We start from the raw sequence: 72,089 nt of genomic DNA on the forward strand, positions 1-72,089 counted from the left end.
ATTATGTTGAAATTAAACTTCGAGAAGACAAAAATTATAAAACATGTACCTTCTAACACGAGTATCCTAGTGTAACAGCCTGTTTTTGTAAAAATCCAAACGAACGAATTCGAGTGACTTACGACCAAACTCCTTAGTTTTGAAAAATATGTCATTTATTTTTGTTTTGAATCAGATAACCTTTATAAACATAAATAAAGGTTTGGTCGTAAGTCACTCGAATTCGTTCGTTTGGAATTTTACAAAAACAGGATGTAAGTCAATTGTGGAAGAACTTCCGCAAGTTTTTGTTGAAGTGTTTTCACTTCACGATTCAAAATCTTCTAGGAAAAATCAAATTACTAACTAGGGATACTCAGGTTGGGCTACTAAAATCCTCAAAAACTGAATATTCGGTCTTCCGGTATATGGTGCCTGTACGAAAAGTTAGATCAATATTGAAAATTTTGTAGGAGGATTTGCCACTTCATACAGCGAAAATATTAAGAAATATACGATATGCACATTAGATTAGACATTCCATTCGTTTTATTTCGTATTTACAAATTTTTAAACGATGGTACCAGAAGGAGTACTCCCTACTTTGGAGTTGATATAGGTTGGATAAAAAAATATTACGGTGTGCACAGTTCGGATCAAATCAGACAATCCATTCAATCGGTACATAATCAAACAACTTCGAAATCATAGGTACAAGAAGCTGTGGATCATTGGCTTCCATATTCGCATATTCCAGTCATTTGATCAAAGAATTTTCCAAATGTTTATCCTTTGTGGGGGACATACCAAAAGAAGTGGGCCGGTAGGGTCCATCTTGCAACATTATACGGGCTAATATAACGTATTAAGTTTCGCAAAGTCCGTACGCATTATAAAATAAATTTTCAGCAAAAATTTTACCATATTGTTGGGGAGGTACCAAATCGATGTGCCGATATTTCCCATTTTCAAACTCGATTCAAGTTTGAATGAAATCGGTTACTCCCTAGGAGAGTCATCATGCGCACAATCCAGACAGACTGGCAGACGGACAGACATTTGTAAATCGCCTCCAAATTGTCTGAAACGGATATAGTCCAAAGAATCATGGGTCTTGAAACCACATGAGTTATAAGGCTGAGGACATAAAAGAGGAACAAACAATACAGGGTGAGATGAAAAAACTGCAACCAACTTCAGACTGCTGCCATTTCTAAGCCACTCGTCCGACAGCTGTCAAAATTATTCCAGTGACAGATCATTATATTGTTTACAAACATACAAAAGTATTGCGGTGAGAATTTTCCAAAAAAAAAATTATTCGTGATGGAATTCAAGCGATTTCCTTATATTTGGCTGAAAACCACAAGTGGCTATCGTAAGAGCACTCTAGCATTAAATGTGAATACATATTTTGTGTCTCTGTGTCTTTTGGGGGTTTTTGTCGTATTTTTCACCGAATTAGCTGTAACCTCCTTTTTATACCCATAGTATGGAGGGTATATTAATTTTGTTTTTCCGTCTCATCGAAATAATCATATTCGACCCTATAAAGTATATATATTCTTGATCAGCGTAAAATTCTATGACGATATAGCCATGTCCGTCTGTCTGTTGTAATCACTCTAGCGTCTCAACAAATCGAGATAGATCACCAAAATCACTCTAGCGTCTAAACAAATCGAGATAGATCGCCAAAATTTAACATAGAGTCTTTTGTCTGCAGGCAGGTCAAGTTCGAAGATGGGCCACGTTTAGGTATAGCTCCCATATAAGGGTAACCCCCAACATTCGGTACTTTGGGGTTCTTGATCGGGTTTTTTAACCGAATTCGTTGAAATTTCCTACATTGGGTTCTTATTGGGTACTAAATGTCTCCACAAAAAATTTTACATATATGGCCATTTTTTCTGGTAGCCCCCATATAACGGTACCTCCTAATTTTCAGTAGTTTTCATCACTCGTTACCCTGATACTGGTAGCATAGCCTGATGTCAAGGAAATCGGCGGAAGAAAACATCAACATCAGCAGAAATGGTTTGGAAAGTAAAGAAGCGACTTGATCGAAACCCGCGTCGCAGTGGCCGAAAAATGGCTGAACATATCGCAAGATTCCTTTCGGCAAATATTGAAAAATTAGCTCGGGGTAAAGTCATTTAAATTCCAAAAAGTGCATGAACTTACACCGCAACAGAAAGAAAATAGACTCAAAAGAGCTAAAGAGTTGCTTCGCTTGGCCGAAAGTAGTGAATTGGCGAATTTGGTTTTCTCCGATGAAAAAACATTCGTTATCCAGCAGTTTGTAAACAAACAAAATGATCGTGTTTACTTGCCAAAGATGTCAGCTGAAAATGTGCAACTTCGATTGACCACCAGAACTCAAGCGCCGGCCATGGTAATGGTGTGGGCCGCCATAACAGCCGATGGCCGGTCTGCGCTCTTATTAATCAACCGTGTCATCAACATAAATTCCGAACATTATCGCGAAAATATTCTGGAGGGTGTATTAAAGCCTTCGGCCCGCAAACATTTAGGCCGCGGACTATTACAACAGGACTCAGCACGCGCCACCCAAAATGAGGTTCCTCGCTTCATTTCCAGCACACAGTGGCCACCAAAATCTCCGGATACCAATCCGTTGGACTATTGTGTCTAGAGTATTTTGGAAAGCAAGGTTGACACTAAAAAAATATCAAAGTGTCGATCACCTCAAGCAAGCGCTTCGCCGGGAAAGGGCCAAAACAGAGCAACATTCGGGCAGGTTGTGATGGTTTTATTGGCCGTTTGAAGGACACAATTCGTGCCGAAGGTGACCAATTCGAACAAATCTAAACTTATTCTAAAATTTAAATTTTTTTTCTTTCATTCAATAAAATTAAAAATGTAAAAATTATGGCGTTTGACTTCGTTGCAGTTTTTTATCTCACCCTGTACGACTTCGGAAGGCTTTAATGAAGAATTCAATCAATTTTTTCCGGATTGGAGGAAATATCGGTTTATATTGACATCTATAATATCAAATGTATTGTTTGAGAAGTACACAAATTTGTATTAATGAAAATATAACAGTCACGACAAATTGGGAATGGAGGGAGATGGGTATTTTGACTAATATAGCCTTAGAACACACATCAAGGATTTTGATGCTCATCTCAAGATCAAGACTGTCCTCCAGGATAAAAAAGGTTAAATTATATTCAGAAAACATTATTTTGGAAAAATATTGTAATTTCCTATATTTTTAGTGTCCTGAATTGGACAGTATCATGGCTTAGAATGTTAGCTTCGTGCTTTAAGCTTTTAGTGGTCGACATACCCATCCCTCCATGTTCATCCGATTGTAACGGATATGTTTTCTGTGATGAAAAAAACTATTTTTTAACTTGATATTATTGATGTCATTATATCGCCATTATGTTATAGTCATTTTGCCTCACATAAGATATACATTTAACGGATTTCATCAATAAAGCCCTTCGATGTCGAATCGTTCCGTTAGGCCAATTTCCTACTTTCAACTTCCTATGTCAAACAGTTCTTTATTATATTATTATTTTTTTTTTATAGTTATTGATTATACCCTACACAACTATGTTGTCAGGGTATTATAGCTTTGTGCAGCCCCAAGAGTTTGTAACGCCGCGAAATATTGGTCCTAGACCCATCTTTAACCCATCTTTAACGCTTATATTTAATATACTGCTAGTAGATATATATTCTTTGGATTTCATATACCTGATTATGGACGACACATATCACAAGCTGAGTCGAGATAGACATGTGTGTCCGTCGGTCCGTCTGTCCATTATAATTTGTAAACACGATACAGGCCACAGTTATGGACCAATCTTCGCGAAATTTTGAATGCAGGATGGGTTCTAAGGGAATGAAATGGAACAAAAATCCTAACGCTGATCGCTTTCAAATTGTTCATGAGGATGATGAGGATGGTGATGATCAGATAATAATATTGGGATGAAGTGGACCGAAAACATATTTTTTTTTGTATTTTTTTTTTCGAGTCGATGTATTGGCCAGAATTGAAAGGCGATCATCACAACACAACCCAAGGTGAAGGGATTCTGGACAAGTAATTAGAAGGGGTGCACTGAATATTAGTAATAATTGTTGACCTCTAGTCGGTCAAGAGAGTTCAAATACCGCGAAATATTTTCCATGCTCAGAATGTCGAACCACAGAAAGTTAGATTTTCATGGAAGTTGTGTAGGGTATCATATGGTCGGCCCCGTCCGACTATACTTCTCCGCTCACTGGTTTCTAGTAGCTATTGAAATGTCGGGTTCATTTGGACCTTGATTTTAAATCGTTATTGGAGACCCAAGTCAAAAACATGTTTTTTTTTTTTTTAAATGAGGAAAAGCATATCCTTAAATAGTGTACCATAAACAGTTTTGTCAATTTATCACTTTCAGTACTTCATTTAGCAACCCAGGGTACCCTACACAACTACCACTGGACTTCAATGCGAAACTAATTTCCGGGTCGGTGAAAACCCCTGTGAACAATTTAATATAACACCCATGTCCGAATATATAAGTCAATTTATATAACGTTAAAGGTCAGCTACCCCTCGTGTCTATACTATACTCGTTCGACATTGCAATGGAATGATTTCCCAATAAAATTTTTTTCACAAAAGTCTTGGTCCATTTGACCCACTTAATATTGACCAATCATTTTAAAACCAGCCATGATGTTTCCCGTATAAAATGTATAGGTGTTCAGGTTAAAAATTGACAAGAACAAAATGTCAATATATGACATTTTGTATATGAGTATACCAAAGGTTGGGTCTAGGATCAATATTTCGCTGACAATAGGAATTGTTTATAAATACAGCTGAAGGATTCCTAAAAATAACAAACATGTGTTCTACACGAACAAATAAAATTAAAAAACTATATTTTATATAGAGAGATTGGATATCCACGCTGATAGTATCAACGCGCAAGACGTCCAGTAGACTCGGGCAAACTGTGGAACTTGAAAACTACAGCTTCGAGGTAGTTAAAGATTTTATATACCTTGGTACCACCATAAACAAAACTAATGACATCAGTTTTGAAATTCGGAGAAGGATAGTATTGACCAGCAGATGCTACTATGGCAGAGGTAAGCAGTTTAGAAACAATGCCACCTCCCGCCAGACCAAACTTACACTTTACAAGACGCTGATACTACCCGTGCTGTGAGGATGAGATGAGTCAGCTCTTCAGGTGTTTGAGAGAAAAATTCTCCGAAAGATCTACGGGCCGATCTGCGTCGACGGTGAATATCGCGTCGAATGAACCACAAGCTTTACAATCTATACGCGGACATTGACATAGTCAATCGTATTGTGCTGCAGCGACTACGGTGGCTAGGCCATGTTGAGCGAATAAATGAGATTGCCCCAGCTCAAGAGGCATATAAAAGCGAGCCTTCTGATGGCTCACGCAGAAGGGGAAGGCCACGAATTAGATGGAAAGACCAAGTAGAATCAAATTGGAGAAGATGCGCCCAAGACCGACGCGCTTGGAAATCTTTTTTTTTAAGTTCGGTTTATTGAACAACCGTTCTCTAAAAAGCCAGCTAAGTAAGTAAGTAAGATTGGGTACCCAACGTGAATGAAAAAAACCAGTAAGGAAATTAGTAAAGTCGGGCTGGGCCGACTATATGATACCCTTCACCACTTTGGGTATATTCTACATAGTATCCCACAGACGACGCGATTTTGTTATATATCTATATCTGAACCGATTTCAGGGAAAATTGCCAGAGACTAATTTATATTACTTCAGTACGTTGTGTCATTCGGCCTTGCTATGGATCTTTTCACGCAGCTTAGCAACATCATTTTAGACTTAATTCAGTACTTCAGTAGTGTTGGCGGTTTATTTGGGATACCATTTGAATTTTGTTTTTATAAAGAAAAACAACTATCTATTAGTGGGGAATGTATGGCATTGATTGCCGAGGGGTAAGGCAGGGAAGACTATAGTTTCGGATCACGCCACTGATCCTCATAAGGTCCCTTAGTTTTTTGTTGGGATATTCTCCCCAGAAGCTATTGCTTCTATACAAAAAACCTTTCAAACCCAAATCCCAAATCGAAAGATATATAGGGACTTTGGTGCACCAATTACATAAAATCGGCCGAAAATATATATGGGAGCTATATCTAAATCTGAACCGATTTTCACGAAACTTTGCCACATCATTCTAGACTTAATTCAGTACGCTATGCCAAAATTCGTGCAAATGAAAAGATTTCCAGGGATTTTGGTGCACCAATTACCTACAATCGGGCAAAAATATATATGGGAGCTATATCTAAATCTGAACCGATTTTCATGAAACTTAGCACAAATTATTATAGACCCAAATGCCAGTACGCTATGCCCAATTTCGTGCAAATCGAAAGATATATAGGGTCTTTGGTACACCAATTACCTTAAATCGGATGAAAATATATATGGGAGCTATATCTAAATCTGAACCGATTGTCACGAAACTTTGCACACATCATTCTAGACTTAATTCAGTACGCTATACCAAGAGATTTCCAGGGACTTTAGTGGACTATTTACCTCAAATCGGGCGAAGCTATATATAGGAGCTATGTATATATATATATATATATATGTGAGCTATATCTAAATCTGAACCGATTTTCACGAAACTTGGCATACATCATTCTAGACCTTATTCATTACGCTGTGCCAAATTTCGTGCAAATCGAAAGATATATAGGGACTTTGATACACAATTTACCTTAAATCGGACGAAGATATATATGGGAGCTATATCTAAATCTGAACCGATTTTCACGAAACTTTGCACACATCATTCTAGACCTTATTCATTACGCTGTGCCAAATTTCGTGCAAATCGAAAGATATATAGGGGCTTTGGTACACAATTTAAATCGGACGAAGATATATATGGGAGCTATATCTAAATCTGAACCGATTTTTATGAAATTTTACACACATCATTCTAGACCTAATTCATTACGCTGTGCCAATTTTCGTGCAAATCGGAAGATATATAGGAACCGTTTACATTAACATATGCACAAAGAATATATAGTGTGGTGAAGGGTATAAAAATCACAGACAAATCCGTTGAGAAACTTGCCGAAACTCACCATACTATTGTAAAGGGACAACCCGAAGAAGTGGACCAACACTGAAGGTTTATGGCGGAGAGAACACAAAATGGTGCATTTCAGCTGACTGACGTGAAAAAAGCGTAAAAAATACTGAAAATGGGTGGGCACCATTATAAGGCTAAATGGAGACCGATGAATCCCATTGTAAATACCTAACTTTCTAGGAGTAGTATCAGTATGCGAAATTTGTCGTAATTTCTATATAAAGAGTTATTGGAGATGTAGCATAGCTAAAATAAGCTCAATCCCTTTGCTTTGTTTCATCATGATTTTTTTTCCTCAATGAGATCGTAATGTCCTAATGATTAAAACACCACTGAATAAGAATTTAATTACCTAGAATTGAAAATTCTGTATTTTAAATAATATTCTCCTATTCATTTTGTTAAATTTAGTTTCTAAATATTTTTCTCGTTAAAAAAAAAAAGTTTGTCAGTATGTGACAACGATATTGAATCGATTATATAAATGTCAATGTTGTATCCTTTCGTTGAATTTCAACGAAACTGCGTACACCACTGAGCTGAACATTGTTTGTCTGTCTTCACGTCATAAATGTCGTCCGGATATAGTATACCCCATGCAATTGCAGTAGAAATTCCATTACTAAACTTTAGACCGCAAGCCACATAGATACATCGATTGAAGTTTGTTGCTGCAACGATAGATAGTCGCCGTTGATGCATTTATTCATTGATGGAATGTGGGATGGACCACTATGGAATATTTTGTTTTTTGTTTCTCTCCAGTGTGTCCTTTTTGTTCTGTGGTATTGTCATCATTATGTGAACTGACGGCATTCTCATTACAAACCACACCGCACAAACGCACTCACACACACTTCCCTATTCACCTCTTGTTACAAGGCTATCTGGCTGCCATCATCATCATTGTCAGTAACAGTACCCAGCATCCAACAGCAGCAACAGCAACATTGTCATTGCCGTCCAACAAAACTCGTGCTCAATTGAAAGAGGTTTTTCGAAAACCAAAGGCACGTGACAATTCCACGTCATTAATAATGCAGTCTGTGGTGAAAGTGTAGCATTAATGTGGTGGTTGGATGCTCTTGTTGTTGTGGGGTGTGTGTGTGTGGGAGGACCATTGCCATGAATGGCCAGGCATTTCTATTGCACAATAAAACTGATAAAATAAAAGGAGAAGTTACAAAAACAACACAACAACGTTGAGTGGGAGTATCATCATAAAAAAGGAAAATCCTGACACGAAAAAAATGAAAGGAAGGAAAAACTGAGGGAGATTTTTCCCTTAGATCCATAGAAATAATTAAAAGTATAATGAATTGTGTATATATAGCAAGTCAAGTTTCAATGTGAGTGAGTGTTCTATGTTCCTGCTTCCTTTTTTATACACTACACCTAAAGGTGAAATGAATATTACATTTGTCATTCCGTTTGCAACACGTCGAAATATTCACCGGAGAACTCATGAAGTATATATATTCAGGATCAGAGTACATAATAATTAAGAGAGAGTTTTGGCACGATGCTTGGTATTGCAAATCGCATATATCGGTCATTGTTTGGGTACATCTCCCATATAATGGTACTGGTTCACATTCGTTACATTTGTAGGTTTTATTTACATTTTCCCACTGAAGTGGCTGGAATTTGGCATTCCCCGTTGTTGTAGGTTAAAATAGTCAATACACATCCATGTGCCCCATTTTCTATGTGTGTGTACTTTGGAGGCTACATATATCTGTACCGACAATTGTCAATGTAGATGATTGTTTTGACATCCTCCCCCATATAAAGGTCTTGACCTCCTTGTTTGGTATTTAAGAGATTTTATCGGCAGTTACCCTCCGATGTGGCTGTAATTTGGCATTCCAGGTTTTTTAATTATGAAAAACAATTTCGCAGAGTATTTTCGATATAGGTCTATATATGGATGTAACTCCTATATAAATATTTTGAACGTTTTAGCTGAATTTTCTTACTGAATTGGCTCTACTTTATCATTATCTGCATACGCCTCAGTTGTGACATATGAGGGTCTCACTAATGTCACTTTAATTTGACGTTCCGTTGTTAATATAAAAGTATTTTCATACATTTTCATTTTTTAATATATATAAAGATCCCGCGCAGTGTTCGGTAAGTTCTGGGATCTATGAATGTGTGATCTAGGAATGTGGAAAACATTTTTGCAGAGTTATTTCGGTATATGTCCACTTTTTGACATAGACTTCATTTAATGACGGTCCCTCACCATTTTCAATATGTCAAAGGTTTTAACTGCAGTTTCCCACTTTAATAGAAATGTAAGACCCAAGGGCGATAGAACTTACTCTTGCACTCAACAGGCTAGTATAGGATCACAAAAGAAAAACGTAGTTAGATCACCGGAAGAAATGCAACATAGTGACAGGAAAAAGTAAATTGTGGACAACGGTGAAGGTACTTTCGTACCCCGGAAGGATGTCAGGATGGCTGTCACATTTAACGTCGAGAACGTGACAGATCCGAAGTGGTGCGTGTGTTATTTTAATCGACAGTTTATAGATTGACAGGGCGGATTGGAGTATGCTACGTCGAATAAGAGCCATCTCAGCCGAGGAGGTACCACAAAGAACGTCGTTCAAGGCGTTAGGCCGGGACAGAATGTCCATGGTAATGTATTAGCAACTAGATTAACTTGGATTTAAATACTTGACATCAGCCCTCAATTAGAGGACTGAACCAGAACAAATCTTTCGACCGAATAGCAATGGCGGCCATTCACATATCGAAGGCTTTTGATCAATGGTAGCCATTGATGATAGGCTTTTGATACCGTCAATCATGCCAAGATGTTCGAGGACATAGAGTAGACCAACCTCTGGACGTGTTTGATACGATAGATAATATTACTGTATATGCGATCGACAGTAATATGTGGAATTCAGTATCAACAAATCGAAGACCCGTAGAGTTAAACAGGGAGTTCTCCTAGCTGGGATGATTTCTTCGTACTGGAGGACAAAGAGATCGTAATATGCATACATGCTAATTGTATGATCGTGGCATCGGGTTCTGTAGTATTGAGCTATGTGAAAAAATCGGGCATCAGGAATATATAAAAAAAATCCTCCATCTATTCCACAGTCACACTCTCCACCACTTGGACGTCTGAAGTGAAGCTCCCGCTGAGCACAATGGTCGATGGAGATAAGATGCCTTTTAACATCTACCCTGATATATTGGGTGTAATGTTCGACAGTCTTTGGTTTTTAGCCGGCAGCATTAAGCAATAGGACAGTGGTTAGTTATGCAGCGTCAGTATGGGTTGCGAATGTCCGTTATACACAGTGGAAGAATATTCTGATCTGCAGAATCCCTTCCTTGAGAACTGCTCAAGGGTGTTTCCTCGTGAGAGCAGTGGACTATACTGATGAGTTGTCATATTGTTGTCGATCGGGTATCTGCTTGGATGTTACCATCAGGAACACAGTTGGGATGGTCTTATGGACAGGTTCCCCCCGCACAGGCGCGCCAGGATAGGTCTTCTTTTTCTACAGCGAAAAGTCTAAAGCTACAAGTGTAACTTCAAGATAAACAGGCCTGTCTAGGCAGTCGTAATAGATCTTAGATCGGGGTGGTAAAACCTTCTCAATTTTACTGGACACGAAATTGAAAGTACGATACTTAACACATGTCCAAAATGTGGATAGGACGACTCCATATACTCCACTTATTCAACTAGCCAGCAAAGCTTACTCACCTGTATCCGAATTATCTAAACGGACACCTCATAATAAAATTCCTTTTTTCTATTTCAGTTGCTACAACAAGAACCAAAGTAGCTTTAAGTTTGCATTCTAGTTTCTTTGTGAATAAAAATTTATTTCCAGAAAATTTGAATATGGACATTTTTTAATAGCTGGTTTTAGTAGCTCCCACCAAGTATAGTTTTCCGACCTATGTGTCTCTAATAAAGCAAATTATTACACGACAATTTACAACGACATAGCCTCCACATAAAGTTTCCGACCAATTTAAGGGATTTAGAAGTCACTACTCATGGTGGTGGGTTTAAAAAGTTCGGCAAGTCGTACTTGGCATTCCTTTTAGTAGACTTCTTGATGTGCGGGAATAAAAATTAGTAAGACAAAAGCAGGTATGCAGGGTGGATGACTCGTCAATTCCAAGATTGGGCCCGCCGACAATGCTTTGCAATGGTTCATCTTCATTTCATCGTTTTTCGTATTTCTCCACCAAATTCAGGCTAACAAAAGATAACCCTACGTTTCTCAAGTGATTTGAAATCACTGTACACACACACACACACAAAATGGGCGTAAACATACTATAATGTGTTGTTTACTGTCAAAAATGGCAATGACAGAAATATATACCAAATTTACTTGAACATTTTATTTAACCAAAATCCAAATCCTACAACATTTGCAGGATTCTGATTTTCATGGATTTTCCTTCAAAACAATGCACCAAGTTAAAGGTCAGGTGTTGTAGTGTATCACAGGGTCGACTCGACCAATAATGTTGCTCTGCTTAACTTTGATTTTATCTTTTGTTGTTCCTTTGCTTCCTTATATTGTTCGGCCAGAGCAAAGGAATTTGCAACAATTACTCTGTGTTAAGATTTATTATGTCTACCATGTTTTGGGATTTAAGCTTCTTTTGATGACGGACGTTTTTGTTTAGCTTCTTTCTGTGTTGTTTGTTCTTTTCTAAGCAGACTATGCAAAGGGAGAAAATTCTACCTTGTAACTTAATTGAGTATTTTTTTTAAATACACTTCTTACATACTGCTGCTGGTATTATCTTACTTTATATGTTTAGTTGGTATTAATAAATATGTCGGTTTGATGGTCGGTCCTTCAAAGCTTTTTAAAATATAAATTGTACATACACACTCAATTTTATAATATTTTACAGCATTTCATTGTTATTAAAAAAGGAGCAAAAGGAATTTCCAAGGGAATAAACACAATTTTAATATCATGAGGTTACATTGAGTGTAAATCTTCCAATTATCATTCGATCTTTAGTTTATCGTTCGAATGGACTGTAATTTGGCATTCCGAGACCTTATTGGGTAAAACAACATATTCACAGAACATTTTCAACATATGTCCTTGTTTCTAAATAGCCTCCATATAAACATGACGCTTTCGTTACAATCAAGGCCTTAGTCTAATTTCCTGTAATTATTCCTTCATCCTTATGGCTAATGAGGGTATATACATTTTGATACGTTGAAAATGTGCCTCATCGAAATATTGGTTTCATACCCCATGTTTCTTCAGACAAATTCCACTTGGAGTCGATTTACAAATGTCCGTCTGTCTGGCCGGCTGGTGAGCACGATAACTCTCAAAGGGAGCAATCGAAGATTGGGAATATCGGTCCACTCATTCTGGTACGTCCTCCACAAAGGGTCGCATTTTCAACATTTATACGCCCAATATCAGGCGAATAGAATGTCCGTTTTGAACCAAACCTTGCACAACGTTTTATCACTACCAACCCCAGATCAAGTAGGAATGTGCAGATGCATTGGTCCACTTCTTTTGGTGCCTCCCCCATAAAGGGGGGAGGCAAACTTTGTACAACCTATTATCATTACAAAGCCTACATCATGTAGGAAAATGGTATGCATTGGTCCACTCCTTCTGGTACCTCCCCCACAAAGGGTCAACTTTTTCAATATTTATAAATCCAATTTCGGGTGAACGGAATGTGCGATTTGAACCAAACTGCAAATTTATAATCTTTACCAATTATAGATCAAGTTCCAAGATCGTACCCATTGCTGCACTTCTTCTGGTACCTTCCCCACAAATGGTCAAAATTGCGCAAAAAGTTAATTATACCCTTCACCACACGGTGGTACAGGGTATTATGTCTTTGTGCATATGTTTGTAACAGGCAAAAATAATCGACATAGACCCATGGTGCCTTTTGAGAATATACATAGAATCACTTTCTAAGTCGATTTATGCATGTCCGTCCGTTCGTCTGTATGTCCATGTTAAATTGTAAACAAAGTACAGGTCGCATTTATGATCCGAATTGGATGAAATTTGGCATAGGTCACTTATTCGGCCCAAGGACGAACCCTATTGAAATTGGGAAAAATCGGTTCAGATTTAGATATAGCTCCCATATATATATTTAACCGATTTAATGTAAACGATCCCTATATATCTGTCGATTTGCATGAAATTTGGTACATCCTAATCATTTAGGTCTAGAATGATGTCTGCCAAGTTTCGTAAAAATCGGCCCAGATTTAGATATAGCTCTCATATATAGTTTCGTCCGATATCATGTAAATGGTGCCCCAAAGTCCCTATATACATTACGATTTGCACGAAATTTGGCATAACGTACTGAATTGAGCCTAGAACGATGTCTGCCAATTTTCGAGAAAATCGGTCCAGATTGAGATATAGCTCCCACATATAGTTTCGTCCGATTTCATGTAAATGGTGCCCCAAAGTCCCTATATATCTTTCGATTTGCATGAAATTTGGTACAGCCTAATCACTTAGGTCTAGAATGATGTCTGTCAAGTTTCGAGAAAATCGGTCCAGATTTATATATAGCTCCCATATATAGTTTCGTCCGATTTCATGTAAATGGTGCCCCAAAGTCCCTATATATCCTTCGATTTGCACGAAATTAGGCATAACGTACTTAATTGAGCCTAGAATGATGTCTGAAAAGTTTCATGAAAATCGGTCGTGATTTAGATATATCTCCCATATATAGTTTCGTCCGATTTCATGTAAATGGTACCCCAAAGTCCCTATATATCTTTCGATTTGCACGAAATTTGGTACAGCCTAATCACTTAGGTCTAGAATGATGTCTGTCAAGTTTCATGAAAATCGGTCCTGATTTAGATATAGCTCCCATATATAGCTTCGTCCGATTTCATGTAAATGGTACCCCAAAGTCCCTATATATTCTTCGATTTGCACGAAGTTAGGCATAGCGTACTTAATTGAGCCTAGAATGATGTCTGAAAAGTTTCATGAAAATCGGTCCTGATTTAGATATATCTCCCATATATAGTTTCGTCCGATTTCATGTAAATGGTGCCCCAAAGTCCCTATATATCTTTCGATTTGCACGAAATTTGGTACAGCCTAATCATTTAGGTCTAGAATGTTGTCTGCCAAGTTTCGTGAAAATCGTTCCAGATTTAGATAGATATAGCCCTTTTTTATTATAGATTGATTTTAAGTAATTGACGCACCATATATATTTTCGCCCGATTTCAAGTAAATTGGGCATCAAACTCCTCATGTTAGTCAGATTGACATCAAAGTTTGCACATCGTACAAAATTGAGCATAAAATTCTATAGTTGCGTTTTCTAGAAGTACAGACATAGCCCAACGGATGACCTATTTATATTTGTTTGAAGTCGATTTACATACTATATGGATAGATCTAGGTAGATTCACATTTAAATAAATATCACATATTTTATTTCGTCCAATTTCATGCTAATAGTCCTGTTTAATATATCCATAGTGGTGAAGGGTATCATATAGTCGGCCCCGTCCGACTTTACTACTTTCCTTACTGGTTTTATAATATCATGCGGACTATCTGATTTGAACTAAACTTTGTGCAACGTACTACCTTTACCAAGCTTAGACGAAGTTCGAAGATCAGACCCATTAGTCAAATCCTTCTGGGACCTGCCCCACAGAGGGTCAAAATATCAGGCGAATGAAATATTAGATTTGAAGCAAATCTTGAACAACCTATTATATATCAAGCGAAAGAAATGTTAGATTTGAACCAAATCTCGAACAACCTATTATATTTACCAAACCTAGACCAAGTTCGAAGATGGGTACCTTCTCCACACATGATCAAAATTTTCAATATTTATAAATCCAACATTGAGCGATTCTATTATCTTTACAAAGACTAGATCAAATATGCACCGTTTTGTGTTATGATGATAATGCCTCTCTCATAGAAGTCCTGCTCTCTATTTGCAATAAACTCTTGTAGTCGATTTTACAATCCTCCCTAGATACTAATTTTTTATCATTAAAGTAATTTTGCAATGCAAGAAAACGATGATAATCGCTTGGTGCCAAGTCCGGACAGTATGGCGGATACATTAAAACTCCCGAAGCTCCCGAAGTTTCTGGCGAGACACTGTAGATGTTTGGCCTAGCGTTGTCCTGGTGGAATACGACACCTCTCCTATTGGTCAATTCTGGCCGTTTCTGGTCATTTGTTAATGGTTTAATGGTTTATTGTAGATTTTTAGTCCTGGGCGATGTTAAGACTGCTAACATGTCGGTCAACTTCGACCATTTCTTCGATTTTATCGACATTTTCGAAGACCGGCCTACCTATGCGAGGTGCATCTTTAACATCAACAACTCCTGGAATTCCCGGAATCTACGAAACCAAAATTTCACATAAGTGTCTGTTACACTATCGGAACCATAAACACCATTCACAGTTTTAGCCGCTTGGATTGCATTTTCGCCTTTGTCAAAGAAAAACTGTAAAATGTACGGAATTTTCTCTTTGTTCACTTCCATTTGTAACACCCTGTAACTCACAACTAAACCGAGGGGCTTAAACGGAAATCCGGACAAAACGGAAATATGTAACTTCATAGGTTAGTATGAAGAGCCCATTTTCCAAAACAAAACGATAGCCATATCAAACAAAGTTAAGTATCTGGGAGTAATTCTAGACAAGAAACTTAAATGGAAAGACCACATATAGCAAAGGGCTGACAGGGCCCATAGATGCTGGTCTTTATGTAGAAGAACCATAGGCTCTAAAGGGGGTTTTCAATCCTAAGATGATACAGAAAGTTCAGAGAACGTGTTGCCTAAGTATATGTGGGCAAGGCGTACAAAAACAACTAGGGCCTTGGAGACAATATTATATATGCATCCAATACACATCCAAATAAAGTATGAAGGGGAGGTTTCAACTTTAGGACTCAAAACAACGGACGAGTGGATAGAAACCGGACACGACATACCGCACAAAACATATTACAGTTGCCTGAGTCAACAATCAATACGTTTGATTCGGACCGCATACCTGAAACGAGAGTAGTAACATGGTGCGAAACTATATTACCAGATAGAGAACAATGGAATAGTGGAACACTAGTTCAGATGCCGGCTGGTAACATGCTACACAGATGCCTCTCGACTAGGAGGAAAAACTAGACTGGAACTTTTTATCGAAAAACTGGGTACCAAAATTTTACTTCGCCTTACAGATCACAGCACAGGTTCAAGTTATAACAGAGTGACTGGTTAAGTTCAAATTAAGGAAAAAATACAATAAATATTATTACGGATAGCAAACAAGCTATAAAGTCAATATCTTCCAAAACAGTTAAATCCTGTAATGGAATATATAAATACCATTAATGATTTCACACAAACTAGGACCTGTACGAATTATATGGGTACCGAGTCACAAAGGAATCATAGGCAACGATATAGCAAATCAACTAGCTAGGAGTGCAAGTGCACCACAATAGATGTGAATACCGGCAAACCCTTTAGCGAAACAGGTTAAGAAATGAGGAAATGTGCGAATGAGACCCACAAAACCCTTTGGGAAAATGAGGGGAAAGGAAAAATCACAAAAATCTTATGGGGTGACCTAAATGAAGACAAAACTAAGCAAATAAGCCGACTGACGGGTATTCTGACGGGACACCTCAGCCTGAAGGCACATCTACTCAAGATTGTATGCGAAGGTAGCAGTACGTGCAGTGCGTGTGAGGAAGACAGTGAAACACTGGAAAATTTTCTGTGCCATCGGAGACAATTCTTGGAAAATGGCACTTTTCACGGACTAACCGATCTGAAGGGTTAATTGAGAATACTGAAAGAGTTCGCAAAAAACATGGAATTCCTAGATTCATAGGGGGATTGAACACAAAATGTTTTAATCTAAAACTTTCATTAATTGTAACTATCTCCGCATTTCTAGAGCGCACAACAGGGCTCAATTGGCTTATGTGTATGTCCTTCCCCTGTTGGACATGTGGTGGTATTCTCCACCCCTCTTTTTAACCTAACATAATCTAACTCACAACTGAATGCACCAAACCAGAGTCAGCAAAATATTTTTTTTAACAAGAAAATTCCAGCCTTCCAACGAGCTCAAAACTTAAATTTGATCGATATTTTACAAGAAATCTATCTGTACAGTCATCTGTCGGAAAATAATGGATTTATATTTCCCCAATTTAATATACAAATTTATTGTTTAGGATTTTTATGAGTTTTTGTAATCTTTAACACTACAAAGACTGGAATTTTTTATATATCTATATTGCCTAAAATCGGTCAAAATGACCTCATTCTGGAATATTTTTTATTGTGTAAAGACAATTTTTTAAACTTATTTTTTAATATTTTTTACACTGTTTACAATCATACAAAACGTTGTTATTATTTGTTTTCGGTGGGAGGGCACTCAAGTTTCCCTTTTTTGAAAAATAAGAGCGCGGACCAAATGTTCCAGAAAGAGTAAGTGTTTACTCTAAGTGTGAAATCGACTGGAAATATAAACTTTATTTTTCCCGATTTTTGTGTTCGTTTTGTGTATCTAGAGTAGCAAACGGGTTTCGATGTTGTTGTACTGATCTATCCATATAAGAAATGTACTTTATACAATAATAAAAATAGTTTGATTATTTAATATTTCACAAGAGGTCAAAATTACCGATTTAGGCAATATAGGTATAGCACATGTGAATACGGGGAATGGAGGAGGGGGAAGCAGCTACTATGATTAATAAAAGTACTTCTATGTGGTACAAAAAGTCACCAAATTTTCAAAAGCTGTGTCATAATATACACAATTATGTTTGTACTTGAAAATGAAAAAAACGGTCAAAATGGCCGCCTATGGCAATCTAGTGTTAAACATTCAGTTCCCTTGGATCGAAACTTAATTGATCGATCGACGGATAGCTACGTCGTTCATAACGATTACAAATAGTTTTTATTCACACATGACTGTACCAAATGACAGTCATGACAGATTTGAAATGTTAAAATATGTTAGTTTTACATTCCGCTGTACATTTTCATATTTTGCGATATCTAAATGCAGGCATTTATACGTTCATAACTCAAAACAAGGCAATTGTCAGAATGTTGAAAAAAATGAAAACAAAATAACTATCATGGGCTTTTATGAATATGTGTATTCTAACACAAAGAGGGCAATGATGAAAGAGACACTGTAAATGTAGAAGGGCCTTCAAATTCAAATAACACAAACAAATGTTAATTAAGTATTATTTTCGATTCATATGTGAAAATATCACCATCTAAAATATTCAACTATATATTTACAAATATATGTCCTCATTTTTTGTTTATAAATAATTTTGATACAATTCCCACCTTTATATACGTAAGCCTTATAAAGGTGTTAAGGAAAACATTGTAATCGATTCGTATATTGTAATATTCTCACCCATAGAGAAATATATACGAATCGCTTTCAACAATTTCCTTTTTACTTTTATTTGCTTTAAAATTTTAAAAAAACAGTGAGCGGAGCAGTATAGTCGGACGGGGCCGACCATACGATACCCCACTTAACTATCACAGAACTTTAACTTTCTGCTGATGTTTATTCCGAGCCTGGGCAATATTTCTGATATTTGGTCAACAGGTCAGCAGCACCTCTTCCTTACACTGACAAATTTTCCGAATATTGCTAATATTCAGTACAGCTCTTCTAATTAATTGTCCAGATTCCCTTAACCGCGGAACATTTCAAAGAGATTAGCGGTATATTTCCGCCTCTAGTATGGCAATGGGTTACTAAATAATATACGAATACGTAAGCACCTGTAAATATTTAATTGTAACTCCCACATCTGATATAATTGATATAATTTTAAAGGTTAACCACTCCTCTTGGATATTCTATAAACTTCTCGAGTCTATGTCCTTCAGGGGTAAATCTATGCGCTCTAGAATACACATTTTTTATTTTTCACACAAAAGTAAGGGTCCATTTGACCCGCTAAATATTGACCGATATTTATCAAAACTGGCATGCTTATTCTTTGGCCCAATCCTCTTCTCCATGTTTGGGTCATAATTGCGGTCTCTGGAGCGACCAGAAAATCAGACAAAGACCAGTAAGGAAAGTGGTAAAGTCGGACGGGGCCGACTATATGATACCCTTCACCACTTTGGGTAAATTCAAAAGATGAATCTTAACAGACGTCGCATTTTTGATTTTCACGAAACTTAACACACATCATTCTAGACTTTATGCAGTACGTTTTACCAAGTTTCGTGGAAATCGAAAGGTATACAGAGACTTTGGTACACCAGTTTCCTTAAATCGGACGAAAATATATATGGGAGTTATATCTAAATCTGAACCGATTTTCACGAAACTTAGCACACATCATTCTAGTCTTAATTCAGTACGCTGTGCCAAATTTCGTGCAAATCGAAAGATATTTAGGGACAATAGTGCACCATTTACCTTAAATCGGACGAAAATTTATATGGGAGCTATATATAAATCTGAACCGATTTTTATGAAACTTAACACACACCATTCTAGGCTTAATTAAGTACGCTGTGCCAAATTTCGTGCAAATCGAAAGATATATAGGGACTTTGGTGCACCATTTACCTTAAATCGGACGAAAATATATATGGGAGCTATATATAAATCTGAACCGATTTTTATGAAACATAGCACACATCATTCTAGGCTTAATTAAGTACGCTGTGCTAAATTTCGTGCAAATCAAAAGATATATAGGGACTTTGGTGCACCATTTACCTTAAATTAGACGAAAATATATATATGGGAGGTATATCTAAATCTGAATCGATTTTTCCCAATTTCAATAGGGTTCGTCCTTGGGTCAAATAAGTGACGTATGCCAAATTTCATCCAATTCGGATAATAAATGCGACCTGTACTTTGTTTACAATTTAACATGGACAGACAGACGGACGGACGGACATGCATAAATCGACTTAAAAAGTGATTATATGCATATTCTCAAAAGGAACCATGGGTCTATCTTGATTCCTTTTGCCTGTTACAAACATATGCACAAAGACATAATACCCTGTACCACAGTGTGGTGAAGGGTATAAAAAACCAAATTACAAAGAATTTGGTTGAAAAACGCGCTCAAGAACCTAAAAATACCGAAAATTGGGGGGTACCCTTATATGGAGGTTACCCGAATAAATTGACCTATATTTATAATTTATAGTGGAGAGATTTGCTACCTAATAAGAACTCGACGTACTAAACTACAGTCAATTCGGTCGAAAAATACGATCAGAACCCCCCAAAATACCAAAAATTTTGGGGTACCGTTATATTAGGACTACCAGAAAAACTGGACTTATATTTATAATTTTTAGTGGAGTAATTTGGTACCCTATAAGAACCCAATGTACAAAATTTCAGAGAATTCAGTTATAAAACGAGCTCAAGAACACCAAAATACCGAAAATTGGGGTACCCTTATATGGGGACTATCCGAAAAAATGGACCTATATTTATAATTTTTAGTAGGGAGATTTGCTACCCAATAAGAACTCAAAGTACCAAATTTCAGCGAATTTTGTCCAAAAATGCTATCAAAACCCCCAAAATACCGAAAATTGGGGTACCCTTATATGGGGACTATCCGAAAAAATGGACCTATATTTATAATTTTTAGTAGGAAGATTTGATACCCAATACGAACTCAAAGTACCAAATTTCAGCGAATTCATTTAAAAAACGTGCTAAATAACCACAAAATACCGAAAATTGGGGGGTACCCTTATATGGGAGCTATGCCTAAACGTGGACCGATTTTCTCCAATTTCGCCTGTTACAAACCGATTTTCTTTTGCCTGTTACAAACATATGCACAAAGACATAATACCCTGTAGCACAGTGTGGTGAAGGGTATAATAAAGTTTTTGGTCCATTTCATCTCCTAAATATTAACCGATCTTTACCAAAAACATTGGCCAGAATCCATCCTACATGCAAAATTTCGTGAAGATTGGTCCATAACTGTGGCCTGTATCGTGTTTACAAAGTATAATGGACAGACGGACACACATGTCTAGATGGACTCAGCTAGTCGAGATATGACGATCGGTATACTTTGGGTCTAAGGACAATATTTCGCGGCGTTACAAACTCTTGGGGCTGCACAAAGCTATAATACCCTGACAACATAGTTGTGTAGGATATAAATATCCGACTTTCAACATTTTGCAAATAATTCTCTATTTATTAAAGTGTGTATATCGGGGCGTATGATAATTATTATCACGATTGCTTATACGCCAGGTTTTAATAAAATTTGGGAAGCAACGTGTAAATAATTCATCTGAACGTTCACAGCATTCTCACTTAAAGGCCCCACCTCTTTGGCCCTTGTTTTAGTTACTACCATGTAATTCATCCATCCGAATAGACTAGCTAGCTATTCAGACAATTTTTAATAGAAATATGAACACTGAGCGAGCAAACGAACGAATGAATGAAATGCTGATGAACAAATGTCACCATTAACGGATGTAAAGCCCCGACAATCGTAACACAAACACGGAAAACAGTGACGTTAACTCTGACAGCTAAACTATCAACATTCTGTATAGTGTGTGCGTGTGTTTGTTTTTTATTTTCGTTTCGGAGGAAATGTGATGATGTTGGCACAAGTTCAGACTTTGATGGATGCATTTTGGAAAAATGACAAAATGATTTTCTATTGCACAGGGAAAATTGCGCAGCACATTACGGGCGTAAAAATCACTATATGGTATTTTTATACTCTACAACGAAGTGTGGGACGGGCTACGTTTTCATTGGACATACTTATTATAGATGTAAAGTATAAATATTTAAATTAACTCGAAAACATTTGTAACGATCATCAATGGGCCTGTCAAATTGGTCGCTATAATTGATAGTCGTTGCGATTTAAAATGTAGCGCCCCATATCCAACATGTCACTAAAATTGGTGTTGTTTTATACGATTTCGACTGTATGTGGAGTAACTCAGAATCGGCTCAGATTTAAATATAACTCCAATATAAATAACGCACCAAAGAACTCCGACTCTCTTTCCCATGGACAAACGAAAGGTCATACTTCAAAAGATGATCAGAAAGCAGTATTCAGATTAAAATATGGGTTTCTAACAACAAAAGTTACAGGTCCTATTTTTATATATCAGAGGTTTCGCTTAATACATTTTTTTTCTTCAAAACGAAGTCCAAAAATATGTATTGTTTTTGTACAGGACGACGTTCCTACAGACAACACTTTTTTGCAAAAAGTGTTGGAAAACCTTCTTCCGTATACTAAAAGCAGGATCTTCATTCTCACTTAGAAGGTCAGAGGCTCGTCTTCATCATTTATAGAAGGCTAGAGGCTACATTTAATAGAAAACTGCTTATAGACGATCAAGATATTCATAAATATCACAAGAGTATTCATCATTCTTTATTAAAGTTTAGATATCTACTTCTAATATAAAACCTCTCATAGGGTACCCAAGATCTTCATTAAGTGTATAGAAAACCAGCTATTCTTGTCATGGACAAACGAAAGGTCTTACTTAGATAGAAACAAAAACTGTATTCAGATTTAAGGTCAGAATCACCTAAACACAATAATAACAACACATTTTATTTTCAGATAATATCGTAGGCATTTTATTTTCAGATAAAACAAGATCCCTTTTTTAAGAGCCCATAATTAATATTAGCTTGGGGAAAAAGAAATCCATTATTTTTTCAGCAGATGACAGTACTGATAAATTTTTCAGTAAAAACTATTTTTTCCAAAATTTATTTACTCTAAAATGTATATCCATATAGTTTGAGGAAATCATCAAATACTTCATGGAAAGTCGTGTTCTACTTATGGAAGACTAGAAGAACCTCTTCCCATAGAAAGTGTGACCAAAGAAGACACTTATTGTGTTTGCCAAAATATTTAGCTGTTGAAATTAAGCGCCAAAAAATAAACATATCAGCGGGTCAAATGCATCAAGACTTTTTTGTGCAGAATCACAAAATATGTGATTTTTTGCATGTAATAATGACCTCTGAAGCGACGTGAAAAACTGACAAAAATTATGTTTTCGGTTCATTAAACCCCTAAATATCATCTCAACATCACCGAAAATTATAGGCGTCGTCCTTGACCATAACCGGAAAATAATGTAAAATTTCAAACCGATCATGTAGGCACTTCCGCCCTCTAGTGGGTAATATTAATACTAAAAAATATCATAACACATAAACACCTTTAAATATTTACGTATAACTCCCACATCCGAGTACATCCACCCATATACCACTGGTATCAATTCAAAGGTCAACCACTCCTCTTCTCGGGTGTTTATCCTTCATAATAAAAATTTTGTCATTTTTCACACAAATGTCTGCAGAATCACAAAATTGGCATTCTATGCCAATTTATTCCAGTAGTACAGAGACCGGATGTAGACCTACGTATTCTGATATGGTTTAGTATTAACATTTCCACACTAGAAGACGAAAATGTCGCGCTGATATCTCCTGTAAAATCCGACATCTGTATCTTTTGGTGTGATGATCGGATAATATGTATGAGATGAAATGTACTTGTGAACTTGTTTTTGTCGCTCTAGAGGCCACATTTATAACCAATAAATACGTGGAAGGGAATCTAGTAGGCTATTTTGTGGGAAAAAATTGAAACAAAATATATTTTTTAAAGCGGGAAGATGTGTTTATTATAACCAAGTTGTTGGCCCTTAGATTTACAAATTTTATTGACTTATATACTCGCTTCACACTAAAATGTTCGTAGGGGTTTTATGATGATAGATTAACATAATGTATTTTTTTCTTTATTAATAAAATGTGATCATCCAACAGGCAAGTATGGAAATTTTTTTCTCATAAGAATTTATAAATTTATTACACTTGCGGAACCTCCATTGAGAACATTTCTTCCCTTGGTGAATATTTACGCTATAAAATAAAAAATAGGTTTTGGTTTATTTGACCCTCGGAATATTGACGATCATCATCTAAACAGCCGTTCTAAGTATTTGGTCAGATACCTTTCACAGTGTAAAATATGTGATGTTCCGCATATCATAAGGGCCTCTATTTTCGGTTCATTGCACCCCCAAAATATCATCCCAACATCACCGCCCATAACCAGAAAATCATGTAAAATTTCAAAGTGATCAGGGCTACACTTCCGCCCTCTAGTCAGGTAATAGTAATACTAAAAATATATCACATAACACATAGACACTTTTAAATATTTATGTATAACTCCTACATCTTAGTTCATACTTGGTACATATATACTTGGTATCAATTTAAAGGTCAACCACTCCTCTTCTCAGGTCTATATCTTACAGGGGTTCATAATCCATTTTTTTCACACAAAGTCTGAGACATTAGATAAACAATCATCCTTATTCTTTGGCTGGATTCTCTTCGTGGTATTGGGGTTATAATTGTGGCCTCTAGAGCGACCAGATAAACAGGCAAAATTAAATTTGTTGGCCAATTTTATCCTCTTATTATAAAAAATCAATAGGATTCTTTTTTTACCAAACCCAACATATATGCAAAATTTCTTGACGATGGGTTCATAACTGTGGCCTGTATCTTGTTTAGAAATTGAAATGGACAGACGGACGGACACACATGTCTAGATCGACTTAGCTAGCCGATTTATGACGATCAGTATACTTAAAGGTGGGTCTAAAACCAATATTTCGCGGCGATGCAAACTCTTGGGACCAAACAAAGCTATAATATCCTGTAATTAAGTATCAGTAAAATTTTGAAAATTTTTTGGGACGGTACCACAAGGATTGGACTGATATGCTCCTTCTTAGAATAAGTTTGAAATAAGTATTATGAGGTGCAAAGTATGGACAAAATCAGTTACTCCCTTCGAAAGATATCATTCACAGCAGCCATACAGACAGACGGCCATTTATAAATTGACTCCAAATTGTATGAAAATTATTTGGTACAAAGAAATATGGGGTCTGGTACCAATATTTCGAGATAATGCGAAAATAAACATACCTACGACACGAAATTTATACAGTAGCTCTTGTAGGTTCAATCTCTTCTGTATCCCACGATCTTAGGTTAGGTTATCTTACCCTTATATGTTTCGTGAATGCTATTTCCTTTTTAATTTTTACAATATACACTTCATTAATTAAATGTCATTCCAGTTAAAATTACTCATATCGTATTTTTATGGCCACATTTGAGTCAACCAACACCAATACCTTGTCGTCTCTATTTATGTTTTATGGTTGCAAAGAATATTTTTTTTTTATTTGAATAGTCATGAAAGCAAACGTGCAGAGCACATAATGCAACAGTCGACGAATGCATATAAATCCGATGAATGCACACATGTGCTTTAACACTCACACGCACACACACACATAGACCCATGCACAAATACACATTTATGCCAGCAGCCATGCTTAAACATTCAAGTCAGTATGTTAAATAAACAAACATTAGGTGGAAATTCAAGTTAAATTAACGTCAAGCAAAGGGATGGCGGCGACGGCAATGACGACGACGCTGATGATGATGCTGATGACGACAACGTTGCTCAACGATGTATGCCTCTGACTGAGTGACTGACTGTGATGTGTTAATGTCGGCATATACTATTAATATATGTATATAGATGTGTGTGTGTGTGATAAAATGCCAGTGTATGTATTAGTAGTGTGCAACAATGCCTTTGTATTATTGTGCAATGTGCATTCATAGCCATATATACATACATATATACAGACGATACGTTTCATGTGGTTGCCAAAGACATAAATGTGCATTGTAAATGTTCATGATTATGCTGGTGATGACGATGACGACAACTACGGCTATGACTGCGATGATGATTATCATAATAATCAAACCAATGACGATTATAATACTATATGGCTTGTGTACTTATCTGTGTGTGTGATTGCGGGTGTTTGCCTTTGTGCAATGTAAAACCCTGCTGCCTGCCTGGCTTTTGTCATTATTATTGCCATGTTTGCTGTTACCGTTACTAATGTGGTAGTGTAACGTTTGTGCAGGCACTACAGATGAATATAACCACAACGCCCTCCGGCTATAATGACGGAAATGGAAATGCAAATGTTAATGTTGCAACAAATGTTACCACATATGGTTGTTTGTTGGTTCGTACGTTCGTTCGTTTGCACGACAGGACACAAAAGGACTGAACAAAAACAACGTAACGTAACGCAACATAACAAAAAATAAATGTTAACTTTAAATTCAAGGCCAGTTATTCATAGAAAAAGTTCATGTGCTTAGGCTTTTGGCGTTTTTTAGTGTGTGGGGGGGTATGGTGTGTTTTTACAAGGTTTTAATTATACTTTGACATTGCTCGTGAAACTTTTGTAAAGATAAACATGTAGAAAGTTTTGAATAATATTATTTGTATTTTACGTATTTTATAGTTGATGTTTAAAATTTTCTTTTGATTAGAGAAGTAATATTTTTGTTTTGAAAAAAAAAAAATAAATAAATAAATAAAATCTGAGTAAATTCAAATAAACTTACCAATTGGTGGTCTGGAGCGGATACGTGTTGTTGATAATAATATCAAGACTCATACGCCACAGAGGTTAACATTTGGTATGATAAGGTACTATGGTCACACATTGAGTACCTTTTTATACCCTTCACCACACTGTGGTACAGGGTACTATGCCTTTGTGCATATGTTTGTAACAGGCAAAAAGAATCGATATAGACACAGGGTTCGTTTTGAGAATATGCATAGAATCACTTTCTAAGTCGATTTATGCATGTCCGTCCGTCTGTTGCTATTAAATTGTAAACAAAGTACCGGCCGCATTTATAATTGGCCCAAGGACGAATCCTATTGAAATTGGGAAAAAATTGGCTCAGATTTATATATAGCTTCCATATATAGCTTCCATATATATTTTCGATTTGCACGAAATTTGGCATAGGTAAAAAGTTGTGTGGATTTATATATAACTCCCATATATATTTTCGTCCGATTTAAGGTAAATGGTGCACCGAAGTACCTATATATCTTTAGATTTGCACGAAATTTGGCACGGCGTACGGAAACAAGTCTAGAGCGATGTGTGCTAAGTTTCGTGAAAATCGGTTCAGATTTAGATATAGCTCCCATATAGTTTCGTCCGATTTTATGTAAATGGTACAACAAAGTCCCCATATATATTTCGATTTGCACGAAATTTTGCATAGCGTACTAAATTGCGCCAGGAGTGATGTGTCCCAAGTTTCGTGAAAATTGGTTCAGATTTAGATATAGCTGCTTTATATAGTTTCGTCCGATTTTATGTAGATGGTGCATTAATCTTCCAATATTTTTCCGATTGAGACAAAATTTTGCATAGGGTACTGAATTATGTCCTGAAGTTTTGTTGAAATCGGTTCAGATTTAGATACATCTCCCATCTCCCAACAATTAGTCTCTATTAAAGTCTATCGCCACTATACTGACAAATTCGTCTATATTCACTATAAGACCAATCGTTCTTTATAAAGTCCTTTGGTTTCTATACAGACCTGTGGTCTCTCTGCAGACATGTGTCCACTTACGTCGGCTTCTATACTGATCAATTGGTATTTGTAATATCTTAACGATTTGTATTTGTAAATCAAAATGGAATTGAAGTATATGGGCTATAATTAAAAGGCATATAAGGAAACGCAATTTTGGAGGGGGTTTCAAATCAAATGTTAATATATTAACATGTGGTACGGACCTCTATTGGTTAAGGTAGTACACTATTGCCAAATTGTGCCTCATCGATATATTGGGTATAACCCCCATGTTTCATTGGGCCAAATCCGTATTAGAGAATTTTGAGTCGACTAACAAATGTCTGGTTGGCGAGCACTATAACTCTCGAAGGGAGTAACTGTTTTCATCCAATTTTTGCACATCTTAATATTTCTTTCAGACTTAGTTAAAGTTCGAAGATGGGGAATATAGGTCCACTTCTTCTGGTACCTTCCCCACAAAATGTTCAACATTGTGCCAAAGAATAATCTTATAATATCATGCAAACGGACTATCCGATTTGAACCACGTTTTGTACAACCTATTAAGTTTACCAAGCCTAGATCAAGTCCGAAATTGGAACCCATTGGTTCACTCCTTTTGGTACCACCCCCACAAAGGGTCAAAATGTTCAATATTTAAAAATCCAATATCAGGTGAATGGAATGTCCGCTTTGAACCAAACTTTACACGGCCTATTACCTTTATCAAGCCTAGATTATGTCCGAAAATGGGACTTATTGGTCACCACACAAAGGGTCTAAATTTTAAATAATTATATCCCTTATCCCTCCACTAAAGCTACGTTGGAGTATCTACCACATTTAGCATCGTGACTCAACTGTGTTTTGAAAGCACATAGGTAATATTATTCTATAGATTACTAGAAGTCCTTTAAAGAAATTCGTTTAGAATTAGTGGATGTTCTTCAAAAAATATCCTTAAAAAAACATTTACTAATTGACAGGTATATATTAGGATTTTTATACCCTACACAACTATGTTGTCAGGGTATCATAGCTTTGTGCAGCCCCAAGAGTTAGTAACGCCGCGTAATATTGGTCCTAAACCCACCTGTAAGTATACCGATCGTCATATCTCGACTAGCTGAGTCGATCTAGACATGTGTGTCCGTCTGTCTGTCCATTATAATTTTAAACAAGATACAAGCAACAATTGTGGACCAATCTTAACGAAATTTTGCATGTAGGATGTGTTTTGGCCAATGAAGGCCATATTGTTTTTGGTAAAGATCAGTTAATATTTAGGGAATGAAATGGACTAAAAACTTTATTCTTGTATGATTTTCTGGTCGCTCCAGAGGCTGCAATTTTGGCCCAAACATTGCGAATTTTTACATAGAGAAGGGGATCGGGCCAAAGTATAAGTATGCCTGTTTTGATAAAGATCGGACAATATTTAGCGGGTCAAAATTTGTATTCAATGGCGTATATATTTGCTCCTGAATGACATGAAGCCGAGATGTTGATAGTATATCCGAAAGGAGTTGTTGAACTTTAAATTAATACCAATTTTTTTGTTGTATGTACTCGGATGTGGGAGTTACACGTAAATATTTACAGGTGCTTACGTATTCAGATATTTTTTAATAAACCATTACGACACTAGAGGGAGGAAATATAGCGCTGATCGATTTGAAATGTTCTATAAGATTCCAGTTATGGTCAAGGACAACGCCTGTAATTTTCAGTGATGATCAGATAATAGAAGTTTTAATTAATTCCCATATACAATACGTTATATATGAGATTTACATGTATTTTAAATTTGAACTTTTTGTAATGCAATGGTGGGCTGATGTGTCCCCTATTTAGACTTGATGTCGATTTAGTAAAAATATGTGTCCATCGGTGTCTTAATTGGATTTATATAAAATTCGGCAGAATTTAGTATTTTTTCTGATAGAAGTGCATCATTTGGGAAAAGATTCAGGTTTTGTAATAATTTTCAATTGTACACATGTCTGCACATTTTGTAATTGACTACCTGACTCTAAGCTCATTTATAAAGACCCTCTCCAGCTCGACTATTAGACATCTTGTCCATTCGCTCATCCAGAAAGGCTTCCTTCCCTTAAGCTAATCTGTAGAACTCACTGCTCTTCAACACTCTTCCCGCCTTTAAATACTTCCCACTTAAGTTTTTTTTTGCGTATAACACAATTTTGCACCCTTCTAGGGCTACCTTCTACTTGTCAATAAATACTCCCTGATTCTGCTCGTCTCTAAAGATCCCCTGCTTCTGCTTCACAGTGGGAAAAAATGCAGATCTAGCGCGCAGAAAATAAAAGTAGATGTTTTACTGTATGTTTATCGATATTTTGGATAAGAATAGACTTAGATGGACAATTTTAATTATTTTATGAAAAAATTTGGTAATTTTTTTTTTATTAACCCATTTTTTTTTTTTTTTTTTTTTTTTTTGGAAAAAACTTAAATTTTTAGGTGAAAATTACTATTTTGAAGCATTTGAAATATTTTATAATAAGCAACATTTTTCGTTATAACTAATTGTACTCCTAAAATGGAAGCTTCTTTTAAAAATTCCGAAACATTTGGAGGTTAAAAAGTGGTTTAAGGGCAAACACTATTATATATATATATATATCTTTATTATTGTTATTATTACATATCTAAAACATTAAACTATATATATTTTACAAAATTTAGGCGTTACTTATTAAATACTAATCACATTCAGAATCCGAGTTTTGATCTGAATTATTTGGTAGTATTGGATACTCCAGTAGTTTAAGGACCTCTTCAGATAGTGGCTCACCATATCGATGGTTAAGAGATGTACTACGAGACAAACATGATATTTTTGGATCAGAAGAAAATAGCAACCTATTGAAAAGATCCCTCATTGTTTCCTCGCGACTAATTTTTCAGGTGCACAGTTCCCTGTAGTTCCGAAAGTCCTTATTTCTGGATTTCATGGCTTCTTCAGACAACATTCCTATGGGCAAAGCTGCACATTTGATTATATCAGCTCCATGCACTAATATTTTGTGTATGGTTGAAGGCATATAGAACCAAAATATAATTCCACGAAAAGGATAAATGTTTCCTCAGTAAGTTTTTTAAAAGACTCTGCGTTAATAGCACATCCACAGGCCATGGTTGAAAGGATGATACTAAAATTTTTAATTAATTTTCCATCAACACCTACTAACGCCTAGCAGTATTGCCATCGTTTGTTGTTCCGGATACTGACTTAGGTGTGTTAATAACAATGTGCATTTCTTCCTTCAAATCATTAATGATGCGTGCCTTCCTTTTCTTCGAAAAGTGGCCGATCGGAGCTATTAATTTTCTACGTTTTCAAAACTAGTCGGTATGAAATGTGCAATATACATTCTAAACATCGAATCCTTGCATGTAAGGTAGACAGACCGTATTCGTATAAGTTGATGTTTGGGGTTAATGACGAAATTTTGTTGTTATCATTCATTACTTTTGGTGTTGCACCGCACCATAAATGTAGGTAAAACCGTGTATATATGATTGTTACACCAATGCTATTTTGTCAGGGTTCATTAAGTAGACCCTTTAACTGGGGTATTTTAAAAGACTCTTACAACCGATTTCGTTGTAATTTCAATTTTTATTTAGAAAGACATTTGGAATAAATGTATATTCAGTGCGTAAGTTTAAAATCAATGTTTGGAGCCGCTTACTTAAATACCCTCATTTTTATACTCACACCCAGTACTCTGGAATCTTAGGATGGGCATTTTGAACTTGTTTTTTCTTATCTGCTATGCTGTGATCTATTCCAAGTCATATTTGATGAATTATATCAAAAAAATTCACAAATTTTTAAATTTATTTGAACAAAACCATAAAAAAGCTTCCTACACCAAATTGAAATTATTTCAAAAAATTGCCATAAATCCGAGAGTCGCAGGAAGTCGCAGGAAAAAATTTAGTATGATGTTCTAGACAGACACACAAGAAAAATAAAACAAAAATCAACGCTGAACTCGACTGCACTCCATACTAAACCCCTATTTTAATTGAAGGAATTACAAAAACGGACCTTACATATATTCAGCCCGAAACACCTAAATTAAAATAACTTATGGGTTATATAACTATACCATTTAATTAAATACCAATACTATATATCAAAAATGGACAAAATTTTATAATAATATATTCACAGAATGCGCACGAGCATCGCAATTTTATACCTAAAAATGCCATTTTTAACATTGGAAAATTTTTCTATTTTAAATGTACCGTTATTCCGTTCTAGCTTATTAATTCGGATTATTTTATACGGACTTAAGTACTCTCAACACTCTACTTTAAAACTGCATTAATGTTTAAAAGTTTCCTTCAACTTCATTTTTTGATCGGTATTTTTTCCCACTGTGTGCTTGTCTCTAAAGGCACCCTGCTCTATTGCTCTATGAAGACTCCATTAAGTTCATCTACATCGACAGCCTTCAGCTCGCTAATAAAGACGTCTATAATGTTCCTCAGTTCCTCCACAAAGACTGTAGGTCGTCTATCAAAACTCCCTTCAGCTTGAAGGGGATTCTCTACTATTTTAAATTCTTAAAATAAATTATATTTTTCATTGAAATTTGTCACCCGTTTAGCTAAAATCCGCACATACCACAACAGCTGGTCACTTAACAATAGTGTTTGTTACTAATTATTGTCAGTTAATGAATCCAATTGATATTTATCATTATAGCATATGGCTGTATAGTTGGACGACTGGCTAGCTGACTGTCCGGTTGGATGGCAATAATAAGCCATGTTCATTGTATCTATGTATATGTATGTAAATTTCAAACATATAATATATGTTCTCGGTCCGTTTGTCCTTTGCCTCTGCTGTCATGCATAAATAATTCATCCGATATGCTAAATTTATAACCACAAAACATTTATTCAAATGAAATTTAACTGAAATTCAATTAAACACAAATATCCGAATATTGTTTTGTTATTTTTGGAAAAGGAAATAGGTGCGTGTTTGTGTATGTGGTTTTTAGGAAACTACTGGCAAAGTGACTAGTCACCTTTTAAATATGTAGCATCGCTGTGTAGATTTGTATTCGTCCGATAGTTATTTGTTTTAAAAATCCACTTCCAATGTATTTGTAATTTAGATGCTATTTTAGTGTGGAGGGGATATGGGTGGTCAGAAAGAGTTTGCTGGTGGGAGAGAAAGAGTGTGTGAGAGCGGGAGCCGACCAATGAAAGATAATGCAATGAAGGAAATATTCATTAATACTAATTATTTATGCAGCTTCCTGTATAAGTAAACAATTATAAATTAGTTTTAGCATTAGAGATACAAGCCAATTATTATGGATTATTGAGATATACAAGGATTATGAGATATAAATTTTTTCAAATTTAAAGGCCGAGAGTAAAATAGAGAACCAACATGAAATAAATATTTTACTCTAAAAAAATTTAAGACCTCAGTACCTTTTTGGCATTTTTTCTTCCCTGGATTTTTTTTTTCATTCCTAAGTCCTTTTATATTCCTGATAGCATTCATCTTTGCAACACCTTAATTTAAACACATTGTTTATATATTGGACTCGTTGACTGACTGCCTGATTGTTGATTCTCCGTTCAATTGATTTCCAATGCTAATCACGCCACACAATTTCTCTGCTTGATCTTGGTGTTTACCACAAAATCAAGAGTAGAGTACCTAAACATGGCACGCAACCACATAGATAAACTTTTGTGTAGTCTAAACAGCCAGCCAACAAACAAACAAGCGAACAATTGACAAGGACTATTCAACTGGTCAAAATGTTGTAAACCCGTCAACCTCCCCACCTTCCACCACACAATACACAAATAGTTTGCGTGAGTTCGCAAATAAACTCGAACCATACCGAACCATTGGTGCTTATAACGTATGACAATGACATCGACATCAATAGCAACAACAACAACATCGAGACAACAAGGACTATACTGTCACTTCTATGATAACAACAGAAATGATAATCATTTTGCTTTATTTAGAATATCCTGAAGCTATTTTCCTGTATCATCTCGACAATACAATACAAATGGCAAATGGTGCAGATATATATATGTGTGTGTTTGTGTATGTTGTTTATGTGTGCACTAGAATATATGGGTTCTCTATGTAGCATCACTTTACATTCATAAACATTCAGGGCGCACTCAAAATGCACACTCACACATTCGCAAAAGAACAAATAAAATATTTTATAAACAGAATGTCTGGAAATATGGAAAACACCCGGAGAAAAGTTATTAGGGTTATTCAAAATTAAATTCAAGGTTATTGGATTTTTAAGAGAGCATTATAGCCCTATATAGGCGCGGATTTAATATTTTTCCGAAGCGTTATTTATAAATTTTTTTTTTTTTTTTTTTTTTTTTTTTGTAAGACGCGGCCTAAAAAATGCGTTATTTATAAAAAATATTTTTATAGCCGTATGTAAAACGCCGTGACTCGTTAAAAATATTTTTTTTAATCCTATACAAATCTTGAATTTTAAAAAATATATTTTTTTGTAAACTTATATTTTATATTTATTATTATAAATACGGCGTGGATTAAAAAAAAAACAACCCTATATAAAATTTTTAAATATATTTTGTCTTAAAACCCTATATCAGATGCGGATTTCTAAAAATAGTTTTTATAACCCTTTATAAGTAGTGCAGGAATGGCGTAGGGAATGATAGATACCAAGCAACGGCTCTGATTGGCTTTTAACATGGCGAAGTCCAGGCTTATCTTGATCCCTCCTTCATCTCAATTGTGGACACTGACCTCCCCGTGGTGCCACCTGGAGTACCTATTTTCATCACCCAATGAAATAGTGAGCTAATATGTGCCGTGAGTTCACCCATAAGAACTATAAAAATGGTTTGAGGCGTCAGGTTAGTTGCCCACACTCGGAAAATCCCACCTACTATGAAAAAGCAAAGAAAAAGAAAACCAAACCCTCCAAATGCTGACGACCCCCGAAAAAATTTTAAAGGACCACGATCTGCGAATCTGCACTTGGAAGGTGCGCACGTTGTACAGAACAGGTGCAGTGTCCTCTTTAGCGGATATTATTGCCTTACAGGAAATGCGAAGGAAAGGGACAGGCGTAAGTAAATCAGATGATTACGCTCTGTATTATATCTGCCATGAAACGAGACGTGAATTTGGCTGCGGATTTATGGTTAACATGATAAAAGACCTCGTCTCCAAATTCACTCCAGTAGATGAGCGAATTGCTATAATCCGTATAATAGCGCAGTTCTACTACATCAGTCTCATTTGCGCCCCTGCTCCGACCGAAGATAAAGATGAACAGACCAACGACATATTTTATGAGTGCCTAGAAACAGCATATGACCGTTGCCCTGGCCATGACATTAAAATTATGCTAGGAGATTTTAATGCAAAAATCGGAAGGGAAGATGTCTTTGGCCCCACCGTCGGAAAATTCAGCCTCCATGAAGAAACACCAGACAACGGCATGAGGTCGATTGACTTCGCGGCATCAAAAAAACATCTCGATATACACAAGGCCACTTGGATTTCTCCCGACCGAACAACGAAAACTCAAATCGATCATGTTGTGATAGACGGAAGGCATTTATCCAGTGTTTTAGACGTCCGATCGATCCGAGGGTAATTACCTTGTGGCAGCCAAGGTACGCAACCGTCTTAATGTTGCAGCAAAGGTGTGATCTAATGTACCACGGAAATTTGACGTCGAAAAGCTGCAAACACAACAGATAGCAAAAGCCTATTCCGCTCAACTTACCCACCTGCTTGACGAAAGCACTTTTTGTCCCGATAATAGTATAGAAGCACAATAGCAAAGAATTGCCCACACTCCCTACATACTGCAGCAAAAGCAACACTTCGGTACCAAAAACCACCACCAAGAAACCCATGGTACGATCAGGACTGCTACTGATGTAAAAAACGCAGCGTATAGGGCAACCATGCAGGCAGTAGCAACACTTAATCTGATGAAAATTTATCGGGAGAAAAAGAGAGAGGAGAAACGTGTTTTCAGAAAAAAAGACGAAAGAAAAACGGAGTCAGAATGAAGTCCGGAAATTTTACCAACGAGTAAAACACCAAACCGAAGGTTTTAGTACAAGCACATCCTCCTGTAGAGATGAAGAAGGAAACCTGGTGACAGATACAGACAGCGTGTTGAAGATATGGAAGGAACATTTTGAAAAGCGTCTGGTATCAGATAGTGGCGGTGAAGAAGATACCCCAGAACCAATAAGAGATGATGGCATAGAGTGTATAGCACCTACCCAAGATGAGGCCATAAAAGCAATTAATCGGCTCAAGAACAATAAGTCAGCAGGAGGCGATGGCATACCAGCCGAACTATTCAAGACTGGTGGTCAGATGCTGGTCAGGAGCATGCATCAGCTGATTAGAAGAATTTGGCTAGAGGAATGCATGCCCAATGATTGGAACCTTAGCATTCTGTGTCCCGTGCACAAAAAAGGAGACAAGACGATATGTGCCAACTATAGATGAATTAGCCTTCTTCCCATCGCATATAAAGTGATATCCAGTGTGCTGTGTGAACGATTGGAGCCAATGGTCAATGGCATTATTGGACCATACCAATGCGGCGACTTCAGACCTGGCAAATTCACCATTGACCAGATTTTCACTCTGCGTCAAATCCTGAGAAAGACCCACGAAAACACATCGACATATATTCGACAGCTCTATCCGTTCAGAGGTGTTTAAAGCCATGTCTACGTTCGGTATTCCTGCAAAATTAATACGGCTATGCAGAACTTTAAGTGGCACAAGGTCAGCAGTTAAAGTCGGGAAGGACCTATCGGAGCCCTTCAATACCGAAAAGATGATTCAGACAAGGTGACAGTTTGTCGTGTGATCTTTTTAACATCCTGCTGGAAAAGGTCATACGAGACGCAAAGAAATTACATCAATATAATGGGTCGAACATTGCGAGCGGTAACAGCCACCTTTGAACATATTGAGAAGAAGTCTGTCAAAGTGGGTCTGGCAGTAAACGGCGAAAAGACCAAGCTGATGGTATCAACGCGCAAGACGTCCAGTAGACTCGGACCAACTGTGGAACTTGAGAACTACCTTGGTACCACCATAAATAAAACGAATGACATCAGTTTTGAAATTCGGAGAAGGATTGTGATGACCAACAGATGGTACTATGGTCTAAGTAAGCAGTTTAGAAACAAGGCCACCTCCCGCCAGACCAAACTCACACTTTACAAGACGCTGATACTACCCGTGCTGTTATATGGATCTGAAGCATGGGTACTTGCGCAAGCATATAAGGCAGTTCTTGGGGTGTTTGACAGAAAAATTCTCCGAAAAATCTACGGGCTGATCTGCGTCGACGGTGAATATCGGCGTCGAATGAACCACGAGCTTTACCATTTAAACGCGGACATCGACATAGTCAGTCGTATTGAACTGCAGCGACTAAGGTGGCTAGGCCATGTTGTGCGAATTAATGAGAATGCCCCAGCTCAAAAGGCATATAAAAGCGAGCCTACTGATGGTTCCCGTAGAAGAGGAAGGCCACGAATTAGATGGAAAGACCAAGTAGAAAACAATATCTGGGAACGTTGAGAAGATGTGCACAAGACCGACGCGCTTGGAAATCTCTTTTAAGCTCGGCTTATGGAACAAGCGGATTGATTTTAAAAATATATTTTTCGTTTATCTATAAACTAGTTTACATAATTTATTTCTCACCACTATATACTCCCATACTAGCAAAAATATATAAATTGTCACTAAGTTACTTCACATATACATATATCTACATTTTTGTTGGCAATTGTTTGACTAAAATTGCATTGGTGTGTATGTGTGTTTGTGAACAACAAAATACACCATGAGCAGAAAAATCAACTATAAACACGTACAATTTGCAAATATGTTACACAGGTGAATTGTTGCACTATAACCCCTAAATTCAGGACTAACGACAAGTCTTGCCTCTGCTACGTATTTAATACAGAAACGCACACACACATACAAATAAACTGAGAAGGAGACAGACGAGCAGCTGAACGTATTTAGATCTCTAATGATAGCAATAATAAATAAGGATGTCGTGTGCATGGTTTAGATATATGTGGTTATGATTGTGTTGTGCTATGCTAATGTCCGTATGACTGTTTGTTGGTCTGTCTGTCAGTTTGTGTTTTGTCGGTATAGGCATAATCAACAATTGTTGTTGACAGTTTTCTTACTTAAACGTAGCCCACATACCATGCCTTACCATCACCACCACCAACAACAACAAATATTAGATTACAACTATCCTCAAAAATAATATAAATATAGATGTACTTCACGGTGGCAATTTTCCGCCATTTCCATATATAGAAGGTAATAAAATATGTGGTAGTGTATACCTGTAAAATATTGAGAAAAACGCAAATATAGTTTCGAATAAAGTCTAGGACTAAGTATCTGGTCGATTCCCAAGTTATCGATCGAGAGATCATCAAGGACATGGGATAACCACATTGGGCATGATGCTGCAATAAAGCCATGATAGTGATATTGCTGTAATTCTGGGCCTTCCTTTCACCGGCATACATTTGATAGCGCACGAGCACCTGGTAGCTATAAGGCGTGCATTTTTACAAATATTTTGTACAGCCCAATATAAGGTCAGAATTTGGAATAATATTTATAAAAATAAATATATATAAATAAGTTTAGAGCGTATTATAAGGCGTGGAGTTTTAAAAATATTTTTATCTATACTAATAAAAGGGTAAAGTGATTGACTGACTGATTTAAAGATTCATCAACGCCCAGACGAAACGGCTGAAGCTAGAATCTTGAAATTTTGGGTGAGGGTCACTCTTGGTCCAAAGGATTTTGGTCTGGGATTTTGGAAATTCGTACAAGAACGGTACGAAAAGTACTAAAAGTGATTTGGCGAACCGTTAGAGCTAGGACTATGAAATTTGGATTTGTGGTCGCTGATGGAGTGTAGGATAGATGTACCAAAGGATTTTTGGAAATTCGAACTATAACTATCCAAAAAGTACTAAATCTGGTACAATTTCGTGGCATGTGAATGCATAAAGGTAAAAAGTTGAAATTTGGAATGCGAATTAGGGTTGCGATGTATTTATTTATTTAAGGAGATGGTTTTGAAAGCGTGTACTCATGCTACGAAAAGTGCTATATGGTACTATCTTTGGTACAAATCAGAGGTAGAAATCGAGCTGGAATCCTGAAATTTAAAATTAACACTACCGTCGGAGTGTACGATTGGGATATGTACGTAGTTTTGGATTTTTTTTACATATGTGTACGAAAAGTACTAAATCGCACTATAATTGGTACAATTTGTATTTGGGTGAACTGATAGAGCGAGAACAATGAAGTTTGGAGTCAGGATCATTGTAGAGGTGAAGTATTAGGGTCAGGATTTAGTTTAAGAAATTAATACTTATGGATACTAAACAGTACTAAATTTGGTACAATTTGAATTTTAGGTGAACCAATAGAGCTTATTTTCTTACTTAGCTGGCTTGTTACAGAACGGTTGTTCCATAAGCCGAGCTTAAAAAAGATTTCCAAGCGCGTCGGTCTTGTGCGCAAATCCACCAATTTGAAAGACCACGTTCCAAGATGTTGTTTTCTACTTGGCCTTTCCTTCTACGGGAACCATCAGTAGGCCCGTTTTTATACGCTTTTTGAGCTGGGAAATTCTCATTCATCCGCACAACATGGCCTAGCCACCTTAGTCGCTGCAGTTCAATACGACTGACTATGTCGATGTCCGCGTTTAAATGGTAAAGCTCGTGGTCCATTCGACGCCGATATTCACCGTCGACGCTGATCAGCCCGTAAATCTTTCGGAGAATTTTTCTTTCAAACACCCCAAGAGCTGCCTCATCTGCTTGCGCAAGTACACATGCTTCTGATCCATATAATAGCACGGGTAGTATCAGCGTCTTGAAAGTGTGAGTTTGGTCTGGCGGGAGATGGCCTTGTTTCTAAACTGCTTATTTAGACCATAGTAGCATCTGTTGGCCATCACAATCCTTCTCCGAATTTCACAACTGATGTCATTCGTTTTATTTATGGTGGTACCAAGGTATATAAAGTCTTTAACTCCCTCGAAGCTGTAGTTCTCAAGTTCCACAGTTGGTCGGAGTCTACTGGACGTCTTGCGCTTTGATACCATCAGCTTGGTCTTCTCGCTGTTTACTGCCAGACCCACTTTGGCAGACTCCTTTTAAATTTGTTCAAAGGTGGCTGTTACCGCTCGCAATGTTCGACCCATTATATCGATGTCATCGGCGTAGGCGAGTAAGATGTGTTGTTTGGTGCACAGAGTGTCATTTCTGTTCATCTTTGCGTCTCGTATGACCTTTTCCAGCAGGATGTTAAAAAGATCACACGACAAACTATCACCTTGTCTGAATCCTCGTTCGGTATTGAAGGGCTCCGATAGGTCCTTTCCGACTTCAACAGCTTACCTTGTGCTTGTGCCACTTAAAGTTATCCTGCATAGCCGTATTAATTTTGCAAAAATGCCGAACGTAGACATGACTTTAAACACCTCTGAACGGATAGGGCTGTCGAATGCGGCTTTATAGTCGACAAGTTTTGGAAATTGGTACTACTGTGTACTAAATTTGGTACAATTTTATTTGTGGGTGAACCGATAGATTTGGAATCCTGAAACTTGGATTATCGATCACTGTAGGGTGATGGTTAGGGTAAAGTAGGAAGTTGTGGAAATTCGTACTACTGTGTATTTAATTTGGTACAGTTTGAATTGTGGGTGAACCGATGGAGTTGGAATCCTGAAACTTGGATTAAGAATCACTGTGGGGTGACGGTTTGGGTAAAGTAGGAAGTTTTGTGTGGTGGGTGAATCACTAGAGTTGAAATCCTTAAATTTGAATTTGGAACCATTGTGGGGGTGAATGCTTGGGTTAAGTAGGAGGTTTTGGAAATTCGTACTTCTGTGTACTATATTTAGCACAATTTGAATTGTGGGTGAAATCCTTAAATTTGAATTTGGAATCATTGTGGGGGTGTAGGATCGGGGTATGCAGGAAGTTTTGTTGGATGGTTGAGAAGGGTACTTATGGAAATGATGTGAGCTAAATGGAACTAAATTTGGTAAAATTTGGATTTGGGTGAACCTTTAGAGCTCAAATCATGAAATTTGGTACTGAATGGTACTCAAATTCAATTTATGGTCGATATTAATGTGTTAGCGTGGATATTTAAAAATATTAAAAATATTTTTTTTACACTAATAATGAATCTTCTTAAAGAGCGTCACTTAATGACGAAGGTCGTCCAAAAATGAATACGAATAGCTAAAATATGACCTGGGTTATTGAACATTTCATTCTATAGATTTTCTGTTATAAAAGTAGAAGTTCATGGCGTTTTGCGATATTAAAAAAAGTCTGTCCAAGGCTCTTCTATTTTTTCTCTTGAAATTGTTGTAAAGAAATTTGGAAAAAATATTAACCTGATTCGTTTATAAAATCACCATAAGTGCCAAATAATGTATCCAAGCAATTGGCGGTGAAAGTTTTAGAAGTGTTCAAAAAAAAAGAAGCAATTAGAGGCACTTACATTTTAATGGCGGATTGTTTGAGTTAGGACCACCACGCGACCCTCTAAGATGACTTTCTTATTTATCCGACTCAATTGATTATAATAAATTCAGATTAAGATATTACATTTTTATCCAATTTCGTCTGAATTGACATTTATCATAACCTACTGAAAGAACATTTTTCTATTTTTTTCTTAAACAATTATATTATTTTTATAAAATCAACTAATTATTTATTTATGTTTTTCTTTTCATGTGTCCTGAATTCATATAACAGGTAAGTTCCACATTTCTTGTTATTAATATACTCTTTGATATTCAACAACTATAAATGAAACCAGTGAGCGGAGCAGTATAGTCGGACGGGGCCGACTATATGATACCCTACACACCTTCCACTTCTGTGGTTCAATATATTCTGAGCTTGGGCAATATTTCGCGATATTTGAACCCTCTTGACCGACTAGATGTCAACAACTATTTCTAATATTCAGTAGACGAGGGCTGTACTTGTCCAGATTCTCTTTACCGTGGGTTATGTTGTGATGTTGGGCTTTCAATTGTGGCCTATAGATCGACTCGAAAACAAAAACACAAAAAAAAAACCAGTGAGCGGAGCAGTATAGTCGGACGGGGCCGACCATACGATACCCTACACAACTACCACGGAATTCTAACTTTCTGCGGAAGTTTACTCCGATGTTTACTCGTGATATTGCATCCTCTTGCCCGATTAGAGGTCAACAGAACATTTTCCTTGCATTTTCGAATATTCAGTAAAGCCCTTCTAATAACTTGTCCAGATTCCCTTCACGGTGGGTTGTGTTGTGATTTTCGGATTATATTCGACTCGAAAAAAATTAAGTTTTCGGTCCATTTCATCTCAAAATTTTAATCTGATCATCACCGAAAATTATAAGCGTTGTCCTTGACCACAACTGGAACTTCAAAAAATTTCCAAAGCGATCAGCGCTATATTTCCGTTCTCTAATTTGGTAATGGGTTACTAAATAATATCTAAATACGTAAGCACCTGTACATATTTGAGTGTAACTCCCACATCCGAGTACATACGACAATATAATGGGTATCAATTTAAAGGTCAACCACTCCCCTTGGATATACTATCAACTTATAATATACGCTATAGAATACAAATTTGTCATTTTTCACACAAAAGTCAGGGTCCATTTGACCCGCTCAATATTGACCGATCTTTATCAAACCGGCATGATTATTCTTTGGCCCAATCCCCTTCTACATGTACAAATTCTAGATGTTTGGGCCATAATTGCGGCCTCTGGAGCGACCAGAAAAACCGACAAAAATTAAGTATTTGGTCCATTTCATCCTCTAAATATTAACCGATCTTAACCAAAAACAATAGGGGTCTTCATTGGCCAGAACCCATCCTACACGCAAAATTTCGTGAAGATTGGTCCATAACTGTGGCCTGTATCGTGTTTACAAATTTAATGGACAGACGGACAGACGGACGGACACACATGTATAGATCGACTCAGCTAGTCGAGATATGACGATCGGTATACTTAAAGGTGGGTCTAGGACCAATATTTCGCGGCGTTACAAACTCTTGGGGCTGCATAAAGCTATAATACCCCGACAACATAGTTGTGTTGGGTATACTAATTTAAATAAATGAAATACAAATTTTGAAATCATTTCCAAAACTATTACATTGCCACCACTGATCTCCATTTATCCTTAACATCACTACAGTTTTCAATTGCCAGTTCTAGTAAGGAATGCATTGCTACGTGACATCGCAAGCCACCATCTGTAACCAACTGCTGCTTTCCAGTCGTACAACAAACAAACAAATACAGTTACAGTTACCATTACAGACTCAGGTTTTTCGGTATTTAGTTGGGAGATTATCTATAATTGTGTGTGTGTGAACGAGTGTTTGTGTGCCCGGGCATTTTACCTCAGAACATCTTGGCCGCTAGAATTTGAGGTTCTTAGCTCTGCTTAGGGTAATAGTAACTAAATTTTATGACTTGATAGTAACGATGTGTTGTTTAACTCAACAAATGGTTTGTCTTTCTCTATTTTTCAATATTTACGACTGGAATTCGCATAGTTTTCTTCTTCTTTTTCTACTTCCTTGTCTGCATACCCATTTAACCAAAGTTATTTGTGAGTTTGTCTTTCGACTTGGCCTGGCTGGATGGCTTGCTGGCTGTCTGGCTGGCATTGACAAAAGAACTTATACGCTCTTTTGCCTTTATAATAAAATTAAATAGAAGAGCTAGAAGTGGACTATCATCTGATATTCAACCGTAAATTACATGTGCTTTTGATAGGTTTCTATGGTGGAAGTTGGTAATTTAATTTTACCTATTGTCAGTTATGTTTATAAATTATTTATATATCTATTTGTTGTAGTTGTTGTATTTAACTAATGGTTGATGTATAAATATTTAATGACTTGTCTTCACCTTGATTACAGGTGGGTTTGCGTAAGAGAAAATTGTGGATTAGTTTGAAACTCTGCACATCTGAACTATTTTAAAATATTAGCTGGTTATTAAAAATTTTGTAAAATGAACTGTTTTCTACTGAAAAATCCAAAATGTCTATCTTTAGACACATCAGTTGGAAAATAAGTTTAGCTTTATATAAATGGAACGGACGCGTATATAGGGGGCTATATCAAAACATGGATCTATATTGGAAGTCCTCCATGAATATGGATGGTCAAATTTCTGCCGCTTCCATTCAAGACTGTAGTTAAAACCTTCGAAAAGCGACAGAATATCTACATCGACGATCTGAAATATTAGTTAGTAGCATATGTAGGTGTGCTGTAGGTCAAGGGATGTATCATTTGCCTGTCGCGTGTCTTTGGTTGCTACATCTCGTCACTTGTTCGCGGATCGTTCACATATCTACAGAGACTTTATAGTCTGTATGAAAGACCATATAGAAAAAATATGACCCGAGGTCTTGGGAATTTAATTTTATATATTTTTCTATAAAAAAAATAACTCCAGAAGTTTTGGAGTTTGATACGAGGTCTTGAAAATATCTTCCAAAGAACATATTTATTCACGAAGTCTTCGGAACATCCACACGATGTTAAAATTCCACTCAAGGCCTGAATGAAATAAAGATCAGCTTTGATGCCGTGGGATTCTTTTTATTAAAGAAAGCGCATCCCATAGGTCTTCGTCGTTGAGTTGAAACTAATGAAACTATGTCAATTTTCTGGTCCTCAATCAAACCAAAAATATGTCCTGATTTCTTGCAAATTTTGTTTGTATTAAAAATGTCAGATATATTGCAAAGGCCAACATAAGGTACTGTTGCCATACAGGGTGAGATGAAAAAACTGCAACCAACTTCAGTCTGCTGTCATTATTCCAGTGACAGCTCATAAAATTATTCCAGTGGCAGCTCAGAAAAAAGGGTATTCGTGATGGAATTCAAACGTCAAGGTGTGATTTCTTTATATTTGGCTGTAAACCACATCGTGAGAGCACTCCAACATTTAAATGTGAATAAATATTTTGTGTCTCGTACATTGCTCGTTACCGTGATACTGGTAGCGTAGACCGACGTCAAGGAAGTGGACGGAAGAGAACAGCAACATCAGCAGAAATGGTTCGAAAAGTAAAGAATCGATCAAGTCGCTTCCGAGTGGCCGAAAAATGGCTCGTGAGCTGAACATATCGCTATATTCCATTCGGCAAATATTGAAAAATGAGCTTGGGGTAAAGCCATTGAAATTCCAGCGCACAATGGCCACCAAAATCTCCGGATACCAATCCGTTGGACTATTGTGTCTGGAGTATTTTAGAAAGCAATGGTGTCACTAAAAAATACCAGAGTGTCGATCACCTCAAGCAAGCGCTTCGCCGGGAATGGGCCAAAATACCGCAGAGCAAAATTCGGGTAGCGTGTGACGGTTTCCTTGGCCGTTTGAAGGCCATAATTCGTGCCCAAAGGTGACCAATTCGAACAAATCTAAACTTTTTCTAAAATTTAATGCTATTTCCGAAATTTTTTGCTTTTATTCAATAAAATTTAAAAAAAATTAATAATTATGGCGTTTGACTTTGTTGCAGTTTTTTACCTCACCTTGTTCATATACTATATCGATTTTCTGGTTCGTCATCCTTTCTATATAAACAGATCGTCTGCAGAGACTCACTGATCATTGAACTCGTCTATTGAGACTTTCTGGTATTTCAGCTGTATAGAACCTTAGAACCTCCGTGACATTCCAGCCCGCCGAGGAACTCTGATCCTTGAGCACGTTTATTTAAATTCTCCGGTTCTTCAGCACATGAGAGGAATCTCCTTGGCCCTCCATCTCATCCATAGAGATTCGCTAAAGTCCTCGGAATCTCTTTGCAAAAGTTCACACCACAATCAGTTGTGTAATATCTGACGATTTTTTCAATGCCAGCTTAAGGCACAGCGACTATACGACTTCATAGATGAGTTGAAAACCCAATGAACCTATATAGATTTTCTTATCCTTGATTCCATGTCCTGATGCTTGATCTCGTCTATATAGATTCTCTGGTCTGACATAGACGCTCAGCTTTCAGAAATCACTACAGCTCTTTTATAATTATTACCTTCGACTACCATTTTAAGGGAGCTAGAAACTCCCGTCAAGTCATATTCAGGGTCCCGGATATATATCTTATTATTTGTTTACCCCTTTCTTAGCCTTCACCTTGCCGATCGTCTAGGTCATAATCAGTTAAAAAAATTCAATTCAGTAGAGTTCCTTTGTTGTTTCTATGGAAAAAATTTTCACCTACTGTGCCTCATGTAAAGAGAGCATTTTTTTTTTTTTTTGAGCCACAAATCTTCGATTACCGATCAGATTGTTTCCAAAGGAAACATGGCTCTTTAGAAACTAATCGATCTCAGTAGTACGAATTTGCAATACTTCCTACCTAAACCAAACCCACACCCCCACACTTATCCTAAATCCAAGTTTCAGTATTCCAAATCTATCGGTTCACTCACAATTCAAATTGTACCAAATATAGTACATTGTAGAACCAATTTCCAAAATTGTTTCCTACATACCCCAATCCTACACCTGCACAGAGATCCTAAAACCAAGTTTCATGATTCCAACTCTATCGGTTTATCTACATTTCAAATTGTACCAAATTTAGGACACAGTAGTACGAATTGCCAATACTTACAACTTAAACCAAACCCACACCCCTACGGTGATCCTAAATCCAAGTTTGAGGATTCCAACTCTATCGGTTCACCCACAATTCAAAGTGTACCAAATTTAGTACATATTAGTAACAAATTTTAAAACTTCCCACATATCTCAATCATACACCCCTACAGTGATCCTGACTCCAAATTTCATGATTATAGGTCTATAGGTTGGCCTAAAATTCAAATTGTACCAAATTTAGTACCATTTGTATCCATGAATATAAATTGCTTCAACTGATTCCTGGCCCAATCCTAATCCCCTACAATGATCCTGACTCCAAAATTCATTGTTTCAGCTCTATCGGTTCACCCAAATCCAAATTGTACCAATTATAGTACGATTTAGTACTTTTCGTATATATCAGTAAAAAAATTCCATAACTACGCACATATCCCACTCCAACACTCCGATGGTAATGTTACTTTCAAATTTCACGATTCCAGCTCGATTTGTACCTCCAAAATAAATTTGTACCAAATATAGTACCATATAGTAATTTTCGTACATATGAGTACACACTTTCAAAACCATTTCCTTAAATTGACCCTACTTTCCAACCTTAATTAACACTCTAAATTTCAAGTTTTTAGCGCTATCCGTTCACATGCTACGAAATTTTACCAAATTTAGTACATTTTCCGTACTTTTCGGATAATTATAGTTTGAATTTCCAAAAACCCTTTGGTACATTTATCCTACACTCCATCAACGACCTCCATACCAAATTTCAGAGTTTTAGCTCGACCGGTTGGCAAAATACAAATGGTATCACATTTAGTACTTTTCGTACCATTCTAGTACGGATTTCCAAAAACCCAGCCTTATCTGTCACCTTTGGACCAATAGTGATCCTCACCAAAAATTTCAAGATTCTAGTTTCAGCCGTTTCTCCTGGGCGTTGATAAATCGTTAAATCAGTCAGTCAATCAATCACTTTACTCATTTATTAGTATAGATTAATTTGTTCAATATGTCGCGAGACTTCGAAATGGGGGAACATTTATCCGTTGTATATCTCTGCCAACAGAAAGTGCTTTTGAAAGGCTTATTCGAAGCTGAAAAACTGACCAAGAAGAAACATTGGTACTACTATGGTGATTTGTCTACATTTATCGAGAAAATTATAAGATAGCCTAGCGAAGTTCCTGGTCTATGGAAAATAAATTTTCGGCCTTCAAATTTATATCACTTATGAATTATGCTCAGAATTTAGCTTTGTGGAATGTTGTCTTTAGTTTTCAATATTTCGTAGATGCAATTTAATAAAATTTCATTTATGACCCAAATACTGTAATAGTTCTATTATATGTTTAATAATATGGTGTGAAATAATCACTGATAAAGACAATATATATTAATGTGCAATGGTAATTTACTACAGAAATAAATGTGATGACATGTATTAAAATATCAACTAAGAATATAAATATATGTTATTGCAGTGCAATTAAATTTAAATTGTCTTATCCTAAAGGTTTATATTCCATTGGGATAACTTACCAGTATATTTAATTATTGTCATAAGATAATATATTATGGCCAATATAAATGCACGAAAAATATTTATGTTGATAATATGCTTCAAAGGCGCAATTATTTGTGGAAGTATTTTAAATAAATTCAAAAATAATGACAATGGTGTACGATATAGCCTTTTTACCACACAAAATCATGTATCTATTTTTATATTTCGTTTAAAATTTTAATCACGATTTTTGCAGGTTATTTAAAAACACAGAATAACTATTTTGCCCATATGGTCTTATCTTTGTGTGTGTATTTTGTAGTGTTTAAAAAATAATGTATTTGTGTATCGCATTGTATTGCACATAAAACGTAGCTAAGTCATTAATTTTGGGTTGAAAACAAATGTTATGTTTTTCTTTTGTATTTGTACACTCACTCATTCCCGCTAGATTTATTAGCGCAATTTTAAAAAATCGCTTTGAAGTCGTGATTTGTGTGGTTGAGGTATTGTATTGCAAGTCAATGTAAACACATACATAATATTGGGAATGTGTGTGCATAGAATTTAATTTTTTTTTTAAATAATATTAAAAATAATAGCACTGCCTTTAATACAATTTGAGGATTTGAAAACACAACCTAAAAACTAGACTAGTGTGTTCGAAAAAACTCGATTTGACTAACCGATTTGGTCCAATTGTAGTAACTAACTTCCCAAAGATGCTCAACGAGCTCAACAGTTTTCAACTTATTATCCATTTCATGATTTCAAAAGTATATAAAAACCCAAACCCATAACGCTCCGAATTGAGTTCATTCGTCGTTTTCAATCATGTAAGGTCCAATCACACCTTCGGAACATTTTCGTCAATGTCAGACTTTCAACTGAAAATAATTCCAATCCGCTACTTTTGAAACCACCATTCATACAAAGTCGGGTGAAAATATGTATAGTTAAGATAAATTTACAACTTAAGCGGTTTCATCTAAACTTATTCTAGACTTAATTCGTCGATACCCGTATAGGGGGATAGGGACGCCAAAATGCCCCAATTCAGATGAAAGTCACTGGTTATGCAAAAATTAAAACTGAACGGCCAGACATATTGCTACACAATATGTCTGATCGTTCTGGCGTTCTCAACAGTTGCCAAATGGCTAGGTTTTCCGAAGAGACAAGCGGTCATTTGCTTCCATTAGTTCAAATTACTGCAAACAAAAATTATTTCAAAATACTGTAGACAACATAACACACGGCCAACAAAGTCACGACCCAAACCAAGTACTTCTTGGGACAAATTTATTGATGAGAATTGAGAGAAAAAAACTCCAATTGGAATAAATATGAAATTTGATATTGATACGTCAAGTAGTATAGTCCCTACAGAGCACTATGGGCCAGAGATCCAATTTTTTGGCCAAATATCAAACTATAATAGTTTGGATCGAAAACGGTGCTATTGAATTAATCAAATTATTTTTGAACATATTTATGTAGAGTTTTGGTCACCGCCATACACTCCGGACTTGGCACCAAGCGGTTATCATATTTTATTATTTGTCTTTGTGAATATGTTTGTAACAGGCAAAAGGAAACGAGACAGACACATGGTTCCTTTTGAGAATATACATAGAATCACTTTCTAAGTCGATTTATGCATGTCCGTCCGTCTGTCTGTCCATGTTAAATTGATTCGAATTAGATGAAATTTGGCGCAGCTCATTTGTTTGGCCCAGGGACGAACCCTATTGAAATTGGGAAAAATCGGTTCAGATTTAGATATAGCTCCCGTATATATTTTCGCCCGATTTAAGGTAAGTGGTGCACCAAAGTACCTATATATCTTTCGATTTCCACGATCTCAGTACTTATTCAACATATATAACAACGTTATGGCTGATTATTGTCCTCAGACACTTAATTATAAAAAATAGTACCAAAAAGATATAAAAACCAGTGAGCGGAGCAGTATAGTCGGACGGGGCCGACCATACGATACCCTACACAACTATCACGGAACTCAAATTTTCTGCGGATATTTATTCCGAGCCTGGGCAATATTTCGTGATATTTGCACCCTCTTGCCCGATAGAGGTAAACAGCACCTCTTCCTCACACTGACATATTACGAGTATTCAGTACAGCTATTGTCAAGATTTCCTTCGCCGTGGGTTGCGTTTTGATGTTCGGCTTTCATTTGTGGTCTATAGATCGACTCGAAAATAAAACAAACCAGTGAGCGGAGCAGTATAGTCGGACGGGGCCGACCATACGATACCCTACACAACTACCACGAACTCTAACTTTCTGAGGATGTTTATTCCGAGTCTGAGTAATATTTCGTGATATTTGCCCCCTCTTGTCCGATTAGAGGTTAACAACACCTCTTCCTTACTTTTTTCGAATATTCAGTACAGTCCTTCTAATTACTTGTCCAGATTACCTTCACGGTGGGTTATGTTGTGATTTTCGGATTATACTCGACTCGAAAACACACAAAAAATTATGTTTTCCGTCCATTTCATCCCAAAATTGTATCCTGATCATCACCGAAAATTGTAGGCGTTGTTCTTGACTATAACTGGAACTTCATGAAAAATTTCAAAGCCATCAGCGCGATATTTCTCCCTCTAATGTGGTAATGGGTTACTAAATAATATCTAAATACGTAAGCACCTGTAAATATTTGACTGTAACTGCCACATCTGAGTAGATACATCACTATATTTGGTATCAATTTAAACGCCAACCACTCCTCTTGGATATGCTATCAACTCCTGGGGTCTACATCCCCCAGGAGTAAATATATATGCCATAGAATACAAATTTTGTCATTTTTCACACAAAAGTCAGGGTCCATTTGACCCGCTAAATATTGACCGATCTTTATCAAAACATGCATGCTTATTCTCTGGCCCGATCCCCTTCTCCATGCAAAAATTCGCGGTGTTTGGGCCATAATTGCGGCCTCTGGAGCGACCAGAAAAACCGACAAAAATTTAGTATTTGGTCCATTTCATCCCCTAAATATTAACTGATCTTTTCCAAAAACAATAGGGGTCTTCATTGGCCAGAACCCATCCTACATGCAAAATTTCGTGAAGATTGGTCCATAACTGTGGCCTGTATCGTGTTTACAAATTATAATGGACAGACGGACGGACGGACGGACGGACACACATGTCTAGATCGTCTCAGCTAGTCGAGATATGATGATCGGTATACTTAAAGGTGGGTCTAGGACCAATATTTCGCGGCGTTACAAACATTTGGGGCTGCACAAAGCTATAATACCCTGACAACATAGTTGTGTAGGGTATAAAAATTAAGTTTTCGGTGCACTTCATTCCAAAATTATTATCTGATCATCACCGAAATTTAGAGGCGTTGTCCTTGACCATACCCGGAACCTCATGGAACATTTCAAAGCGATCAGCGATATAGTTCCGCTCTCTAGAGTGATAATGGGTTACTAAATAATATACGAATACGGAGATACTTGTGAATATTTAGGTGTAACTCTCACATCCGAGCACATACAATAATATAATTGGTCTTAATTTAAAGGTCAACCACTCCTCTTGGATATAATATCAACTTCCCGGGTCTATGTCCTTCAGTGGTAAATATATATGCTATAGAATAAAAATTTTGTCATTTTTCACACAAAAGTCAGGGTCCATTTGACCCGCTAAATATTGACCGATCTTTATCAAAACAGGCATGCTTATTCTTTGGCCCGACCCCTTTCTCCATGCAAAATTTCACGATGTTCGGGCCATTATTGCGGCCTGTGGAGCGACCAGAAAAACCGACAAAAATTTAGTATTTGGTCCATTTCATCCCCTAAATATTAACCGATCTTTCCCAAAAACAATAGGGGTCTTCATTGGCCAGAACCCATCCTACATGCAAAATTTCGTGAAGATTGGTCCATAACTGTGGCCTGTATCGTGTTTACAAATTATAATGGACAGACGGACGGACGGACACACATGTCTAGATCGACTCAGCTAGTCGAGATATGACGATCGGTATACTTAAAGGTGGGTCTAGGACCAATATTTCGCGGCGTTACAAACTTTTGGGGCTGCACAAAGCTATAATACCCTGACAACATAGTTGTGTAGGGTATAAATAGTATTAGTTAAAAAATTTTACAGTTTTGTAAAAAAAGTCAAATTCGCCGAATGTGCCCCAACCCGGGTTAGCTTCGGCATTTGATGGGGCACATTCGGCACCATAGTCATAGCCGGGTAATTGTCATCGCTATCAGTCTGGTTGAAATTCTGATCCTCTAAAGGCTCTATTTGGTTTTAATACGCCCCACAATGTTTGAATTATAGGGCTTTATTTTCTAACGGCGTACGTTTACATCTCAAGCTCGCACACAACATCAGAAATAAGGGTTTTCTATCGCATTTTCGTCAATACAAGTACGTTTAATATTATATATGCAATTTCGGACCATATTAAAGGATTAGTTTTAAAGACAAACTCAAAAACATTTTAAGGAAATAATATTGCACAATCTGCATATAGCCGAATGTGCCCCACTTTAAAATGCCGAATGTACCCCGAATGTACTTTTTATAGTTTTTTTAATTTTTTTCGATCAGTTTTTAAAAACATTATATTTTTAAACATTTCTATAACAATACACATCGTAGTTAACCACTTTTTAATAATATTGTCTTAAAAATTTAAAAAGTTTTATGCGCGAAATACTTACGAAGTGGAATTGAAATATTACAGAAACATCTATAAAAATATAAAAACCCATGTATCTAAATAAGTTTATTAGCTAGAAATTTCAAACTTTGTGTCAGTTATTTATTTCGATATTCGATACCTATGTATCGAAACTAGTGATGTACGGTGAGAGCTTCATATCGAAAACGCGATTGCCGAAGGTGCCCCGATGCCGAAGGTGCCCCAGTCTCCCCTACTAAATTAAGTCTAGAGTGATGTGGGCTAAGGTTCGTAAAAATAGGTTCAGATTTAGATATAGCTCCCATATATATTTTCGTCCGATTTTATGTAAATGGTGCACTAATGTCCCTATATATGCTTGGATTTGCACGGAATTTGGCATAGCGTACTGAATGGAGTGTAGAATGATGTGTGTTAAGTTTCGTGTAAATCGGTTCAGTTTTAGATATATCTCCCATATATATGTTCGTCCGATTTTATGTAAATGGTGCACCAAAGTCCTTATATATCCATCGATTTGGGAAATTTGTGGTAGCGTACTGAATTGAGTCTGGAATGATGTGTGGTAAGTTTTGGAAAAATCGGTTCAGATTTGGATATGGCTCCCACATATACATTCGTCCGATTTTACCTAAATGGTGCATCAAAATCCTAATGTTTGTCCTACTAATACGAAATTTTGCACAACGCATCAATGTGTCAATTTTGTTATAAATCGTTTTCCATAAATTTGTCCCATGGTACGCAGAAGACCGAATGAAATTTGGCATAGGTTACAGAAAGACATATTTATGGATTGGTGTTAGTCGGTTCACATATAAATACAGATCTCATATTTATTTTAGTTCAATTTCATGTCAAAAGTTCTTCAAAAAGGCGACGTCTGTTAAGATGCATCTTCTAAATATACCCAAGGTGGTGAAGGGTATCGTATAGTCGTCCCAGCCCGACTTTATTAATTTCCTTACTGGTGCAAAGTGTGGCCGTACGTTGAACCATACTAAGTACATTTTTTCGTACATATGTCAAACTTTCAAATGGAAAGATCAGATAGGTTACAATACATATATTACTCGTTATAGCTCTCATTTGCTGCAAGACAGGCATAACTCAAAAAACCGATTTTGCAAAAAATGTGTTTTAAGTTTTCAATTGTGTGTAAGAGATATTTATATGAAATTTTTACACAACATGAAGTCTATTATATCGAACAATCGTGCATCATTAACTCGAAAATCACGTTTTGGGTTATGCCTCTCTTGCAGCAAATGAGCGATATGTTCAGTAAATGTACTTTTTGCAATATCCTCTATACAACAAGGCGGACATATTACACCCTCAGGTACACGACAGTGTCATCCTGGTTTCGAGTTTTTTATTTCTCCATTCGACCCGTTTTATTTTCCTTTAAAACATATGTAAATGCGTCCAACATATTTCCGCTAGATCACCCTAATAAACTCATTGACATTTCTAACGCATAAGTACCAAACAAATCAAATTCAAACAGCTTTTCACAAACTTTTCCAAAAAATATCTCTAATATCCACGTAAGCAGTACAAAATGATAAAATGTTATCCCATGTGTGTGTGTGTAATTCATTCGCTTAGAATGAGAGATTATTTAAAAACATTTTGGCAGATTACTTACGGAAACTTTCAGCAACAAAATACCGGCGACATTTGGATGTGTGTATGAAAGTAAAAAAACGAAATAAACCCAAGCGCCAAAAGCATCACCAACATCACCTCACCACTATCACAATTACTGCAAAACCACAACAAATAAAATATAAATAATGTATTTCATACGCCCGCGGAATTTGTTTATTTTGTCGGAGATTTTCTTGTTCGTGTTTTTGTGGGGTTTTTTCGGATTTTTTTTATTTCCAACATTTCTCTGTTAGAGATCATGTCTTTTGGTATTGGGAACTTCATCCTCTATGTATGTGATGTTTGTGGTGTGTGTGTGTATTTGTTTATCGTTTATTATTTTATTCTGGCGGACTTTGTTTTTTTGTTCTCTTCAGGGTTAGAGGATTTCAAGGGGGATTTTTTATTACATTTTATTCAGTGGTTTTTTATATACATATGTGTTGTTGTTGCCTTGGTGGTTTTTTTGGATTTGTTTATATGCTGTTGTTTATGTTTAGGTATAGTATGTTTATATATGGAGGTGTGTGCTTGGGTGTGTGTCTTCTTTGGTAAGCTATGCCGTGCTTTTACCAAAGTTAATTATATTTTGTAAGGGTTTTTTTGTCGTTGTTGTTGCACAAACAAAAGTTTAAACACTGAATGTCCATTTAGCTCACGACCTCAGGCGGTCAACGAAAAGAAAACTTTTAGTTGTATGCAATTGTTGACCTGACATTAAATTAAAAAAAGAGCGACAACAAAAAAGGACAAACACCGCCGGCATTTCAACTTTGTTTTGGCCAAGAAACAAAAACACTAAATATGGAAAATGAAAATAAGAAGAGAAGGACAAACGGCCTGATATCATTAAATAAACATAATGTGCTTGAAATATGATTTCTGGGAAAACTGTTAAAGGTACATTTTTTTAAATTAATTATTAAAAAAATGTCTCGACTAATCAGTTCTTAATTTAGTATTCCTAGTCTGAATAATTTTTTAATTTAATATTTATTATATTATCTTTATTTAATATTTGTTGGAAAACTAAAAACATTTGTTTGACATTTCAAAAAAAAAAAAAAAATACAATTTATTGTTGAGAGAAATTAAAAATCTTTGGAAAAATAATTTTTAAAAAATACTTACTTACTTAGCTGACTTGTTACTGAACGGTTGTTTCATAAGCCGAGCTTAAAAGAGATTTCCAAGCGCGTCGGTCATGTGCGCAGCTCCTCCAATTTGAAAGACCACGTTCCACGATGTTGTTTTCTACTTGGTCTTTCCATCTAATTCGTGGCCTTCCCCTTCTACGGGAACCATCAGTAGGCTCGCTTATATATGCCTTTTGAGCTGGGGCATTCTCATCCCTTCGCACAACATGGCCTAGCCACCGTAGTCGCTGCAGCTCAATACGATTGACTATGTCGATGTCCGCATATAAATTGTAAAGCTCGTGGTTCATTCGACGCCGATGTTCACCATTGACTCAAATCTTTTAAACGCCCAAAAGCTGCCTCATCTGCTTGCGCAAGTACCCATGCCTCACATCTATATAATAGCACGGGTAGTATCAGTGTCTTGTAAAGTGTGAGTTTGGGCTGGCGGGAGGTAACTTTGTTTCTAAACTACTTACTTAGACCATGGTAGTATCTGTTGGCCATCACAATCCTTCTCCGAATTTCAAAGCTGATGTCAAGTTCTCAAGTTCCACAGTTGATCAGATTCTACTGGACATCTTGCGCGTTGATACCATCAGCGTGTTCTTGTCTCCGTTTACTGCCAGACCCACTTTGACAGACTCCTTTTCAATTTGTTCAAAGGTGGAAGTTACCGCTCGCAATGTTCGACGCATTAAATCGATGTCATTCCGACGGTGCGGCCAAGGATATTTTCCCTTCCGATTTTTGAATTAAAATCTCCTAGCAGAATTTAAATGTCATGGCCAGGGCAACGATCATATAATATTTCTAGGCGCTCGTAAAATATGTCTTTGGTGTGTTCATCTTTATCTTCGGCCGGAGCATGGACGCAAATGAGACTGATGTAGAAGAAATTCGATTTTATACGTATTATAGCAATTCGCTCATCTACTGGAGTGAATCTGGAGACGAGGTCTTTTATTCTCCTGTTAACCATAAATCTGCAACCAAATGCATGTCTCATTTCATGGCAGCTATAATTCAGGGCGTAATCGTCTGATTTACTTACGCCTGTCCCTTTCCATCGCATTTCCTGTAAGGCAATAATATCGGCTTTGTACTTGTTGAGTACATCCGCAAAAGCGAACACTCCGCCTGTGCGCACATTCCAAGTGCAAATTCGCAGATCGTGGTCCTTTATACGTTTGCGGGGGTCGTCAACATTAGGGGGGTTTTGGTTTTGTTTTTCTTTGCTTTTTCCTAGTAGGTTGGGTTCTCCGAGAGTGGGCAACTAACCCGACGCCTCAACCCATTTTTTATAGTTCTTATGGGTGAACTCGCGGCACATATTAACTCACTATTTCATCGGGTAATAAAAATAGCTGCCCAGGTGGCACCGCGGGGAGGTCAGTGTCAGATGAAAGAGGGACCAAGATATTCCTGGACTTCGCCATGTTAAAGCCAATCAGAGCCGTTGCTTGGTATCTATAATCCACGCTTTGATATTTCTCGGAAAATAATTTTGAAATCCAAGCCTAGATATTTCTTGGAAAATAAATTTTTAAAAAATCCACGCTTTAACATTTCTTGGATAACTAATTTTTAAAAAATCCACGCCTTGACATTGTTTTGGAAAAGTAATTTTTAAAAAAATTCACGCGTTGATATTTCTTGAAAAAATATGTGGAGCTAAATTCCAATATTTACCACCACCATAGAATGCACCTTTTGTCAATATTCTTAAAAAATCCTGGTCTATTGGACCCCCAAAATATTTCTTATCGAAAAAGTCGTGCCTTTCAGCGAATGTATTCAAACATTACAAACGTTATAAATATCATAATTTATTTTATTTTAATATTCGTTTTATCATGATAATAAACATACTGTAACATAAAAACCCCTCTAATACCCACACACACTCCTGTCCTGCAAACAAGCATAATTATTAAATATTTTTTTACATCCTTCAAAGATTTATCCATGGCAACATTACTTGTGCGTATAGGAGGCCATTGTTTCAGGTTATCTCCTTTTCGATGTGGAAATAAACACCTACACACACAAAGCATACTGTCATTTAAATATGGCCTCGTATCTAAATTTGCTATTTGCTTTTAAAATTGCCTATAAACTTGACGACGTTGATGAATTAGATAGAAGATTTTCTTGTTAAGACTTGTTTATTCCAATGAACATCTAAGCAACTTATTGTTGTCAACGATCTGATATGACGCACAGCAACACAGACACAGATATACACATACACTCACTCAATACACTTATAAATTAATGTGAAATGCAAATTCATGTTCCACACATACGCACTCCTTTTGATGTTGTTACTGTTTGTTTGTGAAAATATGTCGAGATGTTTGAGTGTCAAGAGGATACTGCGAAGTGAAAAATCCAGCTGCAGAGTTCATGACATGTCGGAGGTGTTCTTTTTTTTTGGCAAATAAAAGATTATTTTTAAATAATGCCTCGAGAACAGGTTATTTGTGTATCATAATTTATAATCAAGACACAATGTAGCCATTCATTACATGTATATATATATATATATATATATATATTTCTATATCTGTGTGTGTGTAGGTATTTGTGTATAGGCTCCAAATGACAAAGGCTCGACGACGACACACGTTCTGATACTTATGATGAGTACAATTTTGATGATGATGCCGATGCTTCTGACTGTGATGGGTTGATGTTTTACACACTCTCACATATATACATTCGTACATACGTTTACACACTACCATATTCTTGTAACATTTTCCCACACTCACACACACACACATTCAAAAATGTCGATGTCCTTTATTATGGCAAACACATCAACAGCAGCAGCAACAACAACAAGAAACAACACGAACATTAGCATTAAAATTATGTTTTTGTGTATTATCAACTTAACAATACGAATATGAATGACTGTTATGTGACTGCCTCCTGTCACTGTTCGTCGGCCCATCTGCCCGTCCATGTGTGTGAGTTCATCATTTCAAGCTGTGATGCCAACACAGTGGTTAAAAATGAAATATTAGAAACTAGCATATGCCCGCTACTTCTTTACCGAATGTGGGATATATTTAAAAATGTATTAACAAATTATTTTATTTTCACAGAAAACTGAATATGTCAGAAAAACTAATCTATCCACACATTAATATCGACCATAAAATAATTCTACAGGTTCACCCAAATTAAAATTGTACCAAATTTAGCACACAACACAAAAATGTCTGCATACTCCGATCCTACACCCTCACAATGATTCCAAATTCAAATTTCAGGATTTCAAATCTATGGTTCACTCACAATTTAAATTGTACCAAATTTAGTACACAATAGTACGAATTTCCAAAACTTCCTACTTAACCCAAACCCACATCCCCACAGTTAATCTAAATCCTAGAAATTTCAGAATTCCAAATCTATCGGATCATCAATAATTCAATTTGTACCAAATTTAGTACACAGTAGTACGAATTTCCCGAACTTACTACTTAACCCAAACCTACACCTCCACAGTGATCCTAATTCCAAGTTTCAGGATTCCAACTCTATCGGTTCACCCACATTTCAAATTGTACCAAATTTGTACACAGTAGTACCAATTTACAAAACCTCATTCTTACCCCAAACCTTCGCCCACACAGTGATCCTAGATCCAAGTATCAGAATTCCAATTGTATCCGTTCACCCACAATTCAATTTGTTCCAAATTCAGTACACAGTGTTACCAATTTCCAAATTGTCTATCCTGGCTCCAAATTTCATTGTTTCCACTCTATAGGTTCATCCAAATCCAAATTGTACCAATTATAGTGCGAATTAGTTCGTTTCGTACACGTTAGTAAAAATTTCTAAAACTACTTACATATCCCATTCTTACACTACGATGGTAATGTTATTTTTAAATTGTAAGATTCCAGCTCGATTTTTACCTCCAAAATAGATTTGCACCAAATATAGTACCATATAATACTTTTCGCTTTTAAAACCATTTCCTTAAATAGAATCTACTTCTCAACCTTAATTCAGACTCCGAATTTCATGTTTTTACCAACCCAAATTTCAGAGTTCTAGCTCCACCGGTTCGCCAATTACATATGGTATCACATTGTCTCAGTTATTAACCGATCATCACGGTTCTGGCTGGTGCGCACAATAACTCTCGAAGGAAGTAACCGATTTCTTCCAAACTTCGCACATCATAATATTTGTTCCTAGTTTAAGTCCAAAGATGTTCAATATCCACTTCCTCCACAAAATAATCAAAATTGTGTTAAAGATTAATTTTATAATATGTATCGTGCAAATGGACTATCCGATTTACCCCAAACTTTGCACAATTTATTACCTTCACCAATCCTAAGTCAAGTCGAATGATGGGACCCATTGGTTCACTCCTTCAGCCAATATTCGACGGATGGAATGCCCAATTTAACCATGCTTTGCACAACCTAGTATCTTTGCCACTCCGAATATGGGACCCATTGGTCAACTCCTTCTGATACCTCCCCCCAAAGGCTCAAAATTTTCAATGTATATAAAATTAATATTAGGCGAAAGGAATGTCCGATTTGAACCAAACTTTACACAACTTATCATCCTTATCAGTACCAGATCAAGTCCGAAGATGGGACCTATTGTCCTAATCCTTCTGGCACATCCCTCCCCTACCCCACAAAGGCTCAAAATTTTATAGACTTGTAAATGTAATTTGAAGCGACTGAAGACCACCGCAAATCTGTCGGCAACACCAACTGAACCTTTTTTACTTGTTTTTTTTTTTTTTTTGTATATCCTCCACGATATGGTTTAACAGTATCCATCTGAAAACGCAATAGAGATCCCAATATTTAGGCTAGAGCTTAAAATAATTTTTTTGGTATGGGATTCTGTATTTGGAAATATTGTTTCATGTTTTAGCATAGCTTCCTTAATAAGGCGGCGCCCCACGTGGGTGTTTAATTTGACATTCCGGGTTCTTCGAGGTTGAGAAACATTTCTGAAAACTTATTTTAATATTTCCCTGTTTTACCATATACCCCATATAAACCGATATTCCCAATATGTGACAGTAATATCTTGGAGGCTAAAAATGTTTTTTTGCAGAAAATGTCATGTGCATGTCTTTGTATTGACAATGACAACCCGCAGCTTTTTGAATAGTTTAGCTGCATTAGACCGATGTGGCTGTAATTTGTAATATCATATTGCTGGTTAATAAAAGCCTTCTTTCCAATTTTTTTTATATATCCACCATATAATAGAACCTTAAATATTTTCGTACGTTTAAGTTCCTAGCTACCTTCTGATAGACAACTTACACTGACATAGACTATTTGACGTTTTTTTCCAAGGAATTGAATGCACACCACTCGGTGGAGGTTCGGAATGGTCTGTTATTTGGCATTTGAAGTTCTTGGTGGGTAAACAACGAAATTTTGCAGTAGGTTTATATTTTGGAACAGCAGCCACATAAAGATCCCACCTCCTATTAGGTATTAGAATGATCTTGGGGACATTTTACAACCGAAGTGCATGTGCTTTGGCATTTGTTCTCTTCAAACATTTCAAAGGCCCGTCTTATATTCGGTGCAGTGAATGTTCGTACCGAATTCCAATTCTATTTTGAAAAAAAAAATCTGTAATACTAGTCCATATTATGTCATATAGGTCCCACATTTTGGGTATGCTAATAATTCAAGCCGAAATTTTCAACCTAAGTGTCTCGAATTTTAAGAGTTTGCAAAATTCCTAATGTGTGTGCAAGACCTTGGCGAGTATGTTATACGGTTATAGGTCAAGTTTTTGATTTTTTGCGGTAAAAAAAGTTTTATATATTTTTGACTATTGCAGGTTATTTTGGAGATCACATGTCTGCGTTCAAATCGAAGAAGGAATATATATTTATTTAACATATCCACCTTCTGATACAGTTTTTGGTAAAGCCCGGTTAATGTGGATCAAAATTTTTGTATGCTTGTTTTTTTTAGAGTCTACAATTATAACAAAAACATCAGAAATGTTTTCACAGAAAGTGGATCTGAATTTAGTCCGGACAATTTACAAGTGTATGAGAGCAACTTGGTACCTTTAATCTGAAATCACATCTATTGATGTGAGAGGGCGGATACGGAAGATATACTAAGATTTGTTAAGGGTTCAACATATTCTAATATAGTATTATATTACCATACCCCTAAAGAGAATTCCAAATATAGCGACATTTGCCAGACTCTGGAATTAAGTCCGCAGAAAGTTCATGTATATAAGCAGTTGTGTTGGTTATGATATGATTAGCCCCGCCCGATAATATTGTTCTGCTTATTGTCTTGAACTTCGCAATATAATCCATCAAGATAAAAATAATTCATCTGTTTTTCTTTTTTATACCCTCCACCATAGTACGGAGGGTGTATTAATTTTATCATTCCGTTTGTAACACATCGAAATATTCATTTCCGACCCTATAAAGTATATATATTCTTGATCGGGGTAAAATTCTAAGACGACCTGAAGGAATTCAGATAGGGTGCTGAAATTTTGCACAAAGTTGTCTTTTGTCTGCAGGCAGGTCAGGTTAGAAAATGGGATATATCGGTCCACGTTTAGACATAGCTCCCATATAAATTTAAAAATTTTCTGGTACCCTCCATATAACGGTACCCCTCAATTTTCGGTATTTTGGGGTTCTTGAACGCGTTTTTCAACCGAACTCGTTGAAATTTGCTACATTGGGTTCTTATTGAATACTAAATGTCTGCACAAAAAATTGTTAATATAAGTTGTATATGGTAAGAAATCTCCCTACCAAAAATTATTAATACTCGCTCCCTTTTTGGGGAGTCCCCATATAACCCCCTTATTTATACTAAAATAGTTATCTGATTTTGTTTCGTTTTGTGTTTCGTTCTAAGACTCTGTTGTAATCGTTTCTCCTGCGGAGGATAGCAAGATTCAAAATTATAACGTAAGGTTCGATAATGAACTATTGCCGCATTAAAACCTAGCCCCTGTGTGGAGGTTCCAAAAGGAGTGGACCGATATTCCCCATCTTAGAATTTGAACTAAGTTTGGAAGAAATAAAGTTTGGATGAAATCTAAATTTTCTGAAACGGATTTGGTCCAAAGAAACATGAGGTCTAGAACCAATATTCCGATTAGGCACATTTTCACCGTGTTAAATTGTATACACCGTCATTAGCCATAAGCCCCCAGCCTTAATAATTATCCATTAAAATTTTCTGAAATTTCTATTATGGTTTTACATAATCCCTTTTTAGAAATGTAATTTCTAGTAACTGTCAGTATATCTATGGTGGAGGATATCCAATGTTCGCCCCGGCCGAACTTAACGCTTTTTCACTTGGTAACTACTGTGTATGCTATTATGTCCCATAGCGTCGCTAGGAATTTTCTATAAACGATGATAATGATGGCAAACGAAGTGTTGGAGAGAGAGGAAAAAATATTATTATGAACGCATGACACATACATGTCAGTCATATGCAGACATTATAAAAAAGTAGATATTCAAACTTAGCCTAGCTGTAGCTGTGACATACGTTTAGGCTACGTTTTGTCTTAATAAAAACATATATCTCTCACACACTCACTCATCCCCGCCCACATCCGCACGCATACACAGACAAATTACATAAATTTAACAAAAAGAAAAAATAACCCAACAACTATGAATACAACAATGTTGGTGTTACCTATTCTTCTTCTTCTTTTGGTAGTCTTAGATTTTAGACTAAAACAATGCTGCCGCCAGGAAAAACATGTAGAAGGATATTCATTTTGAATGGTTATGACTTTTTGTTTAATCTTCGGAAGCCGTTACTTTGTCATTGTTTATGTGGGAAGTTGGTGCGTCGCTTTTGATGTGAGTGTGTGTGGGTAGCTATTTATTTGTTTGCTTTGTGTTTTTTGTTGTTTTCATAAATAATCGCTTGAAATACGCGTAAAATATGGCGTTAATAAAGGCTTTTGTTTTGTTTTACAGCCTAACTTCCTTCTAGCCATAATGATGAGAGGCTGCTGCTTCTTCACCACATGAAAGGAAATACAAAGCAAAATATCACAGCCTAATGATAAGCAAATAAATTAAAAAAGAACCACCGGCGATAGGCTTATACTTTACATTGGTTAGTTTTAAGGAACTGTGGTTTACATGAAGGACATTTTTTTAAACAAATCCAAGATAAAGAGAGGATTTTTTAAAATCTTTTTTCATGGATTGAAAGCCTTGGATTTTTAGAAAATAGTACTCTTCTTGTTTCGGGGACTTTCTGAGCCTTGAACGAGGTTTTTTAAATATGTATTTTAAAAGATGTTCAGATGTCCTTTACATTACTCTTTGAGATGTAACATATTTTTAAGATTTTGAAAATGTATTTTCCCGGAATTTTCCGGGATAATTTAAATGATTTTCAGAGTTGGAATTGCGGATTTTTTAATAATGTTTTACATTCTTGCCAAGAATTTTTTAAATTACTTTTTCAGGAATGCTCACAATCTTAAATAATTTTTATGTATGTTCAGATCCTTAAGCCCGGATATTTTAAATATTTTTTCAGGAAAGTTTAGAGGCTTAAGCATGGATTTTTAAAATATCTTTGTTGAAGAATGCTCAGACCCTTAGGCGTGTATTTTTAAATAATTTTTTAAAGGGATGTTCAATATTTTTTTCAGGAATGTTCAGAGCCTTAGACGTGGGTTTTTTAGATAATTTTTTTCAGGAATGTTCAGAGCATTAGGCTTGGGTTTTTTAGATACGTTTTTTTTTCAGCAATGTTCAGAGCCTTAGGCGTGGGTTTTTTAGATAATTTTTTTTCAGCCCTAGGAGCGGATTTATGAATAATTTATTTCGGCGCTGAAAGATTTTTTAAATAATTAATATCAGGTATGTTCAGAGCCTTAGGGGTGGATATTTTAAATAAATGTTATGTTCAGGAATGTTCAGAGCCCTGGGAGCGGATTTTTAAATAATTTATTTCAGGGATGTTTAGAGCAGATTTCTAAAATAATTTATTTCAGGGATGTTCAGAGCCTTAGGCGTGGATATTTTAAATAAATATTAGTAAATATTAACAAATATTAACATACCGGTCAACTTCAGTAATTTCTCCGATTTGATCGACATTTTCGACGACGGGCCTAACTGAGCGAGATGCATTTTTAACATCAAAAAGTCCTGCGAATTTCACCCTTCCTTGATCGATACGTTAATAGGAATCTATCAGTACAGACATCCGCCAAAAAAAGGATTAATTTCTTTTTCCCCAACTAATAATTACAAGGATGTTGAGAGCCTGAATATCATAGATTTATTTGAATAATTTTTCTGGTATGTTCAGAACCTGGAGCGTGGATTTTTGAAAATAATTTCTTTCAGTGAGCCTTAAGCGCAGATTTTTTTTAAAAATTTCTTTCAAGGATGTACGGAAACTAAAACATGGATTTTGTTTTTTTTTTTTATTTTTTTGTGCTTTTCAGAGCCTTAGGGAATCCCAGAACATTTTTTGCTGTAGTCCAGCACAATAAATGCTTTATTTGAAGAATATTTTTGCCGAGGAAGTTCAGAGCATTAAGCCTTCTCTGATTACATTCCACATCAAACTGTGTACCTCCATAAACTGTGCTTTGATTTTCCCATAAATTCTGCAAGCGTACATATAAATATATTAATGTAAACGTATATCACAATTTACCACTGTTCCTTCTTTCATTTATTAATAACACTTCGCAATGAACACTTCACTACACATACAACTCACATCTCATTCTCCCCTCCACACACACGCATACTTACCACTGTCATATGCATTATTAAGTATTATTAAATTAATGAAAAGTTTAATATAAACAGATATATGTGTGAGTTTGCGTGGGTAGGTAGGTGTGGTATGCCTTTCAGTCATCGTGGTGTTGTGTGAACGGCAAGTGGTGGTATTTATAGAAGAAAAAAAAAACATTTTTTCAATCTTATGTTTAATATCAAGCTTTTCTCTCTTTCATTTAAATATGAAGCAGTGGTTAATTGCAAGCATAAAGTAGAAAATATGTGTAAGTGTGTGTGGTTTTAATGCATTAAAGCATAATTTATAAAAAAAAATATATGAAGTATAAAAAAAATCCCTTTAATGTATTAACGTTTAAATATGTTTTTGTGTTTTCGTTTTCGACAGAGAAATTAAAGTATTAAAAACAATAAAGCTTATGAATTCTTATATACGTTACCGAAATTAATCCCTTCATATCATTATGCTATTAAAATATGCTACGTTGAAAAAAAGTTAATTATGATGACAATATATTTTTTTATTGCCTTCGCATATATAATGAACAGTAGAATTTTTGAAAACAGGATTTACGTTCGACAAAATTGCATACTATTTTAATACCTTACCAGCAGGAAACTATATCAAGCGGTACGGTTATACACATTTAATAAAAATACCATGTCTGTAGTTTATTATTTCGTTTAGCGTTTATATGTTTTCGATCTCGACCTCATTGTACCGACTATAAGAAGATCGGCCAGCATAGCTTAACGATTAATTTATTTGTTTTATTATAAATGATTTTTTCACGTCACCGTAAACAACACTACACATGATCGTACGTCAAACCGCACTGAATAGATTTATGCTAAAATTTCAAAATTTACTATGGAAATCTCAGATGTCGTCAGGCAGCACTCATTTGCATTGACCAGAAATATATATAGTAGCCCTCGAAAATGTATCATTATGTACGGACTCGATTTTGAGACACAGTATTTGAATGCGTGAAAGCTTAACAAATTTTGAAAATTTTGCTGAAATAATTAAAATTAAACAATATTCGAAAATGTTAGCGAATCACTTGGAGCTTTTCATTATATTTCAAAAAGTGAAATAGTTTTCCTTTTCTTTTTTTATTCATAACATACTCTATTCTTGTTATTCCCTTATCGCATATTACAAAAATCCGAAACTTTTTTGTTTGGAAAAAACTCCCCTCCAATACATATTTGACTAAGTCCTTTGTCAGTCTAACATACATACTTCCCGAATGGTAGTAAATAATATTCAAATATGCAGACATATAAGGATATTGTTTTCGCATTCTCGGAATTTCTTTTGCTTTTTTTTGTGCTGTTGCGGTCCAATTTTTTTTTCTACTTCTAGTTTAATACCTCATACATGTTTGCATTACTTGGTGTCTGTAAACATTCCATCCATTCTCTTTCATAGAATTTGTGGCTCTGAGATATTTGACCAAAAAACAAACAGAGGAAAAAACAATATTCTGGTTTTATGTTGATTGACAGTTGAGATTGTAGAAGTAGTTGTTTTTTTCGTACCATTCGTTTTAAATTAAATATTTTTGTAGCATTTCCTCTTTGCAGTAGTTTTTTTAGTTTTTTTTCTGAATGTTATTGGAATATTAAGTCAAATGAAAGTGTGAGTGAGCAAATAAACGCAATGCAGTCTATTGACATGGTCCTTTTCTGGGGGAGAGGGTATTTGAGAGAGCATATTGTGTAGAATTAGAATTTATATCAAACCCTTACCTGCATGTGAATTGTAATTTGTGGCAAATTTCTTGACAATTTATTTGAGAGATTGAGCTGATAATTATAAAGGAATATGTGTTTTAGAATAACGTGTTGTCAATTTAACAAAATACTCCCCACAATATATCTTAATTATATCGGGTACTTTATATTTGGGGAGATGTCATTGTAAATTGTCGGTCAGTAGATGTTACGTACTTTAGAAAATGAAATCTGAACCGATTTCAACAAAACACCGCACACATAAGCATGGACCTGATTCAGTGCGCTGTGCAACATTTTGTTCCAATCGGACAAATATTGGGAGTTTAGTGTATCATTCACAAAAAATCGGACAAAACTATATATGGGAGGTATATCTAAATATGAACCGTTTTTCTAGGGTTCGTCCTTGGGCCAAATAAGTGAACTGTGCCAAATCTCATACAAATCGGATCATAAATACGACCTGTACTCTGTTAACAAAAATACATGGACGGACATGCGTAAATCGACTAAGAAAGTGATTCTATGCATATTCTCAGAAGGAATCATGGGTCTATATCGATTCCTTTTGCCTGTTACAAACATATGCGCAAAACACATAATACCCTGTACCACAGAGTGGTGAAGGGTATAAAAATGTCACACTGCCAAAAAAATATTAAAAAACCAGTGAGCGGAGCAGTATAGTCGGACGGGCCGACTAACTTTCTGCGGATGTTTACTCCGAGCCTGGGCAATATTTCGTGATATTTGCAACCTCTTGCCCGATTAGAGGTCAACAGCAGAAAATATAGGTCCATGTTGGGACATATCCTCCATATAGAGGTTCCATCTTATTTTCAGTATTTTGAATGTTTTTTTTTTTTTGTAGTGTAAGTACTGACGAATTTAAATTTTCGAACTAAACAATCTTCAAACTGATTATTTACAATGGCATAGACACGATTTGATGTCCTCAACGTTTTTAGGACAACCCTCAAAAATATAACTTTACGATGCAGTATAAGAAAAAAAACAACAACAACTAATAATTGATGATGATGGGGACTTCATTGAATGCAACTGTCCACTTTCTTCCCTAAAGAACACACCAAATCCCCCATCATAAATCTTTCAAATAAAATTATCAATACGAGAACACCAATTTTATCACCATAAAATTATTTCGAAATACTGCTCATACCTACCAACCGCCACCACCACAGGGGAAAGAAAATTGCAGATAAGTGTTTGGCAATTGACAAAATTTATGTTTCTCAGAAGAACGAAACAACACACACAAATAATCATTTTGCTCTATAAAAATGTTTATCGCCACGGAGGTGAAAACCAGGAAGCTCAGCGTTAACACTATCATGCACCATTAACACGAATGTTAACATTTATCAGCAAAGCGAAAAAAATGTCTGTTCCTGCAGGGGGCGGGGAAGGAAAACAGAAACATAAACCATAAAAAAATACGTGGAAATTTGACGTTTAATGTTGTGTTTAAGATTTGAGGAGTTTTCCCGTTGTTTTTTTGTGTGGAAAATATGAACTAATGTTTTGTCAGAAGTTCGTTTTTATTATTACAACGTTATTCGTTACGTTTTCATTGTGGCAGGACCTAACAAGGATGTAAAATTTTAAGGGGGAGCAACAGAATTGTGTTTGCTATGAGGGGTGCTTTTGTGAAACACACACACACACAATTTCATTGTTAAACGAAAAGCATATAATTTTGAAATATGAATCTTCATAGGGAGATTGTTTGCCATTGCTTTCCCCCACCCAAGTGGAATTCAACAATTAACCAAATACCTAGGAGGGTACTTTTTGGACATGGTGCTTTTGTGAATCAAAATGTTCATTGTAAAATTTCCATATATATTTTTTAAACAAAATGCATATTCAAAAGGATATTGTTTGCTTGAATTTTCGTCTTTTTTTGTTATTCTACCATTAACCAAGCTATCTTTGGGGGAAGAACATCCATAACCAATGTCCAAATTGGCCAAACAACATGTATCTCTTTTCCGCCTGTATAATGGCAGATACTTGTATCGTAATTTGTAAAGTCAACATCAACAAGAAGGAATATTTAGTATTTTCGGGCAACCACAATTTGTACCACATCCTCAGCCACCATGTCACCCACATGTCCTTACAATAACATCTGTTAATAGGCCTATTAAAACTCACGTTTACAAAATGTCATTAAGGGTGGGTGGGTGCTGCGTGTGTATGTGACAACATTGGTTACTGGTGGGTTATCTGGTTACTTCTGATAATGCCGGTGATGATGATGATATTGTTGATGAGAGGACACAATGTTAATGATTTCCTCTGGGGTTGAGGTCAGCTATTTTATATTGCTCTTCATAAAGTTGCCAACAATTTCTGCCTTGGGACTCACGTACTTGCCTAAGATAGTCATAACATTAACACACCACAATCAAACGACTTAATTTCTTTGTTAATACAAATGTTAAATAAAAAAACATATTTTTAGAAAACTTAACATCACAGGTCAATTGAAAAGTCCCTGGGTTGGCACTTAGATGGTGATATTAGCTTTCAATTTCAAATTTAAAAGCTATTGATTTTTAACAACTAAAAATGAGACCACAAATACTGCAATAAAGTCAAACTCCATAATTTTTACATTTTTTTTTAAATTTAATTGAATGAACGCAAAAAATGACGGAAATAGCATCAAATTTTAGAATAAGTTTAGATTTGTTCGTATTCGTCACCTGTGGCAGGAATTATGTCCTTCAAACGGCTAATGAAACCGTCACACGCTGCTCGCATGTTGCTCTGTGGTATTTTGGCCCATTCCCGGAGAAGCGTTTCGACACTTTGGTATTTTTTAGTGCCAACATTGCTTTTCAAAATACTCCAGACACAATAGTCCAACGGATCGGTATCCGGAGATTTTGGTTGCCATTATGCACTGGAAATGAAGCGAGGAACCTCATTATGTAACCATTCTATGTTGGCTCGTGCTGAATGCCATGGTGCTGAGTCCTGATGAAATGTCCAAGGTCTGCGGCCAAAATGTTTGCGTGCCCAAGACTTTATACACCCTCCAGAATATTTTCGCGATAATATTCGGCATTTATTTTGATGCCACGATAGATTAATACGAGCGGAGATGGAGCATCGGCTGTTATGGGTGGCCCACACCATCACCATGGCCAGTGCTTGAGTTCTGGTGGCCAATCGAAGGTGCACATTTTCAGCTGACCTCTTTGGCAAGTAAACACGATAATTTAGTTTATTTACAAACTTCTGGACAACGAATGTTTTCTAATCGTAGTTCACCACTTTCGGTCAAGCGAAATGACTCTTTAGCTTTTTTGAGTCTATTTTCTTTCTGTTGCGGTTTAAGTTCATGCATTTTTTGGAATTTCACTGCCTTTACCCCGATCTCATTTTTCAAAATTTGGCGAATGGAATTTTGTGATATGCTCAGCTCACGAGCCATTTTTCGGCCACTGCGACGCGGGTTTCGATCAATTCGCTTCTTTACTTCTGCGAACCATTTCTGCTGATGTTGTTGTTTTCTTCCGTTCACTTCCTTGACATCGGGCTACGCTATTATTATCACGGTAACGAACGATGGTACGAGACACAAAAGATTTATTCACATTTAAATGCTGGAGTGTTCTAACGATAGCTGCTTGTGGCTTTCCAGCCAAATATAAAGAAATCACACTATGACGCTTGAATTCCACCACGAATAACTTTTTTCTGGAAAATTCTCACCAAAAAGCTTTTGTACGCTTGTAAACAGTATAATGGTCTGTCACTTGAATAATTGTAATAGCTGTCGAACGAGTGGCTTAAAAATGACGGCAGTCTGAAGTTGGTTGCAGTTTTTTCATCTTACCCTGTATACACTCAGTCCTTTCCACATCTTGGCATTTTGGTTTGCCGATTTCTACGAGGTAACCAAAAAGTTAACCGTACCAGAAGAAGTGACCCTATAGAACCCATCGATCGTACAGTCGATATTGTCTAATGTTTGAAGATTCTTTCATGGAAATTTTGGCCGGGACTGCGCTTCAAATGGCCCATCCGCTTAGTCCTATTTTGCTTTCCAACATTGCGGCCAGTATACCACTAATAAATTCTTCCATATTGTCTTCCAATGCATCAATTCCAGCGAGCTTGTGTGTATTTACTCGATTTTTAATATAGACCCACAAAAACCTAGCCTAAAAGCTTTAACTTGCACGGTCTAGGCGACCAATAGACCGATCTCAAACGTAAAAAATAAAAAGTTCATCGAACTTGACTCTCAATAAGTCCAATGTTAAACATGTGACATATGGAACAGTCTAGTTGAAACAACATATCATGTGAGCCAAGCACTTGAATTTTGACAAAAGAAATCTGATATAATCTCAATCACAGTTCCTTAATGATATGCAGCATTTTTGAAGAAATCCGGTCCAATGATACCAACATACATTAAACCATACTGGGCTGTAGTAATGCTCCTGGCTGGTCTTCACATCAAAATATACAATTCTGCTTATTATCGTACCCATTGGGCCAAAACTGAGCTATGTAGCTAAACGCAATTTTTCAATTCGTTTGGATTTTATTCTTGCACCCGATGAAAAGGTTTCCAGCTAAGCCCCTCCGCGAAAATTCCACTCTACGTAAACATGTTAGTGTTTTAATGTCCAACAATATAAATCTAGAGCGAAATTTAGCCGAATAGACGCTTCAGTAGGTAAATTGACAATAGAATGGAATGGAAGACCCACAAGGAAGTTAAATATTCATGTTCTCATTGGAGAGAATAAATATCAGTGGAAAGTTGTCTTTGTTGTAGCAAGAATTGTATAAGGCACAGCAGCGGTTTCTGCACGCATTATTGACTGGAAATTTATATTTCTAATCGCGAGTACAGAAGTATTTAAGCGATATTGGGTAGT

At 36.2% G+C, this 72,089-nt stretch overlaps 1 long non-coding RNA gene across 1 annotated transcript; it reads left to right on the top strand.

Moving 5' to 3' along the window:
- Nucleotides 1-2,529: 2,529 nt before the first annotated feature.
- LOC133331490 (uncharacterized) lies at nucleotides 2,530-45,474 on the top strand. Its single transcript, XR_009754385.1, has 2 exons — nucleotides 2,530-2,788; nucleotides 45,379-45,474. It is a non-coding gene; the product is annotated as an uncharacterized LOC133331490 (long non-coding RNA).
- The last annotated feature ends 26,615 nt before the right edge of the window (nucleotides 45,475-72,089 follow it).

The sequence above is a fragment of the Musca vetustissima genome, unplaced genomic scaffold, assembly GCF_032173495.1.
Source record: "Musca vetustissima isolate MV318-11 ecotype Yass unplaced genomic scaffold, APGP_CSIRO_Mvet_v1 utg5072, whole genome shotgun sequence".
Classification (NCBI taxonomy): Eukaryota; Metazoa; Arthropoda; class Insecta; order Diptera; family Muscidae; genus Musca; species Musca vetustissima.